Source organism: Pteronotus mesoamericanus, unplaced genomic scaffold, assembly GCF_021234165.1.
Source record: "Pteronotus mesoamericanus isolate MK-2021 breed Mesoamerican mustached bat unplaced genomic scaffold, CSHL_Meso_final contig_20, whole genome shotgun sequence".
Taxonomy (NCBI): domain Eukaryota; kingdom Metazoa; phylum Chordata; class Mammalia; order Chiroptera; family Mormoopidae; genus Pteronotus; species Pteronotus mesoamericanus.
The window spans coordinates 60,231,956-60,289,903 of NW_026555085.1; the positions used below are offsets into that span (position 1 = coordinate 60,231,956).

General features: G+C 39.8%; 2 protein-coding genes across 2 annotated transcripts in view; both read right to left on the bottom strand.

Annotated features, from left to right (window-relative positions):
- Positions 1-1,994: 1,994 nt before the first annotated feature.
- On the bottom strand, positions 1,995-34,349 carry BVES (blood vessel epicardial substance). The gene is made up of 8 exons (XM_054569773.1): positions 34,287-34,349; positions 30,611-30,847; positions 28,189-28,313; positions 25,200-25,387; positions 23,991-24,099; positions 18,549-18,716; positions 16,918-17,059; positions 1,995-2,471 (listed from the first exon to the last, which is right to left on the bottom strand). Exons 2-8 carry the CDS (start codon positions 30,834-30,836, stop codon positions 2,347-2,349), a joined length of 1,083 nt encoding a protein of 360 aa, XP_054425748.1. The 5' UTR covers positions 30,837-30,847; positions 34,287-34,349; the 3' UTR covers positions 1,995-2,346.
- A 16,399-nt stretch (positions 34,350-50,748) lies between these two features.
- The window catches only part of POPDC3 (popeye domain containing 3), a 16,416-nt gene continuing 9,216 nt past the window's right edge, over positions 50,749-57,948 (bottom strand). The window contains exons 2-4 of the mRNA XM_054568877.1: positions 53,917-54,652; positions 52,495-52,603; positions 50,749-51,554 (exon numbers count right to left, since the gene is read on the bottom strand). Coding sequence (XP_054424852.1) covers positions 51,273-51,554; positions 52,495-52,603; positions 53,917-54,401 — 876 coding nt within the window. The 5' untranslated portion in view covers positions 54,402-54,652 and the 3' untranslated portion in view covers positions 50,749-51,272. The remainder of the gene's footprint in view (positions 51,555-52,494; positions 52,604-53,916; positions 54,653-57,948) is intronic.

A 57,948-nucleotide genomic window follows, 5' to 3' on the forward strand; every position in this document is an offset into this window, starting at 1 on the left:
TGGGTTATGTATATAATAATTTTTGCAGACCATTTCTGAACATTTGTCACTCAGCAAAATGTGTACCGAAAAACACAAAAAGCATCTTGTTGGTGGCTTTGGCAACAAACATGTTTTTTGTCTATGTATTTATGCCTTACACAAACATGCGCTTGTTCACTTGTGTAAATAAATTTAATGTCATTGAGAGGAGACCTTACACTTAGAACTCATTTCTGTTTTCTTATCTGCTTCTCTGCTATCAAGTCTACATGGGAGGTCCCCTCAGCGGCTCATGGCTCCTTTTCTCTGAGCCTCATTGTCTTCCTTAGAGGTCTGTATTGAAAAATAATTTCATGTTTCCCATTCAGGCTAAGTGGCTCTTTAAAGATGCCTCATTTTGAGATCACAGTTGACTTATCAATGACACTGATGCATGTGCCCATGCACATACACATTCTATAAAAAACAGTAAGTGATTTATGTCACCTAATTTTAGCAGTGTGCTTTTAAAAATGTTTGTCCCCAGCCCTACAGAAAACAACCTCCAAACACATGCAGGCTGATCATTAGAGACGACCCTTTCCGCTGTCTGAGGGTAATGAAGTGAGACAAACCTAAAGAGGCATCAGTAAGGAAATCCCAAGGCTCTGTGCACACACAGAACATGCAAAACGTGGCCTCAGCAGAATCTAAAATTACTTTCTATTTAGGGAAGGATGTAATATGTACTCCACAGAGTGATTTTGTAATTATTTTTATGCACGTAGAAACTGAACGGTCTGGATGACCTTACTCCAGTAGAAAAGGAGAGCAGCATTGCCACCAGCTCTTTACAGTTACACACATGGTCCCAGCCACAGACAGAGATCGTTCGACCTGATATATCTTTACAGTCTGAAAGCCAAGCCTTAGTCATTCACCTTGGCTTCATTTCCCCCAAATAAGTTTCAGATGGAGCATACTGAAGGGCCTTCCCACTGTGCTGTTGATATGCCAATTATTGGATAAAGGTGTTAGGGGCTGGATTCCCAGTCTGTGGGAAGTTCCAACAGAAATTACCTTTTGGCAAGAGATGCTTCTTTTGGCTCAGCTCACCTGAAAATATTTTCATTTGGAACTTTCCTTAGCTATTTAACACAGCAGGGGCCTGACTCAAAGTTGGTTCTAGTGGATGATACAAAATAAACATTGATGGGGTATGACGTGGCATAGCCGTTCTATGGGCTTCACCCAACTCAGAGCTACAGTCGCACTGATCAGATTGACAAATGGCTCCAGCCAGCTTCTCCTTTCCCACCAGCCAAACACCACCATTTTCTAAAACCTGATTCTGGCAGAAAGGAGACGGGAATCAAGGCCCTCACAGCACTGTTAGGCTGGGCGCCCCCGGCATGGCCCGTGGCCAACCGTCTGCCCCCCACAGCTCCGTTCCCATTCGCAGCTCACACATGTTTAAGAGACATCTGTGGCTGGAGGACAATCCGAAACTTAAGAATCCTGACCAAAGAGCAAAGCTGCTCTGCCAGTCACCTCGTTCTGTGCCACTCGCTCAGCCACCTCACTCTCCTGTCCTCCCGCCCCCAGGAACCTGTTTTCCTCACCAGAACATGTGGGACAAGATGGCTCCAAACCCAGGTGAGTTTAACTGAATGCTGACACCAGGTGCAGAACTGCTTCCAATATATTATCTTCCCAGCTTTTAAGTTTCAGACCAATTTTTAAATAGATAATGTAGGGTAATGTGAGCAAAGGCTGTGAGTTTTGTTCATTATCAAGCTATCTACACAATGCCCCAATAAGTAAGGTGATCTAGTGGAGTAATGTGTCTATCCTGGGAGAAAAATAAACACCAGTCAAATCACGTTTTTCTTTAACATTTTCCATCTAAAAAATCAATTGAGCAAAGCCTGAGATTCCCTGCTTTTTAATGTTACTTCGATTTCTATTTCAAACTGACATTGTTTGTTAAAGCTATCAAATGGACAACACTATTGTGAAAAATTCGCCTGTGAGGAAGATGAACCACAACTTGGAAAAATAAGTGAGAAGGCATTTGACAGAACTCTAAGATTTTTTTAAAGTTAAAATGGTAGTGTATCTAGAAAATACCGTGAAAATACATATCTCAAAATAGAACCAGTTTTAGTCAGAAGGCTCAGGAAAACGACCCCTTAAAAAGCTGACCAAACAAAGAGAGCTAGAATACCCTTCCTGTTTGTGACTCTCCCTCACATTTCTGCCTTCAGACTGTACCCCTCTGGATGGCCTAAAGAAGAAGAATCTAAAAGCGGTGAAAAAGTGCTGGTATTTTTCAGGATCTCTTCAAGACAGTTTTCATCTTGGTAACTGGACTCTTCTCTCCGATCAAGGCAACTGGTGGACTTTATATGTCTTTGGAGACACGGGTTCGAAGACCTCATCATCATCTTCCACCCCTTCTTCTATTGGTTTCATCTTGGCAGAGGCTCGTTGGTGTGGGGATGACACATCTATCAAAGACACAGGAAGGAAAACCACTTAATGCATGGCCTCTCCTGGGGTTGACATGGTGTATCAATTTTAAATTCCAACTGAAAAATAAAACCCCCTGGGAATCCATTGCTGGTACCAAGAACATAGTCTCCCTTAGCACTGTATTTTCAATCCAACATTTCAATGAAACAACCAAGTCAACAAGTGATTCTCAGTCATGAGAACAGATGTGAAACAAATTCCACTGCATGTGCTTGTGTGATAGGAGCTTCTCAAACACACGCAGTTCCCAGTGGGTTGCCCTAAAGTCTATTTAGGACTCAGAATGTTCCTACGTGAATATTGTACCTGGTGACTGGAGTCCCTGGAAAGCTGATTTAACTCCTAATTTCCCTAACGTATGGCTTTATTCTAAAACTATAGGACCTAACACCATCTGTAGCACCACCTAAGAGAAGGGGTCTTGTCACCACCTGTCCAGCCGCTCCCTGGACTGATATGGAGATGGAGGGGGGGCAGGGGCACGTGGGACAAGGAGAGGGCCCAGGCATGCAGCGGGGAAGAGCCAGGTGGAGCAAATGCAATCCCAGTGGCAACAAAGGCAAGAGCATCTCAGGGCCCTTCAGGATGTCATTTCATCAAAGGAACCAATCAATAAATGATTCGTTCATTCAGCACCTCATTCATTCACACATTCACCAAAAGCTTATTGAGCAGCTACCATATAATAGACCCCATGCCTGATGTATAAAAAAATATTGTCTAAAAGTAAGAGAACTTATTATAAATAGGTGCATAGCCTCCTCAAGGTGCCTAATAACAGCTCACATGACATCACAAACATAATCTCTCCTCCATACAGTTCCCACATTCAATGTCAGCATCTGTCTTGTCAGGGTCCATCCGCCCCACCCACACCCGTGCCACCTTCTTGATGCCTGCTAGCACGATGGAGTGGCATTCAGCAAATGCTGGACTCAGACTGGGCGTGAGGTCGATGATGGAAGAATAATGAGTGAAATCTGACTCTTCAAATACTTGCTGTACAACAGAGGTAGTAGCAGGATCCTATTAAGACAGGAAGCAGAATGGCTACAAGGAATTTATCCAGATCAACTGTTAATCCTTGGCAAGACTCAGCAGCAGGCACCAGGGCTGGCCAGCCCTCAGAGCAGGCTGCAGTCAGCAGGGAGGGCAGAGGCCAGCCGCAGGACCCATGGCACAGGGGCCAGCAGGTCTAGATCAGAGGCTCAGGTAACAATTTCAGGGTTCAAGTCCCTGCTGCTTCCTAGCTCTGTGACAGGTGCTCCATTACTATGCCTCTCTAGGCCTCAGTTGCCATATCTGTAGAAAAGAGATATTCACTGGACCTGCTTTATGGGGTTGTTGGGAGGATTAAACAAAATAATCACATAATGTGCTTAGCAGGGTGATGGGCACACAGAGAAAGTCACTAAATGGGCTTGGCTGGCGTGGCTCAGTTGGTTGGAGTGACGTCCCATAATCAAAAGGTTGTGGGTCCAACTGCCGGTCAGGGCACGTGCCTCGGTTGCGGGTTTGATACCTGGTCCTGGTGTGCAAGATCTCTAGTCTGGTGCAAGCGATCCTGGGCCCAGGCCTGTTACAGGAGGCAACTAAGTGATGCTTATTCTCACATCAGCGTTTCTCTCTCTCCCTTCCTCTCTTTCCAGAAAATAAATGAGAAAATGTCTTTGGGCGAGGATAAAACATTTTTTTAAAAAAGAAAATGTCGCTGAATGTCATTTCTTATTAAGTATATAGTCACTGCCGTACATCTGGGGAAATGCCACTACCAACAGCCGCATCTTCCAAAATAAAAAGGTCATATTGTGCAGGCCCGGGCTTTGGTGTAGCTTAAGGAAGTGCTTGGTGTACCTGCACAGAAACTGTTCACTTTCAAAAAATTACAGTCGATTAAAATACTGAGTTTCTTGAAAGACACCTAGTGACAAACTGCAGAAAATAAACCTGTATTAAAACAGTCCAAGAACTTAATTCCATCACAGAGCACAACGTGGCAGAATCCTCCCAGGCAAGGTCTTTTTAGCCTTTTTCACGCAGGTGACACCAAACACACCAAACACAACCTCCAATTCACATGTCCACTCAAATAGCAATGAATATTATCTGCGTGCCCTTGGGCAAGTTACTTCACTTCTCTGTACCTTGACTTCCTTCTCTGTAAAACAGGAATAATAATGATATTTTCTACTTCTCATGGTTGTTAGGTGGAATAAATGTCTTAATATTTGTAAAGTTCTTACTTTGGTCAGTGTGTGGGATATGATAAACACTTCGTAAATATTTGTAAATCAATAAAATGAGTGTATTAATATGGTCTTTGGAGGGCAATAAATAATTAGGTAACTTGTTAAAGTTCATCACTGCCCATGAGAATGGCACAAAAAGACATGGGACTAGTGCTTGGATCGGGGTTTGTGTTTTTCAGTCTAAGCTGCCCTGAGTGCAGTATGGTTGTCTTTTTTTTTTTTTTTTTTTTTTTTTTAACAATAGACATGCCTTTCATCATATTTCTAGGTTCAAGTTATGATTTTTCAAAATATTTTATTTATTTATTTTAGAGAGAGGGGAAGGGAGGAAGGGAGGGAGAGAAACATCGATATGCAAGATAAACATTGATCGGCTGCCTCTCACACATCGCCAACTGGGGATCTGGTCTGCAACCCAGGCACATGCCCTGACTGGGAATCGAACTGCTGACCTTTCGATTTGTAGGACAACGCCCAACCCACTGAGCCACACCAGTCAGGGCTTCAAGTTACAATGGAGTCTCATAAAATATTAACTTAAGCTGAGTATTTGCAATCAGATAAAACCCTCAGAACAAAGAAGATGGCATGTCTAAGAGCACTGAACCAAATCAATAATGTAGAGCATTCAGAAATTACTGTATACTACATATAATGGAAACAAGACTAGTTTATTTTGACTTAGGAAGTGGGACCAATTGATCGCTAGTTTTTAAGCCCATCTGTCAGAGCAGGGGCGATGATCCCCAGTATCCTGAGGCTGCTATCACCGACGGGGCCAAAAGGCTTTGACCCTCTCACTACCTCACTAATCACTGCATTTTCCCACGAGAGAAAATGGAGAGAGGGCCCAAAACAACTGGAAAGGACCTAGTGAAAACTTGCCGTGGATGTGCAGTTCTCTGTGAAAGAACTTCCTCTGTCCCCAGTCTCTCTGCCTGGGGAAGAAAGGGCTGGGGCGCTTCCTATACAACACTAAAGGATAGTAGGGCGAGAGGCATCCGCGGTCCTGGGGCGGCATCCAGGGGTCTCCAGGCGGGCCACCTTCCAGTCCAAGCGCTGGCAAACTTTACTGACCCCCCAAATCCCACCTATCCTTTTTCTCTTCTCCTCTTGCCTTTCTTTCCCCCTGGAGCAGTCTTTCCACTCCCATCTCTACTCACCAAATTCCTATCCCTTCCCCAAGGCAGAGTTCAAACCTCACCTCCGTCATGTGCAGTCTTCCCTAATTCCTTCTGTGGGGAGATTCCATTCCCCTCCAGACAGCTGCAGCCCGCACATATTCTATACCACATTGTGGCCATAAGTATGTGCATCTCTCCCTTGTTGGGAAGTAAGCCTTCCCCTCCCGCGGTTTCTCAGAAGTACCCCATGCATAGCCGGTCGTTGATGATTACTTAGTATGTGTAAAAAAACCCTCCTCCGAAACTGCATGGAGCCTTCAGAAAGCTGATCCTTAGGATCAGGGAGAGAGATGTTTCCACAAGGCCAAAACGTTTCATCTCTGCTTCGTCAAGCCCCCAGCCTACCAGTGGGGCGCCAGCAGCATTCAAGCGCGGGCAGCGAACCCTCCTTGTGGAAAGGGACTGTTATCACTACAGGCTGTATCAGGTTCCGAGGTGAATCACTTTCATATAATTGGCTGGCTCGACGGTGTTGACAGCAAAGAGTACTGTCCGCCAAGTAAGGTATGTCCGTAGCATCACCTGCTACAAAGTTTTCATCTGATCAGCCATACAAATCTCAGAGGGACTACTACAAGGTGCTAGAGGGTAGGTTAAATGTTGGGGGAAATAAAAACAAACCGGACTTCGTTTCTGACGCTTTTATTTGTCAGGAACTCAAAGCACTTTTCAGAGTGATTCATCACATTCATACTATTATTTCTATCTTATACCCAGAAGCTAAACCTGAACAACCTGTGAAAGCAAACAAAGTGGGGGAGCTGCTATGGACGAATGCCTCTCTCACCAGGGAGTGAACCACTTCGAAGCACATTCTAGCAGGAGAAACCAGGCGGCCCCAATAGCCCCACAAGCCTGCAATTTTTCTGCTAAAGCACTTTTCACGTGGAGAGTGCCAGATTCGCTTTCATTTAAGGCTTTGTGGCTGGGTCAGAGCCCACAAGTCCCCCGCCCCAGTTCCCACAAGAACAGCGCTCTTTCCCCATGGGGCAGATGCACCTGAAACTTTACAACAGAAACACAGCCTCACCGCAACCGCCAGAACCTGCCCAGGGCCAGCTGGCTGCCTGACACCTTGATAGGAATCACGGTCGCCCCAGGTGCCCATACTTGGTACCGACCTCAGGTAGCTTGGGCCTCCTGCACCATGGAGGGCCAAGTAGGACATTCTTGAGGCCCCTCCCCGGGAATCTGCCACTGTCATGGCCAGAAGAAAGGGAGGCTTCCAAGAGCAAGGAGCTCACCTGGCCCCTGGCGTTCTCCAGCCTCCACAGGAGTCCTGCTGGGTCAGTGGGAAGACTCAGGGGCCTTCGCTATGCTGCTAGATGTCATTATTTTGTCCACTAATAAATCCAAACGCAATTTGGAGTGTGCAGAGAGAGCGAGAGAGAGAATATTCTGCTTTGAGGGAACTATCTTACATTTCACAAGTTGAACATTAATAACTTCTTTCTACAAGTTTGCCTGGTTTTTCATTAATTTTACGCACTGATGTGTCCTCAGGTATTTGACCAGAAGGTCCCATATCTTCCCTAGATGTGCGAGCATGAGGAGAGGAGAGGGGAAGACTCTGAGCTTATCTTCAATGAAGTGCTTTTCAAACTACCTTTGCCCCTCAAGGACATTACTATGAGGTCATGACCCCTGTTTAATATTTTTACTTTTCATTTATTCCAAATTCTAGAGAAGCAAATAATAATATAAATTTTCCAGAAAACTGATTTTTATCCTTCTATTGAAACCAGTTTTCCAGTTGGGAGACAAAAGTGGCAAAACTATTTCCTTTTGGTACTTATTATAATCAGAAAGAGATAGTTAGCAGAGTTTATTACACAAGTATGTAAAACAAATAGTCTCAGACCGAACTGCTGTCTAGGTTTATCTGGTGTGCAATCGTTAAACAGTTATGTGAACCGTTACTGTTGCCTGGGGAATGTTTTGTATTATACCAGGTAGAAAAAAAAATCTCCTGCCCAAAAGACTGACGCATCCCTGTCATAGGTATTAGTGCCCCCAGAAGGCACAACCAGCGGCGCAGGATTTACTGTGAGTTGTACCGCACATTCCTAGTGGGCTCAGGTGAGAAAGAACTATAGCGCCGGGCAGCAGTTCTGAGGGTAAGAAAGAAGACAGGCTTTGAGCAAATGTAAAAAACTGAGACTTAGAAGAGACTTGAAGCAAGCAGTGGACACCGCCACTCGTGCCAGAGCACAGGGGTGACAACACCGTGGACACACACAGGGCCACCTGGATCTGGGAAGCTGTCTTTCCACAGCAGAACTGTCACACAGCAGCTAGTGTCAGACCCTAGTTGAAGGGGACAGAAGCTTGCTAGCTTGGGGGGTCTTTTGCAAAGTGCAAGTTGGCCACTGGCCTCTGGAGGGGGTGCCCAGACTGTCCCCCAGGCCCTTTCGTCTTCCTAAAGTCCAGGGTCACAGGAAGTAACAGGGACATAAAGTAAAACATAGGGAATATAGTCAATAGTGTTGTAACAGCGATGTGCGGTGTCAGGTGGCCACTAGGCTTATCAGGGGCATCACCTGGCAAGTTATATAACTGTCTAACCACCAGGCTGTACACCTGAAACTAATGTATTGAATGTCAACTAATCTTGAAAAAAGAGAGAGCGAACCACAGGAAGCCTTTTATACATGAACCAGGGAGCTCTTATGTAACAGTCAAAATTCTGGTATGGAGTAATAAAAGATTAGGGGAGAGGAACTGCCTTTGACAGAATTCTGTCCTTATTAAGCCTTTTTCTGTCTCAGTGCGCTCCTAATTGTGAGGGCCCGAGAGCCTCTCCCCGCAGTCGAAGTAAACAGACAGGCTTGTTGTTCTTAACTCCAGAGTGAAGGTCACCTCTGTTCTAGGAAATAAATAAGTGACATCAAGTTCGATATTCAGATAAATACAGTACCATGACAGGAAGTTTGTCAAGTGACATCGCTCTCTGCTTCAGAAACACACTTATTAAAAAGGAGCGACACTTCTATAAACTATTCAATATAATGGAAGACTCCCCCCGCCACGTTTAACTTTGATGACATTTTCTTTATTCCTTTCGAGGGTGTTCTTATTTTTATTATGCTTAACCATCTGGCCAACTGCTTTAGCAAGTAATTAAAAACCTTACTGGGGTTCAGAATTTTAATTATATTATACAATTTTTGATAAATGGGGACGGGGAAGGATTTAATAGCTTCTTTGCTAGAAAGGACTATCCTCCCTTTTCCTGCCTTTGATTATTTATATCATATTTTTTTTAACTTCAAAAGTTTAGTGTGGTCATAAGATATTTTTAAATTAAGAAATTGAGTTTGGATTGAAGCTTTCTGAACAATAATGCTGGAGAGTAGGTATGGACTTTGCACCTAACCGCTCTTGGAGGGACCCACGCCAGCAGTGAAGGCCTCAGGCAAAGAGGAACACAAATCAGGGCACAGGATGAGGGTGCAAGCGTTAGGGGCTCCCGTGAGGAGGTTTCCTCGAGCCAAATCCTGGCTACTCACTGGGGTGATGAGGCCCCAAGCTGCGCGGCGACGGGTTTGAGCAGCTAAGGAACAGTGACGGTCCTGCTGCCCCTTCCTGCCCCAGAAAGAAGGCGATAGGGCTGCAGAGACAGTGGGCAGATTCAGAACAGGTCCCAGGATGGCAGCCATGAAAGAGACCCAGAGAATGAGGCAGGCGGCGGGGAGGCCGGGAGAGAGGTTTCGAGACTTGGAACCACAGACTTGATGAAAAGGAAACACAGGCTTGATGAACTGAGAGGGTGAAGGTGTAAGATAAGAAAATGCAAGGATAAGGAGAAAGAAGGGCAACTAGAGAGACCCAGAAAAACAGAAAGCAGTCTGAAAAGGCATGATTCAAATAGGAAACAACCACTCAGATTTTAATAAGAAATGAAAGGATTTCACTTAAAAGAATGAGTAAGAAGCTAGAAGATACTGGGGATATAGTGAATAACATGGCCCCCAAGCAAAACAATAAAACAGAATTCAGGGAAAAAAGGAAGGTCAAAATATGGAGCAAATTCTGGCATGATTTTTCTGTTATACACAAAAGCAGAATCCATTAATACTTGATGTTGGGAACAATCTTCTTTGAACAGAATAGGAATGATGACGTTGGAACCAAAAAGAAAGAAATGTAGTCACAGCCAGCTGTTTGGATTTGAAGAAAGCATCACAACGTCAACATTTTTTATTTGCTTTAAATTCTGCAAAACAACCCACAAAGGAAGACCTACTTACCATTACCAAAAGAGAACACAGAATTAATACCCCTGAACTGTACACTTAAAATTGGTTAAGATGGTAAATTTTGTAATGTGCATTTTATCATAATTTTTTAAAAACTGAAGAAGAGAGAACAGAATGCGTGCACTATCAATCTTGATTGTTTAGAAGTTAAAGATCCCCACAATAGCTTGAAGGCAGAAGGGGGAAAGAAAGGTAGCGATACAAATATCCTTGTCTTTAAAAATGCCTCAGGATGAAAAAGAAATGGAGGTTTATTGTGTTATTTAATGTTACAAAGGAAAATAGTAAAAGAACAAAACCTAGTGACTTCACTGTGCTGAGCAGAAGGGGCAAGAAGGAGTTAGAAGTGAGCTCAGTCAGGTCAGTAGATGAAGGTTATGTGGCTAATGAATGACTACCAGCAGACTAACATTTTTGGATGAAAACTGTTCCAATGTGATTGCTTCTAGGGAGCATTTAGGTTGGAGGGGTTAGTTCTTTTCACTGAAATATTTTTTTTTATATTTGGTATATATGGGTGCCTATTACCTTAAGAATTTTTTAAATTTTTGACTAAAAGATGAAAAATATAGAACTGTGCAAAATCCCTTGATAGTCATTTTACAGATGAGAAAATGCTGTGTGAGGAAGCAGGCCCTCAAAAGGATGGCTGAGGGCGGGGCCCTGGGGACAGCACAGCCCCCACTGGCTGGGGGACCAAAGGCCCAGAGGAGATAATGTCCTGTTCCTGACCCTGAACGGGGGACAGGGAACATACTCACACCACTGGGTGGCGGTGAGGATTAAATGAGAACATGAAAGTGGTCAGGAAGCGTCAGCTGCTACAGCAGTGGTTAAATATCTCCAAACAAATTTACACTCACATACGGACAAGGGTATTTGTAAGGAAAACAGCAAAGCCAGAAATGGAAACAAACGTCAATCCTTCTTTGTTGCACGGCTGGCCGTAGCCTCAACCAGGTTGTTGAACCTCCCTCCGCTGCGCTCAACCCACCCACCGAGTGGCGGGAGCACTTTTCACCAGCCGCCTGGGTGGGTCTGAGAGCTGTTCACGGGCTCTTCCTCCCCATTCCTGCTGCTTGGTCACGTCTCCTCGACACCCGTCCATATAATTCATGTAAAACGTACTGTTTGTAAGTCTACAGTTGTTCACAGGGGGAATGAATACAAATTGAGCTGAACAGACTATTTCATGAAACCAGCCTTGAAACTAAGAATGCTGTGTTGTCTTTTTGTTCTTTCCAGGTTAATAAACAGATAAGAGAGCTGAGAAAAGGTCCTTATGTCAGATATGTTGCTGATGTTTGCAGATAAGAATGCTAACCAGATGCAGGCTAATGTGACTTCAAGCATATTTGTGCAACTAGGTCACATGAAATTAGTAGACTGTCCAAAGCACCATCTTGATATTAATAACAAAAAGTACTTGAAAAGATTTTTTTCAGTAAGAAATATCTGTCTAAATATTTCATAGTATCTTTCTAAAACTCAAATTTTAAGTATAATTTCTGAAAAAATTGGTGGTTTAAACTAATAAAAACCTTTAAAAAATGAGTTCCAATGGAATATACTGCCTATTTTGCCTCAGGATTTAAAAAACAAACCAACTAAACAATAGGTTAACTCCAATTAATTAAAATAAAGTTCTGCAACTTTAAAGGAAACACAATATGTCCTCCTGTTGCCATGACAATGCCTGTGTTCAGCACCACTTATCGGTGATGGAACTGCCAAGGCCAATCAATGTGAGTGAGTGAGTGTGTGTGTGTGTGCATGTGTGTGCGTGTGTTTTACATGTTCCATGTGGGGAGCTAAACCTCATAAGGAAGACAAGATGACAGGTACCCTGATAAGCATCTTGGTCCAGGAGCAGAGAAAAGAAAGCTTATATCCTTCTCACACACTCTGCACATCTTGTCCCTTGTCTTTCTTCCTATGACACTTCCAACTATGAAACTCAAGTAAGTGAAGCAAGCAAGAAGGGTTAAATTAATTGGATGATGAGTTACTGAATAAATGAGTAGAAACCATCTTTCCTTAGACCATCTTGTTACCTCACTTTCATTCCTTTGAATAATAATTTGCTGTGGAATACAGAATCTGTGTAGTAGGGAGCAGGGATCCTGCTCTGAATTTAACATCGTGCGATGTGTAAAAACAGAGCCCAACATAAGAAATGGGATCAGTAGAAATTTCACTGGAACAGTTCACCTAAAGTTCCCCTTCACCTTTTTCCGAATTGCATTTCTGGTAAACTGAACATATGCTGTGTAATGTTATGAAGTATGTTTGTAGCATTATATCCCATACTGGCCAATATCTTTAAAATAGTGTCTTCATTGTAATCTCTGCAAGTCCCTAGATCTACCTACCAGTAAACAGAAAATACAAGTAACATGTATAACGACAAAATTTCAGAATGCAGGGAATTCTACAACCTCACTACTTAGAAGTGTAGTCCAGGGAGCAGACACACTGGCATCACATGGTCTTCATTAACTGGGTGGTCTCCCAGGCCACACCCAGGTCTGCATTAGAATCTTAAATAAGATCTCCAAGTGATTCATATGCTCATTTATGTTTAAGAATCAGTGTTCTACAGGAAAAACAAAAAAACCAAAAACAAAACAAAAATGCAGAAACACACACAGAGAATCAGACAAAGATGAAAGGGAAGCTCAGAGAATGAAAGAGACTTTAGAGATGCCTTGGCCAAATGCGCTGGATACATGCTGATCCTGATTTGAAAAATAATGATGAGAAGTGTTCATATGCATTTTAATGCTTAAGTCTACTTCTTTATTTGACTTAATGACTAAATGGAATAATATAAAAGTTGTTTAATTAGGAAAGTATACAAAATAAATTTAATTTTTAGAGAGTAGTTTTGCTCGTAATTCTGTAAGAACAAGCGAGGCAAAGTGAAAGTTGACCTAGAGCTAAAAGGCTGGAGAATATTATTGGTTAATTAAAAAAATAAATGTAATAGTGTCCTGGCTGGTGTGGCTTAGTGGATTGAGTGCCGTCCTACAAACCAAAGAGTCACAGGTTCAATTCCCAGTCGGGGCACATGCCTGGGTTGCAGGCCAGGTCCCCAGTTGAGGGTGTGCAAAAGGCAACCACACATTGGAGTTTCTTTCCCTCTCTTTCTTTCTCCCTTTCCCTTTCTCTAAAAATAAATAAATAAAATCTTTTAAAAAATCTGATAGTTTATTTTTTATTATATATTTTTTCAGTTACCATTTACCTCCCTTATACCCTCATCTACTTCCTCCCCCTTCCTCCCCATTGGTTAATTTTTAATGTTCCTATGTCGAACCCTCGTACAAAGAATAAGGCAAACATTTCATTGAAATGGAAATTAACCAGTCTAGAAATTCTATTTGCAGCACTGCTTGGTCATAATGAAGGATGGGGGGATGGTAGGTTTCTCCAGAGAAGCAGGCTGGAGGGAAGGGAGTGACTTTGGGCTAGCACTTCCTTCCCTCTGAGTGTAGGTGGACTCATCTTGCAAAAGGGTGAATGAATAATAATGCTGCTGTGCCTCGCTAGCAGGGCTGTCAGGTTCAAATGCAAGATCGGGTGTGAAAGTGACCTGTAAACTATAAAGCACTACTCAAATGTTATATGCATTTTTTCTTTTCTTTTGAAAACACAGAGACAGTGCGGTCTAACAGCACGGGCTTTGGAATCAGACAGGATACTTAGGCTGGTATTCCAGCATCTCCCCCTGTGGCGCTGGAACAAGTGGATAAGCATCTCATATTTCCAATTTCCTCATCTGTAAAATGAAATAATACTCACTGTGATAGATTGCATTATTGTCAAAAATACCTGCTTTCCCTCCCTCACCAGGCCCCTTCTTGCGCAGCCCCTGCAGGAGGATTAAAGCTCCATTCACCGATGGCGGTTCTGGCCAAACGACTTCCCTGGTCCAGAGAACACGAGCCACTTCGACGACGGAGCTCTAAGAGCCACAGTGTGATTCTGTCACCACCGTCTTCCCTCTGCCATGTGTGGCAGTGACCCAAATAGTGACTGCTCCTTCAGCGTCCCAGAGTGAGTTGGATGCGGGCCTGGAGCAGCCTCCAGTGTGCACAGGAGCAAGAAAGCAGCCTCTTCATCACAGCCAGAGACTGCGGGGACTGTCTGTGAGTGCCACATCTTCTAGTAACAACTAATTTACCTCCCTCTGTGCGGGATTACAGTGAATATGCAATGTGATTATGTATAGAGAGCACCTGAAAAAATAAGAGCTGCTATTGTCAATTACCGTTTGTTCCCTTCTCCCCATTAGCATTCACAAAACTGATAGCACTGCTGAGACCAGCTGCCGGGCTGTCCCATTTGCACATCAGAAACTCAGAATAATAAGAGCTTAGTCACTAGTGTTAAGGACCTACCATTTACCAAGACCTAACACATGCTCAAAATGTGATGAATTTTGTTATTTCAGCCTAACAGACCTAGGAGATTGATTTTGCATTCTGTTTTTACAAGGGGTGTAATTTGTAATATGGAAAAGTAGATGGCATATTGATGGGACTGGCAAAAGAAAAACGGTGGCCTTCAGTAGTTCTGAGCTAAAACCGCGTAAGAGGAACAAGAACCAGTTCTTAATGAACTACATGCTAGCGTGAATTAAGTGACTCATAGTTAGTGTCAATATTGTGCTAAGTTCTAATGTCTTTCGTGAGACTGCAGGAGGGAAGTCAAGAGTCTCGGAAGAAAGATTGGTCAAAGGGAGCAGGTATGAACATGGACTTGTGCAGCTCACACGCACACTCAAAAACATGCATGCGTGTGTAGCGAGACGCATTCGTATCGATAGGTAAGATCCTGCATAACGAACCTCAGGCTAAATAATTAAATAATCAACTTAATCAACTTACACAGGTTGTACACATGTGTAGTACAGCAAAGCCCTAAAGTCTAGTTAGACAAGGGAACAAGGAAACTAGAAGTGAAAATGCAGCCTCGCAGGGAAGGGCAGCACACTTCTTCACAAGCACTGAAGCCTGAATTATCCATGCAGGAGCGACTGGATCAAAGGCATGATTTCATGATTTACTATAAGGAAGAGGGAAGAAAATAGAGCAGGAGTTGCGACCAGATGCTGGCCTGTGCTGAGCTATGACAGCTTGTGTCAGATGAGAAAGGTTCTGTGATGTCCCCCAAGTCACACAGCTAATAATTATTAGAGCAAGAGCCCCGGTCTGCATTGACAACGTGTGTCACCCCCATTCAATGAACACTAGGAAACAGAGATTTCTGGAGGCAAGTGAAGTACAAATGTTAATCTTGAAAACATGTTTTAATTCTATTTAACAACATACTCTACATAAGCTTTCCCCCCTAAAATGTTTTACCCCCCAAATATTTAGATTATACAATAAAATACTACAGAAAACAAAACTGATTTTAAGTCAACAAATGCTCATATTATATACTGCTGTTTCTCATGCTTCCTGAGCAAGGCTGTAAAACGACACAAAAGTAAGAACTACAAAAATAAGCTATTCTACAGGAAAAAATAATCATGACATTTCACTGTAATTTCCTTTCTGCTGACCTTTCTTAGTCCGTAATTACTATACAGGTAATTAAGATGAGTCCATTTGAAAATGCTTTTGACCACCAAACTGTTTCAATACATTTGATATGCTAGTAGACTGCAGACTTTGGTCAATCTCAGATATTTTTCAAAAAATAACTTTGGAATAAAACACAGCCATTCCCAACTTCTCATTTGTGTTGCTCCTGAAACCTCCTTTAGGTCCACAAAACATTTCTATGCCGAGTCTTTGCTTTGGAAGCTTACGCCACTTATATGGCCTTGTCAAACCTTTGCCAATTTGAACTATGCAATAGTTAAAACCCTTAATCCAATTTACCGAAAGCATCCAAAGCTACAAGATCATTTACATAAACACTTAGGTATTTGTTGAATGAGTGTCTATATTTACTCAAAAGTTACTCTGGTTTAACATACATTTGGAAACATAGATAATTTTTGGTTTGTGCAATAAGAGAGTTTGTCTTTTTGCTATTATTGCACATGAATTTGTTTAAAGTTCCTTTACTCTCATTCTTGGAATAATTCTTAAAATAATTTTAAGCATTTAATTCTTAAAATAATCTAGCTTCTCTCATTTTACTTACTAATCTTTAACAGTCATCAGAGTCTTTGAAATGTCTTAAAACATTCTAAACTATGGAAGGATCTCTCAAAACTTTCCTCTCGGGGGTGTGTGAGTGGTGTCCTTCATCCTCAGGGCTATCCCATGACCCGGTCACCTGTTAATTCCTGGCGATCACACTGAGATGACCAGCCAGCAGTAAAATGCCCAGCAGTTGCTTGCTACCATATTTAACACACTGCTGGGCTTCCACTAGAACTAAAATCATAAAAACAACAAAGCTGAATATCCAGCAAACCATAACGACTCCTTCACATTATTTTGGTGAACCAGAGTACTTAAGAAAAGTACGTGGCAAAAGTAGTGAGCACTTTCTGAGATAGAAATAAGAGCTCTAAAGTTGGATTTTAGCTGATATAAAATATGGGAGGTGGGGGAAAGCTAGAAAAAAATTGATTATTTTTAATGATACCGTTAGGTTGCCAAATAGTTACTTGCAAAGTTATTTTTATGATCAAAGTTGTCATTGGTCTCTGTCCAGTGACATCCATCAGAATCCCAAAAGAGCATCAGTTTTGGGATAACTTACGAAGAGAGGACACGCTGGAGGTGCCCCGAAGAAACTGGTGTAAGCCGTCCTCGCTGTCACTGGAGCTGGCTATACTGTTCCTCATTTCCAGCATGGAGATCTGCGTGCAAAGGCTGAGCTGGTGTTCCAACTTTTTGGCTTTCTAAAAAACAAGGTTTTAAGATTTCTGACATCTATGGGACTTACATCATCTATTCCCTACCAGCAGCATTTGCTTTTCCTTGAAATAAAAGGCTACCTGGTACATAGGTAGCCCAATAAATGTTTGCGATAATTTTTATTTTCTAATATTACTCTAAATACATTATAGTAAATTTAATATAATCAGTAGCCTATTTATTAATCTAAAAATAATAAGCACCAACCTAATTTGATAAACAGCTTAGAAAAGATGACCTTAAGAGAGTACACACGCATACTCATGGTCCCTGGAGAACAGTACTTATCACAGGCATGAGGTTTTGCAAGTTTTCTTCTGTGATCATTTTAATTTCCTTCTAGGCAAATGTGGGGAAATGAATATCGAATTGTAGGTTGCTAAAGATCTATACAGCTCTGAAAATCTCAACTGAATTGCTACAGGCCTGCATCCTCCACCTCTCTTGTCACTTGTGGGGTTTTTTGGAAGATGCCCGACCAGGAGGACATGTAAGACGGGAAGACCCGGGGTTACAAAGCCAGCTTCCTGCTCACTGGGGTTTGCCAGCCTTTCTCAGTCTGCAACCTCCCCACTGCCCCGCCTTCCCTGGCTTACTCCTCCCCAGCTCCCATGACAACTCACTAACCATCTTCCTTAGGTTCCTTAAATGACCCTTTAGGAAGAGGACAGCACCTCTTTACCATCCGTGGAGGTCCCTGAGATTTAGAGACACCTCACTATGTAATGGCAAATATAGTAATTACAAAATATTTCCTCGCTCTTGAGAAATAATTCCCTGAAGGTTTTTCCACTTCACTTAACATAAGACTAGTTAATGAAAATCATGGGGACTCCCCAAAAGAGAAATTTATTTATAAAAAATTGTGTATTTATTCTTGCACATGTAAACTTCAGTCACCTTCAAAGTAGCCTTCATTTGATGCAATACACCTATCGAGACGTTCTTTCCACTGCTCAAAACAGCTTTTGAACTCATTGATTTTGATGCCTTTTAGTGCTTCTGCCATTTTTTTTGTTTCACCTCTTCCACATGGGCAAAATGTTTCCCTTTGAGGACTTTTTTCATCCAGGGAAACAAAAAAAGTTGCTGGGGGCGAGATTGGATGAATGGGGAAGGTGGGGCACGTGAGTCATGCTGTTTTCGGTCAAAAACTGCTGAACACTCAGCGCGGTGTGGACAGGTGCACTGGTAAATCAATCCATCATGAAATGGGCAAATATGTTGAAAGAGCCTTCAAAAAAAATTTGCTGATGCCAAACGCAACCTCTCACAATAATGCCAGCTGGTACACTGTTACAGATGGGTTCCTAGCACACTCACCTAGCTGGGGAAGCCTGTACTACAAGGGACCTACCCTCCAGAAGATAATTCCGGTTTTTTTGGGTCCCCCCTCATATATTACATTAAGTGAGGCATACTTCACTATACATATTTATTTAACAAAATAAACACACTCAGCAGAACACTTACTTTATCATTTAAGGTGGGATCATTCAATGAGTAGAGCTTATTTGTAATGTCTTTTCCTATAAGATACCTAAATATTTCATATAGGAAAGGTTCAGATTCCAGAAAGTAAGTTAATCTTTCTCTTGACCAGCATAAAAACCTGCAGTTATCATCCGCAACAATGGTGACCTGATGAAGAAACACAGAAAGAAACAGGTGCATCTTTGTACATGGATTATGACCGCTGTAATCTGGGGGAGGAGAAGAGTAGAATAATTTAGTGGGTAATATTATAGCAATGATTTGTCATATTAGTTAAATTAAAATAAGATCCATACATAGAAGCTTCTATAACTGTATAAAATTATGCTTAAAACCAAACAACCTGAAAACTGAATAAAAGCAAATTCTCTGAGTTTTCTAGTTGTTGTTTTGTGAGGTCCGGTGACAGAAGAATGATCACTGTGTCAATAGCACTGCCGTAGAGTGTACCAGGCTGATGTTTCAACTGGATGGTTAATTAATGGCTAAAAATTACAAGAGAGTTTTAAGAATACAGCTTCAAGGGGAAAAAAAAAAAAACCCACTGAGGTGAGATTCATGAGGCTAAGTTACAGATGAAAGACCTTCTTCAGCCAAGTCTGCAGACATTCACTAGGGAATGAGAACAGTGACTCATGAGTTGGTTTAGGGCCCAGGCCGTCACTAACAAATATGGCTCGTGAGGGACCTTCTCTGGTACCACGGTGAGCGAGAGGGCCAAAATGCTTGCCCTGTGAAGCTTACATTTGAATGAAGGAAGCTGAGAATAAATAAATAAAATATGACACCCCCAGGTGGTGTTAAGTGTGACAAATATAAAACAGGAAAAAGCCGCAGAGAATGACTGGGGAATGGCAGTCGCATGTAATGCCACTCATTTTATGTATTTATTGTACATTTAAACATTTAACATGCCTTTATATCTATCATATAAATGGATCCTCAAAATTGTCTTTAAGATAAGACAGGTAATATTTTTCCCTATTTTTCAGATGCCAAATGAGAAGCACCAAAACACGTATTCACAAATACATGTTAGTTAGTGGTGGAGTGAGCACTTCTAACTTTCAGCCCAGGCGTATTTTCCCACCAGGCGGAACCCTACCCAAAGTGTCTAATATTCTTTGAGACGATCAAATAGAAAGTAATCTGACCAAGTGACCACAAAGTTGGCTCACAGTCCATTGAAGGTCCCTCAGACAAGGAACAGCTGAGCACATGTCATAAAGCCTATATTCCAGTGGAAGAAGCCAATAATAAGTAAAAATATATCACAAAAAAAGATAAGATTTATAGGATGAGAAATATAATGTCAAGGCAGTTCTTAGGAGTTCCCAAAAACAGTAGGAGGTGCAAAGCGACTGAATAATATTCCACAGGAGTGACTGGAGAAAGGTGAGTGTTGGGTACTCACAGCGGCCCAGCCATGCCTGTAAGAACTAAAGAAAGGCTTTGGAGAGTTGAGGTGCCTTCATTTTGCAAAGATTTCATCCATGACTTCGGAAAACATAATTCGTGTACAGTAGGACAAGGCGTACAAAAGGGAGTTGGAAGTCATCCAGGAGAAGAGAAGAAGAAATTGTATCCAGGTGGTAAATAAGGCATTTAAAACTTTTGTTCGGCCACTTGAATAACCTCATTTCCACTGAGGCAATGATACTTTTAATATGATACTATAATTTGCTTAGCAAATCCATTTCTTACTGATGGTTGAAAAATTCTTTAAGCATGTTTAAATTATTATTAAATTCAAACTTAATAATAGTATTCATATACTAAGCTATCACAGCAGTATTTATGAGTAACTTACAAGTCCATAAGAGCAGGTATTTAGTTGGAAGTAGGTAGTTAATGATTTCCTGCCACAACAGTCTGGTAAAACATATTTTAATGAGGAATTTGTATAAATCAATGCTGGAATATTTAAAGCTCTGTAAAATATATTTGCTTCTTGAGGGAGTAGGGTACCTCAGCAGTGCCATACTTGACTTGTGAAGATTTTCACTAAAGAAATAGAAGCAAACATGGCAATGGAAGACGTGAAACAATTTCTCTGAGGTAGAGTTCAACTATGCAGTTATAACCGGATTTGCTGTGATTACCTCAAAGTCTGGATCAGTCTCTCACTTTAGATACCAAACCATTCTGCACGCTCCCACAATGGAAAGACGATACATAAGAACTACAGTGTCTGAAGGAACTGCTGAATGTGCTAGAACTGGAAACAGCAGTCTGACAGTATGACTGGTTGACTGTCCTCAGGGAAGAATTTGTTATTTTTTCTATGTGTTGTACAACTTTTCACACACCACGAACATGAAAATGTCCCAGAAGTGGCCTATTCAACTAATTCTCATTGAATTCTCCTAAGCGTGAAAATACAGCAGTCAAAACTGGCAGGTTAAACTGTCACTGCTTAACTGAAAGATGTGTTGAATACTAAGGTAAGGTTTAATTTAAATACCAGCTAAAACTTAGTGTTCATTTATTTTACAAGAGGTTGGACATCTGCCTCCAAGATATTCTTCTTCCCTTAAAGTCAAGAAGCTTTGATTTTCAGGCTTCACAGCATAGAACATTTTATCAGCTATGAGAAGGCAACAGAAAAGAATGGAAAAGAAAAACGTCTAAGTGGCAAAGCTCACTGAATATAAAAGAACTGCACGAAGAAGAAACCAAATACAATAGAAAACTTCTACCTTTTATAATAATGACACTCAAGATTCTATTAACAGTTCTAAGTAGCAACCTGGGTCTGGAAGCACCCAAACGACTCTAAGCACCTAGGGAGCAGCTGTCAGTTCAGAGCCTGTTTTCTTTCTCAACTCTGCCACCGGGGCTATCATTACAGCTACCACATGCACCTGAACGACACTTGCTGTGCTGCCTCAAAGGACAGTCGAGGCCACCTGCTTTTCTTCCTCCCTTTCATCCTAACGTAAATTCTTTAGCACCCCCACCAAAGAATAAATTGAAAGAAAAAAAATTTACAGGAAGTAGCTTCGTGTTAGAATACTTGTGACTGTTCAGGGTTAGAGGAAAATGAGATTAGCAGGTAAAGAGCATGTGGGTGGAGCAGTTGGGCCACTGATAATTTCAAGCGTCCTCGGCCGTGGGCACAGGTAGTAAGAAGATGGCCCTGGGAACACTTGATATTTTTCATTTGGAAACTTGCTTCAGTAAGAGGCAATATACTCCTACACAGATGTGCAACAGCTATTTTTACTCTTGCGTAACTGCCAATGGGAACATTTATAAAATGTTCCCATTGGCAGTTAAAACACAGTCCCTCTGGAGGGCTCACTCAGCTAGAGTCTGCACCAGCTGAACAAGGCACAGGTTTGATGATGCTGGAGTAATTGCTATCCATTGAGCAGTTAGGAAATGCCATACCAGTCTCTTCCCTTAGAGAAAGGCTGACCGGTGTTTGGAAAGGCTGAAGACATATCCTTCACACAGCTACAGTACCACCACTTGGGTCATGTTTTGGAATCTCCATAGCAATTATCAGGAACATTTATCAACTATCAAATCCCCATCCCCAGTCCCCAAGACGAAAGATAACTGTAACTAGCGGCAGGAATTTCTTTTTTGTTTCCTTAATTATAAAAATAATAAGTTGAAGTCCAGTAGAAATGATGGTACATGTCATGTCCCTGGCCATTTGCTTCTGGAAACATGGAGGTTCAGTTCCCACCGTCTCTCCAAGTCCCATTCTCTTCAGGATCACAAGAGACTGAGCTACTGTGTAAAAGCACTTGCTACTATACACAGAGAAATGGATGCAACAGACAAAAGTCAGGCTTTGGAAAAAGGAGTCATAGGGAGGTCAGAGGAAAGAGGGAGAGAGGAAAGAAGTGGTCCTGTTCTAGATTGTAGATGGTGGTGATTAAAGATAGAATAGGAACGTAAATCTCAGTGCACAGCTGACTCTCGTAAACACAAGGCGGGAGTGTAAATCGGAGGAGCCAGGATATAGCATTTGCTCTCTTCTGCAGCTTAAGCTCAACTAGCTTGGGAATAGCACTGCATCCAGTTAGTGAACTTCTCTGGGACTTTCTAGTAAGTGCACCTCATTTTAACAAGCTGCGCCGTCAGGGAACAGGGCTAAACTGTATGTCTGTAAAATTTCCTTTTTCCATGTGGCATCCCAAATTGAAGAGCATCTCAAAATGAGACTTAAAAATAAGATCTGTCATTGAGAATCACTGACTTTTCCTCCCTCAGGCAAAAACGTCCCCTTCTATCCCGTTTCCTGCCTCTGTAGGTTTACCCTCTTGCTCATAAGCAGCCCTGTTCAGAGGATACTCCCTTACTGCTGTCTGTCCAGCAGGGTTGTCCAGCCAGTGGCCTGCGGGCCGCAGGAGGTCCAGGGTGGCTATGAATGCGACCCAACACAAAATCATAAATTTACTTAAAACCACTTTTTTTTTGTTCACCAGTTTTTGTTAATGTTTGTGTATTTAATGTGTGGCCCAAGAGAACTCTTCTTCATCCAGTGTGGCCTAGAGATGCCAAAAGGTGGGACACCCCAGTCTGGCTGAGACTAAAGGAAGCTGTCACCCATTTTCTTGGTTACTTCCTTACCAATAATGAGAAAGATAAAGTAGGAGGGCTGGGTGCTTACAGAATCACAACAAAGCATCACATCATGGGGTATTTTTTTTTTAAGGTACAAAAGGAATCACACTCAATAGTCCATGTTCAAATTGTTATAAGTATGAAAACTTCATTCTTTGCCCTTAACTATATTGAATATAAAAGAATAAAGTGATTAGATTTTCATAATGATTAACAAATAAATTTCCTAGGGCAAAGCCAGTTTTCTGTTTTTCCCCACTAAAAGTAACCACTTACATGTTTTAGGAACATTAATTATCCCCAACTGACATTTTCCTTCTTTCTGTAATAAAAGCACTAGATGTTTTCCATGGAAAATTATAAATATTCAAAAAGCAGAAAGAAGGAAAACAAAAAAGCAATCAAACTCAACAAATCAGAAATAACAGTATTAACACTATGACCAAATTAGGATAGATCTTTTTAGACTTCTTTTTGTGCACATATATGCACTATTTAAAGTTAGATAAAAATGAGATCATACTATATATACCACATCGTAATCTCTTTTTTAAATAAATTATGGTCATTTTTCTATATCCTTTGGACTTTAATGAGACATGCCAGATTTTAAAAGTTATCACAAGGAAAAAATGTAACTATATATGGTGATGAACTTTAACTAGACTTATTGGGGTGCCATTTTGCAATTATACAAATATTTAACCATTATGTTGTACACCTAAAACTAATATAAGGTTACATATCAAATATACCTCAATTTAAAATAAATACATAAATAGAGTAAAAAACTAAATAACTACATACCAAAAACAAAACAAACCCCATGCCAAAACATACCTGGAACTTCTCACCTTTGTGCATCTGAGTTGATCTAAATTCAGGAGAATCTATAAAGGCACAGGGGTAAATGTTATGCAGAAAATGTCCTCTATAGGAGACCTTCATTCTGATAATAGAAATTAATGTTAAAAAGAGTATAATTTTTCACAAATAACATAATAATCCTTAAAATCATCATAATCTTATGGGCTTTTGTACTAAAGTTTTAAAGACTCCACAGGTGACTGATATAATCAAAAGTACTTCCTGAAGACTAGTATTTATTTCAAAATACATTTCACCAACAATAAGAAAAAGACAGCTTCCAGTATCAAACTAGATGTGTGCCTTACAATGGGTTTCACTGCTCTTATATCTACTACAGTGACCATACTCAAACTCAGACACTTTTGGGAGAGAAAGGGTGGCAATATTATTATGCCAAAACAATATACACTCTCTCTCCTCCCCCCCAGAAAACTAATATTCTTAGAAGTTGTATTTGTGATATTCAAAAAATAATCAACTCTGAAACATGAACAATCTTCCTGAACTTCAATGCCTAATTTAAACCTACTTAAATTTTGACTCATCAACTTTACATTTTATTCATTCATTCATTCATTCATTCATTTATACAGAGTAGAAGGGAAGGAGAAAGAGAAGAGAAACATCAATGTGTGGTTGCCTCTTGCATGCTGCCAGCTGGAGACCAGGCCCGCAACCCAGGCATGTGCCCTGAATGAGAATAGAACCAGTGACCCTTTGGTTCACAGGCCAGCACTCAGTCCACTGAGCCACACCAGCCAAGGCTTGACTCATTAAATTTAAAAGATTTACTTATTGATTAGAGAGAGACTGATTTTGTTGTTCCACCCATTTATACATTCATTGGTTGTCTTTTGTATGTGCTCTGATCAAGGATCGAACCTACAACCTTGGTGTATCTGGACAAAGTTCTAACCAACTGAGCTACTCAGCCAGGGTGTGACTCATTAATTTGAAATAAAAGCTCAAAAAAGATTAAGAATGTTCACAATTGAAAATCCTGACACTGACAAGACTGAGAACAGCAAATTCTGCATAGTATGTTGCTCTGTAGTATTTAAAAATGCAGTCGTAAAATGAAGGTTCATCACCAACAAACTCTGTGACCACTTCCTCCATTATTTGGCAATATCCCCTCCCATTCATTTCCTACCCAGAGGCCATGAGAAGATCACTTACTTTCCCTTCAGGAGAATACTCAGGCGGTCATCAACTGAGGTTTTATCCTCCACAGCATAAGTTTGACCCTTTTTCAAGGTTTGGATCATACAAAACTGTCCAGTTAATCTTCTGAACAAATCTGGAGGCACACGGAGTGGTTCAAACAATCGTCGGTAGATGCCATTGAGTTCCTTTTCAATCTTTACCTAAAACACAGCAATGACGAGATGCTGTACTAATGCAGCAACACCAAAACATTGGCTTCTGTGGTCTAAATACATTTTAAAGGATAAATTTGTAATACCCTCACCCTTCCGTTATCTCAGTCAATGGAATCTCACACCGAGAGTAAGTGGCGATAGAAGTTTCGGTGCTAAAAGGGCACTTTTGCAGTTAAACGGATCTGAGAGCTCATGGGGAAGGTTTGCACTACTGATTACATCTCTACCTACATGCTATAAAGCCACTATGGATGTTTTGAATGTTGTTACATATCCCAATCTTAGGGTTTTCTTATAATTAACACAAAACCTTTTCATTTTTAGGACAATATTGTTTCACAGAAATTACACTAACTTTAAAATATTTAGCGAGAAAATAGACACACAAAATTGGAATCTACCTGGAAACATATTTATGAAAATACATACGTTAAGCGTTTTATCTACATATAATTATCATTTAGTGCATCAATATAGGAAAACAAGCATCCACAGCTGCAATCATTGCCTCTCATTTATCTATTCTGAAGCAAAGTGAAGAGTGTAAAAGGGTTTCGGTGTAGCAGTTTCTTCCTAAGCTAAAATAAAATCTGTAGAATAGGGAACCCACTAGTGAGAAAGGCAGGCTGCTGGAAGAAGAGACAACTAGAATGTCTCAATCGTCTCTGTTGTCAGACAATCAAGGCTCAGGTCACATCCACCTTTGGGCCCAGCATAGACCGCATGTCAATGCCCTGTGGGGTTCAAGTGGTCATCAGTCCCAATGAAATCTACGGCAGTCACACTATGAAGCTTAAGGACCCAGATGACGAGAGCTGCTCAGAAGTCAAGGCAGTCTTTGCAATGTTCTCACTTGTCCTGCTGTTGCATCGTAACAAAGAATCAGCATTTATATTTTTCAAAAAGGGTTTATAGTCCGAAAAGAAACAAAAGTTCAGATACTAAGTGATTTACTCACCTGATGCTACCATCACATCAGCAACCTCTGAACCTCATGTTCAAAACTTGGGGTTCCAGCAAGTTCTGATACTCAGAAACAGAAATCCTCATTATTATGATCACCTGCCTCCTCCACTCCAGAGTGCCAGTAATGAGTGCTTAAAATAACTTATTCACAAATATGTCTCACTTCCAGTATGCACACTAGCCAATGTGGCACAGTAATGAGTATATGAACTAAAAAATCTATTGACTCATATTCATACTCTGCTCATCCTGCAAGTCTCAGCTCAAGTCCCAATTCCTTCAAGATGCACTCTTAATTCTGCTTTCTGACAGCATCCACTCATCAAGTGTGTTTTTTGAGCACCCATTAGGTGCCAATCACGGTTGATAGGAACAGGGAATACAATAGTAAGTGTGGTAGATAATATTGTTATTCCCAACTCTCCACTGCTTCCATCCGCGTAAGAGGATTATCCATTCCTTTACCCCATCCTAGCCCCATACGATCAGGCGTGGCCATGTCACTGGCTTTGGCCAGTAAAATGGGAACATAATTGACATACGCCCTTTCTGAGCAGAAATTTTAAGAGACACTGGGTGTTTCTCTTTTGTTCTCTTGTACGTCTCTCTCTGCCAGGAGAATGCATGTCCAAAGAGAACCTGCTGCTTCAGCAGACACTCTGAAATGAAGAAGGCACATGGAACAGCCACAGCAGACACAGCTGCCAGAGTCCTCACTTAAGGTGGGTGAGGAAAAAACCTGTTGCTGCTGTATGTCACCGAGATTTTCAGCTTGTTAATTATACGGCATAACATGGAGAAAACTAACTAATATACTAGGGAAAATAGACCGGGTTACAGTCTAGTGGAATGTCTATTATCTGTATCATCTGTGTCATTCAAACTGTTATTTCCCATGAGTTGTCTTGTTTTCTAACAGTCTTCTACACTCGTGTCTGGTCTTGAATGTAAGGTTAGGGCAAACATTGTATTTTTTACTTGACTGAATTTATGTGTGTGCTTTGGACAGTCAATAAACATGTTTAAAGTGATTTATAGGAGCCAGGCTATTCTATTTTATTTATATCTTTTTGTTCTTGGTATGACCAAGGAAACACAGCAAGATAAATCAGAATTGAAAAGTAAAAGTTAAATCCTAGTGTTTTGATGACAACTCACCCAAAATGATGATATCCTTAAATGAATATTCTGGGCATAAGAAAAAAATAGCATCATTACATTTAAAAACTAGCACGAAGCCCTGGCTGGGTGGCTGGAGCGTCGTCCCTGTACACCAAAAAGTTGTGGGTTTGACCCCCAGTCAGGGTGTGTAGGGGAGGCAGCCAATTGATGTTTCTCTCTCCCATCAGTGTCCCCCGCTCCCCATCTTCCTCTCTAAATATATCCTTGGATGAGGATCAAAGAAAAAGAAAACAAAACTAGCATGAGAGAAATTTCATAGCTATTTGTAAATCACTAGTATGTTTATGGAAGGTGCCTATGAATAATTAACTTTATAACTAGGCAAAGATATTCACAAGTAACATTTGAATATCAATAAAGGAATAATGAAGTTATTTGACAAAAAAGAGAGAATACTGTCACGTTGTCTCATGTCTAAACTTCTCTAATGATTTTAAGAAGTTTAAAAACCTCATTTGTAGAACACACTTCGTGGTATTCAGATGGTTCACTTGACAGCATATGTAAACAGAGAGTTTCATCTGGAATGATATTAAAGGGACTAAAAATGTTAGATGCCCATTCTTGTCTGAACAAAGTACTCTAAAAGCTTTTTAGCTTTAAAATCTCTTCCATACTAATTAACTTTAGGTAATTACCGGTCTTTTCTTGTACAAAAGATATGAAAGATGCAAAATGTTGACACTGAGGAACACAGAGTTCCAGATCATGACATCCAAGGCACATCGGTAGAGAGTGGCCCAGACGATGTAAAGGGAGCATCCTGTTGAATAACAAAGTTAAATCTGTTAGGTGTTTAGAATAGCTTCAGCATGAAGCTTAATAAATTTGTAAAGTAAACCAAATACATTCTAAAAATACCTAAGCCCAAACATCACATTAAGTTTCGTTTTGTTTTTTGTCTGGTTATCAAAAAAGAAAAATGTGCTTTGTTGTAGAAAATATTTTTTAAAAGAGGAAAAAATCCATAATTCTACTACTTAAAGAGAACCACTATTGATATTTAATACTTCTTTACAGCCTTTATGCATTTTTACCTGATGGCAAAACTATTGTATACAATTTTAACACCCACTTTTCTTAAACGGCAGCAATTTTCTCATTATATTAAAAACTCTGTGTGTATGTAGCTTTTAATGACTGTAACTGATTAAACCATAATTTATTCAACCATCTTCCTATTGGTGGACAGATGAGACTTGAGTTGCAATTTTTGATAAGCAGCCAAAATATCTTTATATGTAAAAGTTGATCTGTTTTTGTGGCTATTTGCTTAGGGTGGTTTACCTGACAGTAAGTCAAGGGAATGAACTTCATAGCTTTTGATGACATTGAAGAACTGTTTTCCAAAAGGTTTCTAATAACTTGCAATCCTACTAGTTGGGAATGTCAGTATCAAGTTATCAGTATTATAAAACTTGAAAACTCTTAATTTGATTGTGAGGAATTTTGTATAATTTGTATAATTATATTTTGCATTTCCATGACTTTGGTGTTTGAATATTTTACCCAAATCTTCTAACCATCCTCATTTTAACTTGGTGGTTATCCATTATCTATGGGAATCTTTCTAGTTTTTCTTATTGATTCTCATTAAATAAAATAGCAACAGCTTCTTTTGATGAATCTTATGGTGAGACCATCAGTATATATTTTTAACTTAAAAATATCAATATGATACAAATATATCAATGACACACATACATAAAAGCTAACCTCTCCTGTTAAAGTTATTCATTTGCAATTTTAAATTTCATCAGACTAATCTGAGGCAGCTGAATAACAGCATAAAATGTAAAACTTTAAATGTTCTTTAAATATTTCATAGCAAAATTTGAAAAAATTTTAAATATTGTTACTTAAAAGACACAAGGTAACATAACGGAAAGGCCAATGGGAAGCTGGAGGACCTGAATTACAGTCCTGATCAGGCCGGCACTATAGTTTCAGATGAGTCACTTAACAGTCAGCCTCTCCCTTGGCCATTCCATGTCATAGTTCATATGTTTCAGACACAATAAGCTACTCTTCATTCCCCCTAAACATGCCAAATTTCCCTCTCCTCTGTGCCTTTACCTGAGTGCCACACACACCCACACTTAGAGATATCCTGTTCATCTTCCAAAAGCCAGCTCCAGTGTCATTTCCTCAGGGGAACCTTGCTCCCCCATCTTTGCTAAGCCTATCACTCTCCATTGCTCCCTGGCACGTGGCACACCCGCATCAGGTGTGACCGCCCATCTGTTTCTCTCCAGCTCTCAAAAGACTATCTTTCTCAAGGACGGAGATTCTTCAATCTTTGCCTGACATGTAATAAGTGCTCCAAATGCACCTGAATAAATGAATCTTTAGGGAAATAATCATAGAGTCATTTGGCAAGAATCACTGGTTCAAATAATAAATTCAATTGTTTTAGTATTTTGATAGGAATCAATTTAATCTGCTTCATCAGGGTTACTGGGGCCAAAAAAGAAGTTTTATTTAAACTATTGTGTCTGAGTAATTGCTCTTGTTCCTAATGTTGATTTGCTGCCCATGTCAATTATATGCCTATTCAAATAATAATGTTTAAGACTAAATAGTACTTACTATTTGCCAGGCTGTATTATAAATCAAATGTGTACACATACACACACTCATTTAATATTCACAACACTCCTAGGAGGTGGCATTATTTTTATCCTGTTTGACACACGGCAAAACCGAGGTATAGAAAGGTTAAGTCACTTGCTCCAGTTACAGTTAGCAAGTGTCAGGACCAGGATTCAAATCACATAATCTGGCTCCAAAAGTCCACACTTCTACACACGAATGGATTTTCTGATATCTGGGGAATCTAAACTAAATATGAAAACATACAAATGTTTATCTAAAGTAAGGGAAGGGTACGGCATATGAAGGCCTATGTTCAAAGTTCCTTGATATACTGCTAATTCAATAGCAAAGACGTATTTTTGGTATGCTATAGACCTGGCAAAGAATTCTCTAAAGTTCCCAGCAGAAAAGCCATCTGATGCCAGCTACAGAAAAGATAAATAAAATCTCAGTCAGGTATCTTACCTATAGCTAACATCCCCCTAAGAAGTATCATATGGAGCTGAAGAGTAGTTGGAATAATCAACCCAATTGCAAAAAAAACATTTGCTACATGAAAAACCAGATGATGTATCTCTCTCCAGTTTTCACAAGTGGTCTCATTTGAAGGCACAGGTATAATACTCTCTAACTCAGGTGTAAAACCTATTGTAGTAGATTCTGCCAATGGGCTGGAATCAGTATAATTCATCTTGAAAATTCCTGTATAAAAAAACAAAAAGACAATCATAAAAATGACAGCTTTATCTTACCACCCCGATAGGTGTTATACCAAAATTATTTCTGTGGATAAACATTGGTAAATAGATTTCTCTGATGTTCATGAGTTAGACGCAGGTCCAAATCCCAGCTCTGTCGCATATTGGATCCTTATCTGTTAAATGATGATAATAATACCTCATTTGACTTTATGATTAATATTTGTCTTAATCATTAAATGAAATAAAAGATGTAAACTATTTAGCATAGTGCCAACTATTCTCTGATATGTGTGTGTATACCTATATATCTGTAATATCTATTGTACATGTAAATACATGTAAAACAATCATGTATGTTTATACAGATAGATATTAATACATCATGGTGACGGAGAAAGGAAGGATGGATTAGTTAGTCTGAAAGATAAGCACTGATGTTCATAAACTACAGCAATTATAAAGTTATTTAGTATAGTTTCCCACCTTATTTCCAATAGTGACACTAAATACAAAAACAGGAAGAATAACTGGAATAACTGATTTTTTGGAAAACTTAAAAAAGAAAATGAACAACCTCATATTTAAATATGAAGGTTTAGGATATTTGGAAGGCTGTATTTTTATATGGTTGTGAAATCATTGTGTACTACATATATATACATTCTATATTATAATATATGCACATAATTAATACATTACTATAATCATTTATAGATACAAAAAAAAGATATAAATTTTACTCCATCTTTTAGTGTCTAATTTAAATCTCAGCTTACTCTTTCCCATAAAAATCCTAGTTGGTTGCATCTCACAAATTGAAAAGTCATAAACATTTACTTATATGTTGGTCATGAATATATATTTAACTATTTAATATTGAAGTATGTAGGAAATACATATCAAAGAATATATATTTTACACAAAATGGCACTACTTTCTGACCATAATACCTGTCCTCCATCTCTGGTACTTAAAAAAACTCTTCCTACACATTTCATACAGTGTTCAAACAATTTTACTTAGTAAGGACATTTATTCAACACTATGAGGTACATCCAGAAGAAGCAATGGTATTAAATTTGAGGAACAAAAACATTTTTACTAATTTATGCCTCTAGATAGATTTTAAAAAGCTTTTTCTATTTTTCTATTATTAATTATACAAATTGGTCCCTAACAAAAACTATGTATATTTATGTAATAGGTGAATTATTCTGTTTTAAGAAAAGAATTCCAAATGGGACCAAAAATGCCTTTAAATTTAATTTAAAATAAGTTTTTCTTTTTTTTTCTAATAAGGTCAGTTAACCACACTTTTCCATTCATTTTTTTCATCATACTAAAGTAAAGGTTTTCAGTGGTAGAATAATTGGTACAGGTTGGGCATTTTGAAAAGATGTTATTAGACAAATGTGCAAGAATTCCACATCTCTTAAGGTGATAAAAAAACATACACACACCAACTTCCAAACTGTGAATGAAATGATCAAGTCAATTAAAGATCTTTTTACATAACTCTGAAATAGCTCATAAATACAAGAGAAATAGTTGACTTAGATATCGATTTTCTGCAAAAGGCAATCATAAAAATTCAACCACTTTCCAAATGTTTGGATCAATAAAAATATAAGCCTATTGGGATTGAGGGAAGAGGGCATATTATTTTAATAATTCTACTTACACAAAGTTTTCTTTCAAGGACCAAATCAGAAATAATCTCCTAATTTCTGCAAGAGCGAGAATGATATTAAATGTCCTCTATCACTCATAAAGCTAATGTCAATGTCAGTTTATGCATTAGCATTATATAAGCTAGCTAATAACAACTGCTATTTCTATTGCACTTTAGAAAGTGCTTTTACTCCCATTGTCCTATTTGTTCTTCTAACTACTCTATGTTCTCCATGAGGTAGGGACGATGTCATTCATACTCATCTGTGTAGAGAATGCCAGAGGTGAAAGCCATAGGAAAGGGACCCAAACAATGGGGAACACAGTTAGAAATCTGTTCAGTCTCCCCAAACCTCAGCACTAAGGATGGAAGATGCCTACCCGTCCTGAGGTTCAGCGAGCCAGTGTCTATACCACAAGCCCTGGAGAGCCACATAAACCAGGGAAGTCACATCTGCTCTTTGGGTCTGCTTCTCTCTGGGAACGGGGGCAGCTGGACTAGGTGGTCTCTGAAACCTCTTCGAGTTTTAATGGCCTGTGCCTCTAATACACATTTATATAATAAGTTAATTAATACATTCCCCCCGCCACACACACACATCTGATTACACTTGTATTGCCAGCTAATTTGCTGCAGTTCAATTTCAGGCTTTTAAATGTTCTTCGAGTGGCACTAAAAGTATCAGTTTCTGGTCCAAAGGAAATGATAGGAAAACTACAATCTACTGGCCCAAGAACTAGGGAAATAATAATATAAATTTTTAAAAGGTGCGATCATCCTACAACATATTTTGATGCACTATACCTTATTAAAGATATACATATACACACATGTAGTTTATATATTTCAGTTTCTATGTATTTTTAAAATATTTTTTTTATTATTTTTAGAGAAAGGGAGGGAGAGAAGCATCAATGTGTGGTTGCCTGTTGTGCGCCCCCAACTGGGGACCTGACCTGCAACCCAGGCCTGTGCCCTGACTGAAAATGACTCCGCGATCCTCTGGTTCGCAGGCCGGAGCTCAGTCCACTGAGCCACACCAGCCAGGGCTCTATGTATTTTTATACCGTACGTTAATATACATTATATTATATATAAATTATTTACCTGTATACTTAGCTATGCCTATTATTTGCCTATGTATCTTCATCTGTATGTCTATTTTGAAATGCCAGTTATCTATTGTCAATAAATATTGATAGGATCTTGCGGGTTTCAGCTTCCTTTGATCTTTATTAATGGATATAAACGGTTTACACTGAACTGTCCTTATACAGAAAGTGAATGGGTCTAATGAGGAAGATTAGACTGGCAAATTGGTAAATATTCAGAATAATTTTGATTAAATTGAGAAAACTTTGCTTTCTTCTATTAGTTTTCGGAGTCTAGTTTCTAAAACTAGCCGTTTAGTAAAGTCCTGTTTATCTTTTGGTTTTCAAATAGGTGTCTGCAGGGCCACGTAGCTAAATAGTGAAACTAATCTTAACTCGTCACCAAACTACAAAAATGAAAAAGATAACAGCAGTGAGCAGAAGTCGTGGTAGTATACTTATTCAATTCATTCTGTAAGTCTAACTGAACCTTTGTACATACATCTTCGGAATCCCAAAGGGCATTATGTCGTTAAGTCTTTTCTCACTTAAAAACAAGCAGTTTCTGTGACTCGTTTGGACAACAATCGGTTGGGGGGGGGGGGAGTGGGAATGTGGCAGAGGTGGCCATGATTTCGGGTTCCCTAGCCATCTCCGCCCCTAAAGGCTCCGCTCACCTGTCTCCTTAAAGGAGAGTCAGTGTCCGCTGTTCTCCTTGACCCGAAGCTCTCGGACCACGAGGGATGTGCACCTCACACACCCAGCTCCAACACGGTACACCGCCTCCGCGCAGGACCCAGCGGCCCTACGGGGGCGAGGCGGTGCCTAGTGGGTTCAGGGGCAGGGAACACCGGGAGCCCAACCAGGAGAGACAGGCCGAGATCGTCAAGGATATGCCCGAAGCAGAGCGCGGGAACGGGCACCCGATGAGACCCGCGCGCCCGGGGACGCTGGTGCTCCCAAACCCGAGTTGCAAAAGCTTACACTTGAGGGTCTGTGGCCTTGGCGCCAACACCCCGGGAGAAGAAGAGTGGCTTCCAAGGACAGGAAACCCCTAGAGGGCGCGGCCAGCAAGAAGAGGGCGGGGCTCCCGGCGGCCGAAGCGCGGAGAATTGGCAGCAGCCGCTTGGGACGCAGAAGTTGCTCACAGTGGAGCAGGGATCCAACTTTGGCTTCCAGATTTAGCACCGGGAGCGCGAGGCTGCAAATAGCCGGACTCTCGGTGGCAGCTGTGCCTCCTGCTCCTTACCTGGTTTGTCCCTGACGGGGAGCCTGGGCGGCGCTGGCCAAAGTTTGGGGCAGCAACCGGCGGGGAGCAACCGGAGGGACGCGGGTGCGACGGTTCTACGGGAGCCGGACGCAAAAGCCTCCGCAGATCGATGGGTCTGGAGGCTCCTCAGCTCATATCGGATCCCCGCGCAGGCAGTGGCTTTGACTAAAATAGGCATCGCGACAGCGGCGTCCAGGGCTGGGGCCTCACCGCGCACGCGCCCGGCACCCCCGCGTCCCCCTGGCGGGCGGAGCCCCAAGCTTCCACCCCGACTCCCCTCCCGGCTCCGCCAACTGCACTGCTGCGTCGGCACCACCGTGATCACTTTGAAACACCCGCTTCTTTCTTTCCTCGTTTCCTCCCGTCTTCTCGATTCTGTCTTTGTTTGGGCATAAGTAGGGGTGCACGCGGCATTTTGGGACCAGTGGCGTCGGTCGCTCATCCCCACTGGGATAACTCGAGCAATAGAGTCCTAGCAGGGAGAGAAAAGTCAGGATGAGAAATGAGAATTGTAATCTGCATTTCCCCTCACAAGCCCAACGACCCACTCGCGTAACTCCTTTCTGGGACAGTCGCCTACAGCTCGAAACAAGCAGGAAAGGGCCGGGAGAGCGCGCAACTCGCGTTTGACCCTTGTGGCGGAGGCTAGCGGTGTGGTCCCCGCAGAAGCAGGACACCTCCCTCGGGGAGTCGCCAGGGGCTGGAGCAAGCCAGCCTTGCAGCTGCTGCTGCTGCTGGGGCCCCGCGGGAGAGACTTTTGACACGTGCCACTGTTCTGTTTTCAAAGGAAAGCATTTATCCTAAATTTGCAATCCAATTGCGGTGCAAGGCCCTCCCTTGTAATCGAAGCTCCACAGCTGGGACCTTAAATTGGAAAACAAGATGTGAAAGTCTGCTCCAATCAATCTTTACTGTTTGTAGAGGACAACTATTTGGGTAAGAAATGCAGGACAAATTAATAAAGAGTTGGCATGAGGCGAGGGTTGGAGGACAAAAGGTTAGATGGGCATTCACAGTTCCCACCCAGTATCCCATTATGAGATAAAATTTGTGCCTATTATTAGAGTATGAGGTCCCTCTGGGTGCCAAACATGATCTAAATATACAAAAGACTACAGGTACAACATAGTGTACTTAGGAGGGCCAAGTCTCACCAATGAAGGGGCAATTCAATATTGTATTCAATCATAGGCTGGACGGACCAGGTTTGAATGCTGCCTCTGCGACCCGCTACCTGTGTGACCTTGGGGAAGTTACTTAGCTTTTCTATGCCTCAGTTTCTTCCTTTGTACTATGGGGCTGCTGCTGCTGATGATAACGATTGCAGCTGTACCTCCTAGAATTATTTTGGAGACTAAATGATTTTATATATATATGGCTTAGAATGCTGCCGTGATACATAGAAGTTCTATGTCTATGAATATATGTTATACTTATAAAGCGCTTTCTCTAACATGTTTGAAGTTTGCCATAACTATATAAGATTAGTTTTCAAGGCCACTTCTTGAGAATCTATTTCTTTCTTTCATTTTGGTAGCTACCACTCTAGGATGTAGATGTAACGATAAAAGTGCACAAAAATTTTGCATGGATATTCATTGGAGTGTGATGTATACAATGAATACCGGAAATAACCTAAATTCTAACATTAGGGAACTAAGTAAATTATAGGACATCCAAACAATCTTGTTATAAGCAAACATTAAAAATAACTCATAGAAAGATAATAATGACTTAATAATGTCTATTTATTATATAGAAGAAAGGTCAGGAAACCATGGCCCAAAAGTCCAGCCTACTGCCATTTTTGTACAGACTGTGAGATAAAAATGTTTACATATTTTGAAGGATTTTATTTATTTACTTTTAGAGAGGGGGAAGGAAGAAAGAGAAGGACAATAACAACAAGGTGCAGCAGATACTTCAATCAGCTGCCTCTCTCACACCCCTTACCAGGGACCTGGCCTGCAACCAAGGGGTGTGCCCTGGCTGGGAACTGAAACAGCGACCCTTTGGCTTGCAAGCTGGCACTCCATCCACTGAGCCATACCAGTCAGGGCAAAATGTTTATATTTTTAATGGTTTAAAACATCAGAAGAATAATAATTTCATAACATGTGAAGATTATATAAAATTCAAGTTCAGTGACCATAAAGTTTAACTGGAACCCGCCACCTCATTCATTTACAGCTGCTTTTGTGCAGCACTGGAGGGTTGCAACAGAAACCATATGACCCTGCAAAGCCTTAAATATTTACTGTTTGGCTCTTCACTGAAAAGTTTTGCTGACCCTGATATAGAGTGTACTTCATACCACGCACTGTTATAAGTGGCTTAAATTTATTAAGCCACTGAATCTTCACAATAGACCCTATGAAGAAGCAGTTATTATTTTTATCTCCATCGTATGGATGGGAAACTGAGATAACACAGAGATTGAGTAGCCCGCTCAGGATCCCACAGCCACTGAGAAGCTGTGCCAGCATAGGAACCAGGAAGTCTAGTTCCAACACTTGTTTTCTACCACCTTCCAACTCTAACTGTAGTTTCCCACTGAAAGATGTAAAACAGAGAAAGGCAAGTTATAAGAGTGTGTAGAATGTTACAAATCATCCAGGGTGGTGAACACTAAAATCTCATATTTCTTAACTTAAAGTGCTTAGATTTTAAGAGACTTTTCTTTTTTTTCTTCCCTTCTTCTACCCAACCCTCCTTCCCTTCCTTCCTTCCTCTTCTTCCCTTCTTCCAACTCCTCTTGCTGCTTCTCTTGCTAAATTTTCTGCAGTGATTATATGTTTTTATATAATAATTTAAAAACATTTATTAACACTGTGGAGCCTGGGTTTGACCCCTGCAGACCTGAAAGCCAGACTCCAGAGGTCTGGCTATGGAGTCATACAAAATTGCATACTTGATGAAAAGAACACTGGATTTGATATCGTAAGACTTGTGTCCCGACCTTTGATAGAGTGTGTTTTATGTTCCATAGACAAAGGGACTGAACTGATCCTAAACGCTTCACTAGAACCCATCTAAGAATTAAAAGCATAAATTTATAGTCAAATTTTTATCAGTGACATATGAATTCTAGCTCAATAAAATTCAAAAGAAGCCTTCTAGACACAAAAACTTGGATTTGGGAATGCCTTAGGCTCCTTGGTCTACTCCTGCTGTAGAAAGGTCAGATTGAAAGATTCTCAGCACTATTTGAAAATTAATACAATACAAGGAGGTAACTTGAACATAAGGATAGAATGAAACGGATACAAGGCACAAATAACAAAATATAGGATAGCCTGCCTTCTCTGCAAAAATTCTGGCTAGTACATCTTAGATTGACATAAACATTTCTACCTTTATTTCGCTATGGGCATCCTAGTCTGCTTTTACTATTTGGACAAAAACTTGATGAGATTTCAAATTCCAGATAGAACAAGTTTTGTGAAAATAAAAGAAGTCGTGAGGGTGTTATTGATTTTGAAAGTATATAGCATTATCTTTCTTATCTGTATCTACCCATGGTTTACAACAGTGTAGGCTTTCTTTCAATGGTTACTTCTAATCGCGTGAAGACTATAGCTTCCTTTAATATGGTCTCATGGCAGACAGTTCTGATCAAACATGGATTATTAAACAATGATTTAATTCGATTCTTTCTGTATTAAATTCCTCTCATTAAATGTTACATTACTCTTTTCATTGACCAGTTTGCCAAACAACCTCATTGACTATTTTAAATTTTTTTCATTTAAAAAAATAATACTTTATTTTGTTGGAGCAGATTTAGGTTTGCAGAAGTTAAGCAAGTAGTATAGAAAGTTCTCTTTCTCCCCTGCTTATAGTTTCCCCTTGCATTAGTGTGATACATTTGTCACAAGTGGAGAACAAATATTAATATATTATTATTATTAACAGAGTTTACATTAGAGTTTATCTTTCTGTTGTATCATCCAATGGGTTTTGCCAAATGTATAATGTCACATATCCACCTCTAACATAATAAGAAATACATATTTGGTCTCTTCTCTCAGTTCCTGACATAGAGCTCCTAAAACCCTTGTAATTTCCTGGGTGATAGAGGTGCTAGGTGCATCTCTTCTAGCTCCTTATTGTGTTCTGCACATAGCACACAATTGATAAAAACTGTCAGAATTTCAATCATCAAAATTCCTTAGTCTAATGAAATAGTTGAAATATTCTATGAACACATATAATAGTTAAGATGGATTTGCTTGCTTTAAATAGATGGAATATAATATACACAAGTCTGATATTTCAAACTAAATTTGTACATTACAAGACTTTGGCACATGCTAAAATTTCCAGTGGTTTGGGATTTCCCTGGAGTAGCCAGAAATGAGACATTGATTTCAAAATAAAACTCATGGAATATGCAATAGTATAGATTCTAGAAACCGGGCACTTGACAGAGCTGTTACAGTAATTCATCATCCTAGGGTTGGCAGAAGTATGCATACTGTGACTATAATGTCCAAAACTAGTGGTCTGATCATTGCTCTGTCTCCCTCATTAGTGTAAAATACTAACAATAATGAATGAAGGCAATAGATGATGCATTTAATAAAATTTCCTAATTTTTAGGAAACTATTTCAAAGAGCAGAAATTTATTATAAATAACTAAGCACAACAGCATATCTTTTTTAAGTGTCAAAGAGGATCAGAGAAGTAGCTCTGAACTCACAATCAACCCCAGAGGAGCATCAGAGCTGGAGCTCAGGTTGGATCTACAAAATGAAACTGGATCTTGGATCCAGGCAAGTCCCCCTAGAACTGCACATTCAAAAGCCTGGCACCAACCACTGTCACTACCTCTCTCATGTTTTCTTCTAGAAATTCAGACCCTTGAAGCCTGTCTATGAATCCTAAGTTAAGCACCTCTACTTTTAGGGAATAGAAATGCAACAACCCTGAGGGTGATACTTTAAAAGTACCGTTTTCTAAGTGTGTAATTAACTTCCTTATATGAAAGATTTAGTGATTAGAAAGGAGAAGTTGTTAATGACAAAACATAATTTTTGGCAATTCTTAATAATATGTAATCTGGTGGTATAGATAAGGTTTTGATTGAGCGCTGTCTGCTGTGGCTCAGTGGATGGAGAGCCAGCCTGTGAACCGAACTGAAAGGACGCCGATTTGATTCCCACTCAGGGCACATGCTTGGGTTGCGGGCTAGGTCCCCAGCTGGGGGCATGTGAATGGCAACCGATTAATGTATCTCTCACACATTGATGTTTCTCTCCCTCCCTTTTCTGTCCCTTTCCTTCTCTCTAAAAGTAAATAAATAAAATCTTAAAGAAAAAATATTTTAATTGACAGTGAAGCCATGGAATGATTTTTAATCTGTATCTGGTCAAAGTATAATTTTTTTTTCTTTTTTAAATTTATTTATTTTTCCAAATACATTAGTCTCCCCTTCCCCCGACAACTTTCCCCTGCACTCTCCCCCCTCTCCCTCCCTGAATCCTTCCCCGCTTTGGGTTTGTCCATGAATCCTTGCTATATCTTCCTTGACTTGCCCCTTCCCTTCCTTCCCCCCCCCCCCCCGCCACCCCTCTCTCCTTCCCTCTCGTCTCTGTTGGTTTCTTTTTTTTTTTTTTCCCCCAGTGTTGCTGGTCTTATTTTCCTTGCATCTTTGAGTTTCTGCTGAGCAATAACATTCTCTTATGTAATTAATTCTCACAAAGGGATGGTTTTGGAGGCAAATGTGAGGCCTGATAATAGCCAGCCTGGTAATTAACATCAGCTAGAAACAAAAACAAAGCAAACATTATAAAGATGGAATTTAAAAAAAGTTGGGAATAATGAGGTTGCCATCCAGCATTAATTGATATTTAAAAACACTCAGAGTTCCCAGGAGAAAAGAATTATTTAAATGCAAATTTTTATTATTACTATTGCTTAAATTGTTGTAATAAATTTATGAAAATAAGACACCTTTCTAGTTTAATACATATGTAAAACCTAATAAAATATTTATGAGCCACATACCAGCAGTTTTATCTTTTGGCATAAAAGTGGTAAACAAGTTGGAACATTTTTTTAGTCCAATACAAACATATGCAGTACAATTTAAAACCACACAAAATGATTATGCTGATATTGGGTTTGAAAACTACGGACACCCTCACACACTTTGAAAAGGTACAGGTTTTACAGTCACTGAGTCTCTTCAGAGTGTGGAAAGAAGAATGGGAATACCTTGGGTAGTGCGTTTTCTGACAGAACACCCATTTTGGTTTTCATGCTGTATACAAAACTATTCTTATGCAGTTTTACTGCGTACTACAACCTATGGATTTCTTAATATTTTTTTACATCCACTACACCACTTTATCTGAAGAGAAGTATAATGAATGTATTATAAGCTCTGAAAATGGCATCTAAAAGCAACGAAGTGTTCCAATGTGAGTCCGGAAATCTTGCAGATGATTTCATATGACTGTTTAATGAATAAATAAAACTTCTAATACCTAGAAAATTGATGATGAGTAGGAAAAATTCTAGTAGAAAATATTGCTATTAATGACCATTATAAGATGCCATCTCTTGAAATCATTAAAAATGCCTTGGCATTTAGTACTTACATTATTAATGACAACTTGTTGGCATGTGTTTTAAAGTGATATTACAGAAATGTGGTTCCCCAAAGCAGTTAGTTTCTGTCTATATTATGGCATTTATCACTTGCTATCTTTTATATATTCATGTACAAATATTTTCTTCCTCTAGGTCATAAGTTTCTAGAGGGCAGGAATTGTGCCCAATTTATCTTTCATATCTCTATGGTAACTAGCCTGTAATTCGCATATATTTGAAACTCAATAAATATTAATTGATAGAGTAATTGAGTGCACTTGCTTTCAAGTATAATTCTCCAATAGAAGAAATAGTAAATATTTTAAAATTATGTTTTACAACTTAAATTATTATAAATGAGGAAAATAACAGAAGAAATGTATACCAACACGTTAATAGAAATTGTATGAGAGTAATGAAACTGTTATCTTTTTTTCTATTCCATATTGTCATATTATCTTTCTAACAGAAGGAATAAATAACAACAAAATGACACTTAATATTCTACTATATTAAAAATCATTTTATTAGAATTATGGTGACTGCTCCATCATATTAGCGACACCCTACTCCCTGGTTTACCCTCACTCTCTGCCCCACCAACTGGCCTCTCCTTCCGCTTCCCATCTAGCTGGTTGATAATGGAACAGGAAAAAGATGGAAAAAATAGATTTGGAAAAAGTGGGAAGAAATGACAGTTTAACCCTCAGTGCATTGATTCATTCATGTAAAAGCACTGAGTGGCCGGGGGTGGGGGGGTGGGAAATGCCTGAGTCAGGATGCAGCAGGGGGAAGAGAGTGCAGCGGCCCTGCTGTCAGAGGTAAAGGCAGGACCAGCCACGCTCCAGGGCCCACGGCCAGGGTTCCTGGAGACCAAGTGGCCAAGCAACATTGCAGTTGATCCAGGGAGGAATCAGAGAGCTGGGAGAGGTCGAAACACTTCTGCTGCTCTGCCATGAAGCCTTGTACACTTGACCCTGCCTCCCTCCAGCAGGAACTGAAACACAGAAAGATTGAGAGGTTCATTTTAATGGCTGTTTTAAATGGGAAGAAACTACTTTTAAGTTCTACGATCAAGTGTTTTCTGGCATTACAGGGAACAAGGTGTGAACGCAGGATGAGATCAATGACTGGTTAAAGAAAGTTGTCTTTTTTTTTTTCAAATACATTTGTCTCTGCCTACCCACCACCACTTTCCCTTGCCCCCTCCCTCACTCCCTCCCTCCCTCAACTCTTCCCCTTTGGCTTTGTCCATGAGTCCTTGCTATATGTTCCTTGACTTTCCCCTTCCCTTCCTTTTCCCCAGCCCCCCCTCCCTCTTTCTCTCTTCTCTCTGTTGGTTTCTTTTCCTTTCAGTGTTGCTGGTCATATTTTCCTTGCATCTTTGTATTGTTGGTTAGGTTCCACTTATAGGTGAGATCATATGGTATTTGTCTTTCGCCCCCTGGCTTATTTCTCTTAGCATAATGCTCTCCAGTTCCATCCATGCTGTCGTGAAGTTTAGTAGTTCTTTTTTTCTTTTTGCTGCGTAGTATTCCATTGTGTAAATGTACCACAATTTTTTGATCCAATCATCTACTGATGGGCATTGAGGTTGCTTCCAACACTTGGCTATTGTAAATTGTGCTGCTATGAACATTGGGGTGCATAGGTTCTTTTGAATTGGCGTTTTGGGATTCTTAGGGTATAGTCTCAGCAGGGGAATCCCTGGATCAAAAGGCAGTTCCATTTTCAGCTTTTTGAGGAAGTTACACCCTGCTTTCCACAGTGGCTGCACCAGTCTGCATTCCCCCAACAGTGTACTAGGGTTCCCTTTTCTCCACAGCCTCGCCAGCACCTGTTGTGTGTTGATCTGTTTATGATGGCCATTCTGACTGGTGTGAGGTGGTACCTCATGGTGGTTTTGATCTGCATTTCTCTGACGGCTAGTGATGCTGAGCATCCTTTCAAATGTCTCTGGGCCCTCTGTATCTCCTCCTTGGAAAAGTGTCTGCCCAGGTCCTTTGCCCATTTTTGGATTGGATCGTTTGTCTTCTTGGAGTGGACTTGTGTGAGTTCTTTATATATCTTGGAGATCAAATCTCTATCTGATGTATCATTAGTGAATATATTTTTCCATACGGTTGGCTCCCTTTTCATTTTGCTGATGTTTTCTTTAGCCGTGCAGAAGCTTCTTATTTTGATGAGGTCCCACTTGTTTATTCTTTCCTTTATGTCCCTTGCTTTAGGAGACATATCAGTGAAAAAATTGCTGCGTGGGATATCTGAGCATTTCCTGCCAATGTTCTCCTCTAGGATTTTTATGGTGTTGTGACTTATATTTAAGTCTTCTATCCATCTGGAGTGTATTTTTGTGTACGGTGTCAGCTGATGATCCAATTTCAATTTTTTGCATGTAGCCGTCCAGCTCTCCCAACACCATTTGTTGAAGAGGCTATTATTGCTCCATTTTATGCTTCTGCCCCCTTTGTCAAATATTTGATGCCCATATAGACCTGGGCTTATTTCTGAGCTTTCTATTCTGTTCCACTGGTCTATGGATTTGTTCTTGTGCCAGTACCAGATTGTTTTGAGTATAGTGGCTTTGTGGTATATTCTGATGTCTGGTATTGTGATCCCTCCTACTTTGTTTTTCTTTCTCAAAATTGCTGCGGCTATTCGGGGTCGTTTATGGTTCCATAGAAAGATGTCTTTAACCCATGTCTGATTAATTTCTCCTTGATTCATATCAGCTGTGTATTTTATTCATTTTTTTCAAAAATAATTTAACAATTACCATATACCAGGCACTAGAGCAGGGGTTACTTTTGCACAGAAAAATATAATAGAAGTGTGGAGACTGGCTTTAGATGAGGTCAGAAGAGCTCTCAAACAATACATTTTTGAGAAAAATAAAATACCAAGATCAGTGTAAGATAAATCAGCTTGCAGATTTTTCAATTTAAAGAATGGCCTTGGAACCTGAGAACTGGTAACTGTGCATTCTGAACAAGTGCTGCTCAAACTCACTTCAACAACATCATGAAGAAAAATGTGGCTTTGAAAATCATTTAAAGGAATAATAGGTTTGCACCGTGCAGAAAAAGGACCTTATTATAATTCTTGCATTTTATTTCAGGATAAACAGCCAATGGCATTGCATCGTTGAAGTTAAATTGGGAGGGGATTTAGTGTTAAAATTCAGATGCAGATTCAAGAATAGATGCAATTACTTTCTTTTTACTTGACAATTATTTACAATGCAGCTACTGTGTGCCAAACACTGTTCCCAAACAGTGGATAAGATGTAGACCAGTGGGGAAAGTCCTTTTCTCAGAGCAATAGCTATTCCGCTGGTACACTGGCTAAACTTTTATCTCAGCTGAACTGATTTATATCCCACAGTAATACCCTGTTCTTCAGAAACCCCTGCTTATAGCACACCAAAAAAAATTATCTTTCTGTCTTGGAGACCTTACTAACTGCTATTTGAAAAAGCTTCAGTTTATAAAATTTCACTATACATAAAATTTATTCTGCCTTGAAAAAAGAGAGAGAGAAATGGTGCTATGAGGGGGCACTGAATTAATTTACTTGTAACATAAGTGGGCAAGGTGGTACATAAATCTTCATGGCCTGGGATAAGGAAGGCTTCTCAGTGACGTTCCTTGGATGGTCTCAGATGAGACATGGAAATATCTGAAATGAAAATTGGACAGATCCCAAATTGGAAGAACTTAATTAAACTGCATCAAAGAAGCTTGGTCATGCTCTTTCATTATATAAAGTTGTAGCCATTTTAATGGTCACATTTAATTACACATTTCACTTGTGAGCCACATTTGAGCAAGAGAGTTGCTGAAGAAGAAAGGTTCAGTTTTGGAACCCATGCTATCGTGAACAAATCCAGAAGATGTTTAGCATTTTGGCTTTGAAGTTTTTTTTCGTTTGAGGTGGGGGACATTTTAGTTCTCTTCAAGTCGCCGAGGAACATCATGGTCAGTGTAGCATGAAAACTGCAAGGACACTGATTTGGAAGAACTGGCTTAAGTCGAGTGTCACCATTTACTGTGATTCAACCTCTCTAATCTTTATCCATAAAATGAAATTCTCCCAAGGAACAAGCAAATGAAATCATATGTAGGCACAGGCTTTGTAAACTATAAAGTATTAAATAGATGTAAGATATTGTGTTGTAATTATATATTTGGGGAGATAATTTTATATGTAATAAGAATAATAATCTCATGTTAGATGATAAAACATTTCATGTTATATTAAGTGGAACTAAAATCCTACTATGAAATTATAGAAAATACTTTTAGAATCTTATAAATAAAGTAAAATTACATTTATTAAGATCTCCAAAGCTTGAATTGAAATAGAGTGAAGGTGCTAAGTGAAATAGGCCAGTCAGGGAAAGACAAGTACCCCCATGTTTCACATATATGTGGACTCTAATGAACAAAATAAACTAACAAACAGAATAGAAACAGACTCCTAGATACAGAGAACAGCATGACAGCTGCCAGAGGGGAGGGGGTTGGGGGGCTGGGTGAAAAAGGTGAGGGGGTTAAGTAAAGAAAAAAAACTCATGGACGCAGACAGCAGTAGGATGATTAGCAGGGAAAAAGCGGGGTGGGGGAGACAGAAGAGGGTAAAGGGCGGGTAAATGGTGATGGGCAGAGACTAAACCTGCGGTGGTGACCACACGATACAGGGTGCAGGTAATGTGTTACACAACCGCACGCCCGAAACCTATATATTTTCATTAATGATGTCACCCCAATAAATTCCATGACAATTAAAAAAATAAAAATAAAGAGAAAAATTATAATTCACGATACAGATAATCAGTTCTTAAGAAGAAAAAGAAAGTTCCTTGTCAATCTTTAATAGCTAGCGGTTTTTAAAACAATTCAAATTTAGCATAATAAAACTTCAAATAATGTTCAAATCATACTGATATTATATGCCAATGTACAACCCAGCATTAAAATGATGGTAATGCTCATTCTGAACTAAGAGCTAAAGTAACTAATATTTCCATCTTGCCACATCTTTTCATTACTATAAGATTTTTGATCTTGAAGTAATGAAGTTCTATAAAATTAATCCTGTACTTTATTATAATTGGCCTATATGAAACTGATATCCATTTGTATTTTTAATTGATATGTATGTGTTAAATTTTAGTAAAATGAAGAAAATAATGGAATTAATTGGGCCTATTGGTTTATCTACTTTGAGTTAAAACTGTCTTTTACTAAAAAAGTTATTAATTTGGGAACAGCATATCTGACGGTTAATTTCTTGTATAATCATGTGCAATATAATAGAACATGAAACTCAGAAAGTGCAATCCAACGATGCATATATATTTATGTCCTTGGTTAAACCACTAGTCTCAAGTACATACTGTTGTGTAATGTGTTGCTCTTATAATAACATGTACTATCTGCCTGGTATGTTTTCCTTATGGCTGTTGCCAGCTTAGCTGAGGGATTTCACTTTGTAACTGCTCTGTCAAATCAACTCTGTCATTCTGGTTCTGTGCAGTGTAACAGTATGACACCAGAGCTTATCCAGATGAGCAGAGAGCAAATGAATTTCCTGCTGCTCCTCTGTTGAAGAGAAGAGAAAATTCTTCACCCCCTAAGTATCCAGAGAGCATCATACTGTTTGTTTGTGGTAGATTCATCTCAGCACCATAAGTTCCTAAGAGTGCAGAGTCCAGGACAAATCATGTTTCTCCCTTCTCATATTTGGAGAGAGGTCAAATCAGGGTCAAAGGACCAGCCTGAGGGCATGGGAAGTCTTCAAATTTAAGGTGAGGTAAAGACTGTGCAAGGGGGCTTGGTGCCCGAGTGGAGGTGTTTATGGGCTCCTTTTAAGCCACACTTGTATCCCTCAGTCTACTTCTGAGAGTCTTTTTTGACCATGAAATTTAGGACAGGAAAGCATACAGCCATCACCCAATTCCTTCAAGTCCTAGGGGACACTCTTGGCCAGGGCCAGCATTGTGGGCATGCGACCGGGACAGTCACCAAGAGCCTCAAGCTTACTAGAGCCCCACCCTTGTTTAATGCTCTGTTGTCTTGGTCTTGAAATTCTTAATACTTTTTAAACAAGTCACTCCATTTGTTTATGTATATACGGGTCTTCTGTACCTTCTAAAAAGCCATAAAGCATTTTTAACACAAGAAAACATCTAGTTCCTCATCTTATTGCATTTTTACCTGTAATAAATGAATCAAAGGAATTTGGGGCTGAAAACAATTAGGCAGAGATTAAAAGGAATCCATTCTTTTTAAACTTCATTTATGTATTGTTAGAGAAATGGGAAGGGAAGGGGAAAGAAAGGGAGAGAAACATCAGTGTGTGAGAGGCGTTGATTAGTTGCCTTTTGCATGTCCCCAGCTGGAGACCTGGCCTGCAACCCAGGCCTGTGCCCTGACTGGGAATCCAACCAGCCACCTTTTGGTTTGCAGCCCAGTGCTCGGTCCACTGAGCTGCACCAGCCAGGACAAAATGACTCCAATTTTTAATAGAAATTAAATTCTAAGTGCATTGTGATGTTGCCCATTATGGGTCCTTTTCCAGGATATCAGTAGTTTCTTCTTACCATCTGGGTTATTTTGAGATAGTGACATGTGGTTTGCTAGACATTTTAAACCAAACATGCAGAGTAGGCACATAGAGGTCACTATAAGGTTTTGATTTTTTTTTTTAAAGTGAGAAAACTTGGGTTCAAACCCAGGAGCTGGATAATGGCATGTGTGTTAGTTAATGTGGAGGGATGGTGCCAGCCCCACACCCAAGTGTGAAGGTTTCACAGCGTCGCTATACCCCCTCTGTCAGCATGCCTTTACCCTGTCATGTTTGCACTCCTCCCCCCTCATCCTAAAAATGGTAAGATTTCTGGGAAACTCGTATATAAATTTTCTTCCTCTGCCACGATTTGAACCAAAAACCTACATCCCATTTCTGAGTGGCTTTGTTCTCAGCTGCTTTCACAGTTAGAAAGCTATCTGATAATTAACCCCTGTTAAACTATTAGCTGGTACTAATTAAAGGTGTGGCTTCTACTTAGGGAGCTTTATTTTAATATTTAATACCACAAAGACTTAAAGACTCAAATAGAGGAATTTCCACCAGAGCCTTGTGAGGCCCCGACAGGCCAGCGAGCGCTTCCTGAAGGCCTTCAATTGCACCAGGCAGAGTTGCCAACATGTCTGCTTTGTAAGGGCCACGTGTGTCCAGGAGACAGAAAAACCCCTCCAACTTTTCCTTTAGTTTGTGCTGAGCTTGAATAGCTCAGTTGCTCATCCAGACTAATGATTCAGACGTTGCCACAGTGTACCACTTAGGGCAGATGCTAACACACAGAATAAGTAATGTGCTTTATATAATCCTCATACTTCCCCATCCTTTGCTGACTTTGCTTCTTAGGTCACTGAGAAAATAGAAGTACCTATGGCAGAACTTCCACGAGTTCCCGCCACGTCTCTCACTTACCAGCAACTGTCCTGCCATGTATTCTGCCTTCTCTCCTGACTGATGATTAATTGTCCATGTTCCTGTTGAAGGTCATGGGATCCCATCATCCCTCACCTGCCCACGGTCATCAGTCCAGCAATTCACCCCTTTCTTCTGATGCACTCCCATCAGCGTACCAATAAGCCATTGTTTCTCTTATCTTCAAAACAACAGCAGAAACATCCTCTCTATTGACCTCATTCCCTACTCAGGCTGCTGTCCATTTCTATTTCTCTTCACATTAAAACTCCTTGAAAAACTTATACTTGCTCCTCTAAAGGCTTTCCTGTCATTTCCCCTCCACCTACTTCAGTCAAGTTTTTGTCCCCAGTGACTCCACTGAAACTGCTCCTGTCAAGTTCACCAGAGACCTCCATGCTGCTCAACCCAGTGGTTTATCCTCAGACTTCAATCGCTTGTCAGCCATGTTCAAGACAGCCCATCACTCCCTTCTCCTTGAAACACATTCTTCACTTGGCTTCAAGGACTCCACACCTCTGATTTTCTTCCTACCTCACTAGCTGCTCCTTCTCGGGTCTCGCTGACTTTGCCCATCTCTCTGTCCTCTTGACAATGGGGACCCCCAAGGAAAGGCCCCTGGACTATTTTTCTTCTGAATCTACACTCTCTTGGCCATCGCATCTCGTCTCATGGCTTTAAATATCATCTCTTTGTGAAATGCTCCCCGATCTCTATCTCTCGCCCAGACCTTTCTTTTGAACTCTAGACTCATCTGTTTACTTCAGTCTAGTTGGCATATCACACTTAACCCTGGTCTTCCCTTCCAAGTCCACTCTTGTCCTTCCTGTCCCCCGCCCCCAGTCTATTCTCAGCAGGCTGGCTAACATGATTCTATTAAACATAAGGCAGATCACGTCATTCTTCTATTTAAAACTCCTCAGTGGCTTCTAGTCACTCTCAGAATAAAAGTCCAAGTTTTTACCATGACTATCGGGCCCCACCCAATCTGCCCCAAATCACCTCTTTGCCTCCTCTGCCTGGACTCATTCCGCTCTGGCCCTGCTAGCCTTCCAGCTGCTCCTGCTCACACCCCAACGCCTTCTCATCTGCTCTCCTCTCTGCCCAGATTGCTCTTTATCTGCATGGATTGTCCCTTTGGCTCTTTCAGGTTTTGTTCAAACATTACCTTCTCACTCAGGCCTTCCTTAGCCACCCTCCTAAATGGCAATGGCCCTTCCTATTCACCTTCTCTCCTTTATCTTTTTCCATGGCACTAACTCTAGGTTTTTCTCATTTATTATGTCCTTTTCATCCCCAGAACATAAGTTCTGTGAGGAGGGCAACACCTGGACCCATGGTAGGTGCTCAAAACACTTTGTTAAATTTGATAGATCTTCACCAAAGAACATGGTCTGCAAGTGATATTTATTCAGAAAGACCAGTTTTTCTAAAAATAGGGATTGGATCTGTGACTGAGGATCTCTTTCTTAAGCTCCTGTCTACTAAGCTGACAGAATGGCTGGAAGGCAGACTCCCTTATTTGTTTGGTGGGTGGAGCATTTGCTTTGTGTCCCTCAAGCTCCAGTTAAACCTCTCGCTTCCCTTTCAGCTGAATGTGTGAGATAAGTATGCTGTGCAACATTTTAACTATTTGTTCAAGGGTATTCTTCTTCCTCAGTAATTATTATGCATTTTTGCTTTCCATGAAATGCCTCTTTTAGAATTGTTACTGTAAAGATTAAGCTGATGAATGTGTAGCAAAAGAATAGTCTTTAAGATTCGCATATTATCATCTCTCACATTTATTCTGCTTTGTAGTCATATTAAGTAACTTCACATTTAAATAAATAATTTCTGCCCACCACAATAGCCCATCTTGCTTTCATCAGAGGTTGTAGCAAAAAGTGAATTCTGGAAACACTGATGTGTCTCCACATCAATCCACTCTCCTGCTGAGAGTGCTCACTGCCTGCTTCTAGAGAAGCAACGCCTAACCCAATGGGGCGAGAACAGATTTGAATAAATCTGAGGAAACAGCTGAGAATGCACAAGTTCATTCTCCCAGTTCTGATGCAGAAAAAGACAAACTGCCCATATTCATCCTCCCCCGATTTAGTCCAATGAGAATACAGAAACATTGGGAAAATTTATTCACAGTGCGGAAGCTGAGATGAATAAAACAGCTGGCAATGGCATCTTGCCCCTCAGTTTGATTTATAAAAATATTAGTGAACTCAATTTTCTGTATTTTGCTATTTAATTTTGGGGAATGATGAAGAGTCTTTTTTTATAATTATAAAACTTGAGACTTGGATGTCATTTGTCACTATATTGTTTGGAATTCTGAAAATGTCTTATGATGGGTGATCTGGGCTTTTCAGGACTTGAAAGTTGATAGAAGTTGGGTAACCGAATATCATAGTGGTATCTTTTTCCTATATACACCCTGTCATTCAAGGCATAGAGTTTATCTGCAATGTCACTGCCAATTAAAACTGAAAACAGGCGGGAGATGTAACGATGCTGAGCAAAGAGCAAATATAATTTCTTTCTTCTCCAAGACACATATCGACAATCAGTTTCTGCTGTGAGGGTTACCTAAAAAATAAATGAAACCACACATAAACAAAGATTAGGAAACAAGAGAAGTTCTGCCACATTTTTTGTGCCCCAAATTTTAAATAAATTTCCCATCTGCTTTTTCAGGTTAAAAGAGTCCACTGACCCCAAAAATTCATCACTATATATAATATTTATAACATGAATAGCCACAACATTGTGCTCATCTCCAATTTATCCGTTTTCTAAGTTCAGATATCTAAATTTTGCCTTTTATTGAAGCAAGGTCTCCTTATACCAAAATATAATAAAATTGGCTAACGTTAGAGAAGTATTTCCAAGTAGGTACTGAAGACTGTGGACTTTTAACCCTAATCCCATTTCAGTAGTACAAAATATTATTTACCTATTCTGCATATGAATATGAATTTGTATTTGTAGACACACACATGTTATATGTATTAATCATAGGGGAACAGAATATACCATAATAGACAAACCTACTGAACTGATTATCTTTCAAAACTACCAAATGTAGCAGCAGAGCAGGGATAGGACGTTTAGCATTTTGTCATAATCCATCAGCATTTTAAATTTTAAAAATCACTTATTTTGAAATAAGGGCATATGTTTTTTTCTTGGTGTTTTTCAAACCATTACAATGGCAGTGTTTAGGGTCCAGTCAAATCTCAATTAATTATATTTTAATTTCCATATATGCACAAAGTTAAGTAAAAAAAATTAAGAATATTTCTCATGATCTCCTTTCTGTCATTATGAAATACTCATTCTTCTCCTCGGTGCTGGACCTATAAAGTGACATTAACCAGCAGGAGTCAGACGGCTGTGGGGAGTCACGCATGCTGCACAGTACATTCCAAAGTTATATATAAATTATTCCTCTGTCACCTGCTTTTGTGTTTGTTTGTTTATCTGTTTGGAAGAGGCCATGTTCACAACTGCGCTTGTCATCCCTTACCTGAAAAATGCCTTCTTCCGTGGGTCTCAGTGAGTCCCATTCAGGAGAATCCAGGAACTGGAAGGGGAAAATGTAGTGCAGAAATTCGCCATCAACTGTCACTCTGATCCTACCCAAACACAAAGAATAGCATTTGTGAGGAAGGAGAAAGCCAACACATAATTGGGGGTTAGGGGAGGGTGCAATATTTCAGATCTCTGATGACCTTTTTGGCTGTAAAAATTTTGAGAAGAAAAATATTAAATTTATACAAGAAGTGACAAATCTCCTGTAAGATTCATGTACTGATATTCTTCACATAGTTAGAATTCTGGAATACTGGGCTCAATTCATCAGAAAATTAATTAAGCTGTCCATTTATGATATGTACCCATATAGGCATGTATATTACACTTCAATAAAGTTTCAGTGAACTCAGTTTTTAAATTAAGTAGAACGTTGAAGAACATAAAGTATTACCATTGTAAATACCTCTGTAAATTAAATACTTAACCTTTTAAAAAAACATAATCACATTGTTTCCTCCCCCAAAATTTCTGTTATAAATACATTTTACATATATATATATATATATATATATATATATATATATATAATTTATTTATTTAAAATTGACCAAATTGACCCTTGAACAACATGGGTTTGAACTGTGCAGGTCCACTTATATGAAATTTTTTTCAATAAATACTGTAAATACATTTTCTCTTTTTTACAGTTCCCTTAATAACATTTTTTCTCTAGCATACTCAATAGTAAGAATATAGTATATAATGCATATAACATGAAAAATATGTGTTAACCAACTGTTTAAGTGATGGATAAGGCTTCTGGTCAACAACAGTCTATTAGTAAAGTGTCTGGGAAGTAAAAAGTTACACATGAATTTTTGACTGTGTGGGGGTCAGCGTCCCTACCTCTGTGTTGTTCAATAGTCATCTATCTATCTATCCATCTATCATCTATCTAAAATGAGGTGCATCCACCTTGCTTCTAGCAAATGAGAAATTGCTAGAAATTACTGAGTTGATCACTACGAAATTTAATGTTCTCTATTACTTAAAATAATGCCCTTGGAGAATCTATGTGAAATACTGTGCATGCCAGCCTAAGTAGTATATTAATTCAAGCTCGCATCATCCTCATCATAACTTTGAGTAATTACCATGGGAACACATAGCATATCCAGATAAATCAGTTCATACATTTGATTTCTAAGAAGAAATATCAATATTTCTTGCCTCACGCAAATAGTACCTTGTATACTAAGTGCCTGTGTTAGTGACTCACGTTTCAGGGCCTTTCCCATGCCACAGGGCGTTAAATGCCACGCAGGGCTATGCTACGCTGTGATAGAAAAATGTAGCAGAAAGGAAGACAAGCTAATAACTAGAAGAAAGACATTCAAACATCGAGGATACAAACCTTCCTGAAATAAGCAGAGAGAGTTTATCAATGGAGGTTTTCCCCTGCATGGCATAACAGTGCTCCTTTTCCAAAGTAACCACTTCAGAGCTCAGAGCAATCGTTCTGAAGACAGGCAAAGGGATCCCCAGAGGCTGGAAAAGGGAGCTGTACAACAGCTGGAATTCTCGGGCAAAGGTTATGCTGCGTACTTGATAGGCAATATGAACAAACTGCATGAAGCAGATAATAAAGAGTACAAAGTTCCAGGAAAATATGTCGGCTGCACAGATATCTACCCAAGCCCAGACAGCAGAGCAGAGAAAACCCAGCCCCAGCAAGCTGAAGACGTAAAGGTGTCCGAAGAATCCACTGCCACCCATGAAACCTACTACAAATAAAATACTGGCAAGATGGTAAATGGCTCCTTCAGCCTCTTGCTTCCAGCTTGTGCAGACGGGGTGTTCATCTATCAGGTTCTTCCATAAACTTGAATTTTTTTCCATGGTGGGTTACCGTCTGGTTCACTTTCCCATTGATGTTAGATGATACTAAAGTGAGTAATTAAGTCCTTTGCTTTTCTATCATCCACATTTTGCTAAATCCTCACAAAACCAGAGAGAGCCTGGACACTGGAGTTGTGGTGATTAAGGGTTTGGAGTGTCTGGATCTTGAAAAACTAAGAATCCCATGCCAGCTTCCGTAAGTTCAGCTGGGCTCCTGATTTGGATGTAGTCCACAATTATTTTGTGGTTTCCTGTACAAAAAGAAAAGAAGATCTAATTAAACAAGGAGAATTGAGACATATACTTAATGAATCACCAGCATTACTTATTCAAGATAAACTCCTATTTTCAATAAAGTTGAAATATTTTAAGCACCAATGCTATCAAGTGTTAAATTACTAGGATATGGAAAGTATATTTCTAAATTTACACTTATTAATAATAATAAATTATTAACAGACATTTTCGTATTTGACTAACTACATATTTTTCAAGGGAGCTAAGTGCTATAATCAGCTAGTTTCCGTAACAGTAGTCGAATGTACTTCAGAATCACTTGGGACAGTGAATAAAAGTGCAGATTCATAGATTGTTTCCAAGACATACTGACTCAGAATCTTCTCATCTTCTCTGGTTAGGGGGTGGGGGGAGAGGCTACGTGTTAGAATTTAGAACGAGGTTCCCACATGATTTTGTGCATCAATCCACGGCCCTCCATGGCCCACCCTGTGAGAGAGACTCTATTTGACAATACATTAATCAGAGCGATCAAGTAATTTATCGCAGACCACTGGGTGGGCGCAGAGCAGCCTGCAGCGCGTGAGCCCCTGCGCTGGGTCCCATCATGCGGCCTCTCCTGGAAGATGTTTTAAATGAGACACTTCAAGGAGTCCTAATAAATAAATAAACATAAGAAACGCATAACTGAAGTCAGATTTTAAGAGCGCATTGTAGACTGTCAAATGTTTAGTGACTTAGATAAAAATTATTTGAGAAATATAAATTCAGCTTTACTTTAGTGTATTAGAGGCTATTTCCGATGAAAAGCTGTATCTGTATAACTAAATATTAAAACTCCTGCTACTTGCATATTGATTTACCAGGTGGTCAAAATGTTACCGACTTGTTTCCCTACACAAATATTCTCTACCCTTTCAGCCATATGGTAAAAATGCTAATATGTGATCTGAGTCACACATTTAACCGTGACGAAGGGCTGTGAGATATGTATCATTTACCACCAGGTTTCCTAACAATAAATGGTCTCATTGTGAAGCATTCATTAGATTGATTTTTCCTCATAATTAACATTCAAAACCCTTGAACTTGTGTGCTATATTTAGTGTTATTTTTGAGACAGATTTTTTCCAGAACACCAGTTAATAAAATATCAGGTATCATAGATTTTGTTTCACAGAAAAAAAATATACACACAGAGGTGAAAATGACTTAGCTGAAATTTAAAAAAAGGAACAGTGTAATCATCAGCAGAACTAGAAATGGAAAGAAAGATGCTGCTCTTGTTGAAGTTCCTGATTTTTTATCCTGGATTCTTTTCTCAGCAAGTAATGACTTTAAGAATGCTACCAGGTGAATCATTAAAAGAAGCAATAATAATAACAATAATAATAATAATAACATGCATCTATAACTTACTGTGATACTGTTTTTACTCAATTTGCTTTCAAATAAATTACAAACATTCTGTCTCACCCTAATCATCACTTCCTCCCAACACTCTGAGACCATGAGAATTCAAGGCAGGATGGCCCCCTGAACATGTTTAATTTCTCCTCTTTAAATAAACATGAAATTATATCCTACTGGATATTCAAAGAAAAATCTTAAAAATACAGTGAGTACTGAGAGCTGAAATATACAAGACTGCAAAAGCCCATCTCCCTACTGTTTTACTTTTAAAACTAGGGTATTTTCAATTAATCACTTCCTCAGGATACCAAACATAACCTCTAACGCCAATATTGAAGAACACTGCTAGGGGAGCTCTGACCTTTGGTTTTAGGTCCTTAAAAATTTATAGTCCTTGATAAAATGTTAAAATTATTCTCATGGAGAAAGGCCATGTAAACTGTGGCAGTTCAGAAGGGAGCTTATTAATACCTTACCCCCTTAAAATCTTGACTTGGGGGCTATCTTGGGCCACGTCTACTCAGGGTGTGACCCTGTGTGATCGTGAGAGGAAATGCGCTTCGGGTCTTTTCCGGCCGGCTTCTGTTTCGCTAAGCTGCCACCGCGCCGTTTCTATCCCTGATACTGTCTCACTGCCCTGATTTCATTACTCCACACCCAGCCTTTCTCTGCTTGGTGTGTTTTCATTCAGTCACCAAAACAGATGCACTTTATTAGAAGAGGAAGAAGTGACAGGGGCAGGTGAGGAGCACGAGTGTCCCTTTGGTATCTGCCAGCTGTGCTAGACGAATGTTGAACATGATTCATCAAGCAACTGCTAAAGGCTTGTAGGACTGAAGTCATGTTTTGGGGTAAATAAACGCTAGAATGCCAAAGCGACAAAATGGATATATTAAGCAACAAAATCGATCTTCCCTACAAAAGAAATGAGCACATGAAGATACAAGTGATGGAGACAGACTTAACTGCAAACAAACAGAATTATTCCAAGTAACCTCCATCTTTTCTTTTTAAATTTTAAGACCCTGGGTAGTTATATAAAGGAATAAGGAAATATAAAGGAAGGTATAAACTTGGTGGCAAACTGATGAAGATTAGCTCAGAAATTGGACTGATCTGTTCAGAACTTGTACATTTATCACTTCGTTGCATCACACTTCTTGTTGCGAGGGAGGCAGGATGTAAATCATCGTGCCCTGCTTACAAATGAGAATGATGGCACAAGACTGGGTAAGTCTTTTGCTCCAGGTGAAAGAGGCAGTAAGTCACCACAGCAGGTGGAAGCTCAAGTCCCCTTCTGCTCAGCCTCATGCCTCTCCAGCAGCCAAGGCCACCTTTCAAGCCTGTCAATCCGATATTAATGTGTTGGGAGACCCAAGTGGGATATTCTGCCAGGACTGGTTTGCCAGGAAAATAATGATCCTAACAGTGGATATTTAAGACCTGCTATATCTGCTTATACTGTTTAATCTATAATGCTTAGAATATTGCCAGGGACAAAGGCTTCATAGAAAGCCACTCATGGAATGATTTGCTCTATAATTATTTAACATCAGCTAATTTTCTCTCCTAGAATCTGAAACTCTTAAGGGACAAAGAGAAATGTTTTCGTATTTCTAACCCCTGGGACTCAATGACTCCTGATTAAATATACTGTTGTTGAGGGTCTGGATTCCCAGTCTCAATCCAATTTAGTGGATGGTCTAACATCTTCTGTCATTCAGGGGAACAGAATGGGGATGATCCCAACATCCAAGATACTTCAGTACAAAGACACTAAGGAATTGAGACGTCACTTATTTAAAATGTTTGGCACAATGCCATATTCATAGGGGAATCCTTTTATTTTCTTACAACCTTGAGCTCCTTAAAGTAAAGCAGTTGAATTACTGATCTG

Excerpts from the sequence above, each read along its gene's own strand:
- BVES (XM_054569773.1), bottom strand. The coding sequence starts at position 30,836 with ATGAATTATACTGATTCCAGCCCATTGGCAGAATCTACTACAATAGGT. Across the intron at positions 28,314-30,610 it reads TAGGGGGATGTTAGCTATAG|GATGCTCCCTTTACATCGTC; the intron begins GTAAGATACCTG and ends GTTATTCAACAG. Across the intron at positions 24,100-25,199 it reads AGTATTCTCCTGAAGGGAAA|AATGAAGGTCTCCTATAGAG; the intron begins GTAAGTGATCTT and ends TTCTATTATCAG.